At 44.9% G+C, this 60,948-nt stretch overlaps 1 protein-coding gene across 3 annotated transcripts; it reads right to left on the reverse strand.

Annotated features, from left to right (window-relative positions):
- Positions 1–1,172: 1,172 nt before the first annotated feature.
- On the reverse strand, positions 1,173–55,261 carry CX4H9orf135 (chromosome X4 C9orf135 homolog). 3 transcript variants are annotated; one of them, XM_038769928.1, is made up of 6 exons: positions 55,084–55,261; positions 37,763–37,871; positions 27,272–27,390; positions 18,522–18,590; positions 4,464–4,521; positions 1,173–1,455 (listed from the first exon to the last, which is right to left on the reverse strand). In XM_038769928.1, exons 1-6 carry the CDS (start codon positions 55,164–55,166, stop codon positions 1,273–1,275), a joined length of 621 nt encoding a protein of 206 aa, XP_038625856.1. In that variant the 5' UTR covers positions 55,167–55,261; the 3' UTR covers positions 1,173–1,272. The 3 variants fall into 3 exon arrangements, with proteins under 3 accessions (XP_038625856.1, XP_038625857.1, XP_038625858.1); XM_038769930.1 differs by lacking the exon at positions 1,173–1,455 and adding an exon at positions 3,621–3,717; XM_038769929.1 differs by lacking the exon at positions 18,522–18,590.
- Positions 55,262–60,948: the final 5,687 nt, after the last annotated feature.

The following is a 60,948-nucleotide window of genomic DNA, read 5'->3' on the forward strand; positions in this document are numbered from 1 at the left end:
TGTACACTATTAATAATAATAACAATAGCATTTGTTAAGCACTTACTATGTGCAAAGCACTGTTCTACGGGCTGGGGAGGATACAAGGTGATCAGGTTGTCCCTCATGGGGCTCACGGTCTTAATCCCCATTTTACAGATGAGGTAACTGAAGCACAGAGAAGCTAAGTGACTTGCCCAAAGTCACACAGCTGACAAGTGGCAGAGCCGGGATTAGAACCCATGAACTGTGACTCCAAAGCCCGTGCTCTTTCCACTGGGGGTTTGGTAAAACAAATGCTGGCTGTACATAGTGAAACCGTGGGAAAGAAAAAAAAGAGTAATATTTAAATATATGGAATCCATAGCCATTTCAGGTCCACTCCATATTAGCCATGAAGCATGAGGCAGTGGAACAAAGCTTTCCAAAAAGCCCACTTTTCCTGGGCTGAACCATTGGAATGACACAAATTAGAATACGCTGTTTTATGTCCCCCAAAATTCACAATAAGGGGCTACTTCTTGCATTTTTGAATCATTTCCATAGACAATCTTCTCTAACCAAAGACCAGCATAATTCTTTCCTTTCTCTCAGAAAAGTCATAATACTTGTAAAGATGCTATCTTGAGAACTGTACGTTTCCAATAATTTCATGTTTTGGGAGCGGGGGTCAGCTACTTCACCAGTCTCCCCAGTGTTCATGGGAGTCAGATGAGGGGATTGAATCCCTAGAAGAGTTTTTTTCCCCGCCTCTACTTATTAGAAAAACACAGGGGAGTGTGCCTGTGTATACCTGAGGAAATATAAAGATGGTATTTGCCTGAAGTGGATGAAATGGTCCAGTTGAGGACTTCACCCTCTTGGTTTTTCTCCCATCCGGTCACCTTGGATTTTCCAGCTGACGACCAACAGGTCAATCCAAGATGGGGATGCAGAAACAAATCTCGGGGCCTGCCGAGCAGCTTCCTATGGTCCGCGAGTTAGGAAATGCTCCACTACTAGTATTTCAGTTGGAACTGCCACATGTGTAGTTTCCCGTTTATATAGTTCTTATATCAAACACCAGCTATAAACATGAGAAACACTCACTAAAATGTGGAGCATATAAACATGAGAATATATGCCCATGAAGAGTTACTATCTGGCATAAAACTGGTCTCACGGGGGAAAAAAAACCACTACTCTAACAAGTATTCTGGTTGTTTTTATTGGAATAGGCGGAAAAATCGCTGCATTTTCATTAGACGTACAATTTAATAAAGAATAATTTTATGTAGAGAGTTTGGCGTATTATCACAAATGAGAGGTAATAGGATTAGTTGCTGGGAAAACCTTTTGTTTTACATCAGAATTACCATAAATCCCACTCTCATCGTGCCATCTGTTAAAGCCCCGTCTTCTCCCATCTTCTACATCTGTGAACTGAGAACGGCATTTCCTATGAGCTACTGAATAATTACCCAGGAAAGGTGGGATCTATGGAAATAAAAGAAATATAATTGAGTGATCTCCAAAAGAAGGTAATTTGACACGTTACTCGTGTTACACTCAAGGTTGGTTTGTAAATGCTTTCAGCATCAATGGGATTTATTGAGCACTTACTATGTGCAGAGCACTGTACTAAGCACTTGGGAGGGCACCGTTCACCGACGTTGGCTTAGAAAGACGATCGGATACACTTTATTCAGGCGCGGTGACTTACCGATGACTTATGCTCTTGTTAGATGTCTGCAGTGCCAAATCTACGTCGGGTGGCAATGTGGGGTTGGAAACTGGTTGGTTTACAGTCCCCTAGACTGTAAGCTCCTTGTGGGCAGGGAACGTGTTTACCGACTCTGTTATACTGGACTCGCCCAAGCGCTTAGTACACTGCTCTGCACACAGTAAGTGATCGATAAAATACCACCGATTGATTGATCGTGACCCAGTATTCCACTCACAACCATAAAATAGCCAGGGTTGGTTCGCTTTCCAATCAATCAATCAATCAATCAATCGTATTTATTGAGCGCTTACTATATGCAGAGCACTGTACTAAGCGCTTGGGAAGTACAAATTGGCATCACATAGAGACAGTCCCTACCCAACAGTGGGCTCACAGTCTAAAAGGGGGAGACAGAGAACAGAACCAAACATACCAACAAAATCAAATAAGTAGGATAGAAATGTACAAGTAAAATAAATAGAGTAATAAATATGTACAACCATATATACATATATACAGGTGCTGTGGAAAACTGATACGGTTCTGAATTCCTTAATTTGTGGTAAAACCATACATTTTGGGATGTGCTAAATTTGCTCAGCAAAATTTGAGGTGGGCAAAGTGTGACTAAATGCAAAACCTTTAACTCTATATAAAATACAAAAAAAACTGTAGTGCTATCTGACAGTTTTTATTATTGCAAATTATATTCGCTCTGAACAGTAACATCGCCGATTGAGTCTTTAGTCCTTTGAGTGCTCTGCGCTCAATAAATACGATCGATTCATTGAGCTACTGAATTATTTTTCCCAGGGCCGCGGTTAAAAACCAGACCCTAGGAAAAGGCAAGCTTGAGGTTCATTTCTAATAGGAATTCGCCACAGCAGAGGGAAGAATACTGATGGGTATATTTGTCCCCGGCTAGTTCATGTAGACATCTGTTTTAATAAAACCTCCCAGAGGAAATCTCAATTCTAGGAGAATGTGTTATTGCTGTGCCTTAGAGTTGAACGCAAAATTCTTAAGCGAATAAAGTCATTGGAGACCGCTGTTAATTTCAAACATAGACAAGGTGCTATGGAACAAAATACAAACGTTTTGAAAATGTTCTGGTTCCCTCCAGCACCGGAATCACCTAATGACCTTTACTTCAACTAGCTGTTTCCCATTTACGGTGTTTCCCTTCTTTACCTGAAAGCAATCAAATGACCAGCCAAAACAACCAAATGGATCAATTAATCAGTCAGTGGTGCGGACGGACTGCTTACTGTGTGCAGATCACTGAACCAAGCACTTGGGAGAGTAGAAGGAAGCAGCATGGCCTCGTGGAAAGAGCAAAGGCTTGGGAGTCAGAGGACCTGAGTTCTAATCCTGCCTCCGCCACTTGTCTGCTGTGTGACCTTGAGAGATGCACTTCACTTCTCTGTGCCTCTGTTCCCTCCATGGGCAAAATGGGGATTAAATCCTACACCCTCCTACTTGGACTCCGAGCCCCGTGTGGGACGGGGACTGTGTCCAACCTGAATATCTTGTATCTACCCCAGTGCTTAGTACAGTTCTTGGGACATAGTAAGTACTTAGCAAGCACAATTATTACTACAACAGAGTTGGTAGATACATTTCCCTAGCTCATAGGGAATCAGCTGGGAATTAGCTTAGAGGATCAGCTGAAAACTCATTAGGACAAAATGACTTAAGAGCTTTTTTTTCCTGAAGTTAAAATTTATTGCTAAGGCAGTCCATTTTTGCACCAACGTCATTTCATCTCCAGTCACCTCTGTAGTGGGGCCAACTTGTATATGTTGCCAACTTGTACTTCCCAAGCGCTTCGTACAGTGCTCTGCACACAGTAAGCGCTCAATAAATACGATTGATGATGATGATGGGGCATACGGACACAGGCTTAATATGTAATCAGTTTGAAATTTTGCTCACTTTGAAATCTGGAGAGAGTGGACCTTCTATGCGTTTACGGCCAGTTCGGCTTCTTTCTTAACCTCTGCTGTGGCTGATTCCCTTCCAGTTTTGTGAGGCTGAAGCGAGTGGGTGACAAGTTTAATCTTTCTGTTCTAGACGCCACTTCTTCTCCATACTTTATATATTTATGAATATGAGAAAAGGATACACCTTTTCGATCAGATACTACCCTTCCGCCTAGCATGCTTATCAGCCACTTTAGAGCAAAAAACAGAGTAGGGTTCACTCGGGAATTCTCGACTAAGTGGCCCCAGAAGGATGCCAGTTCCATGAGTGATGCTCTCACAGAGTCCCATGACAGTTTGGTGTCTTTTACTCCCTGTCAGGACAAGCTGGATGTGATTTTAAATAGTGGCCTCATCTGTCATCCAGGTTTTACCTAGTTATTTTTGGTTAGTTGCCCTGCCCTCTTCCTTTCCGTCCCCCACTAACAAATGCTCCAAGCTCCTCGTGGTCCTTTGAAACCTCCCTTGATGTCTATAAAATATCCAGAAATAAATTCTACCTATGATACATCTTGCTTGCTAATGGTCATCACTTCCAAACAATTTCTACTTGTTTCCTAAATGCAATGATTTACCCTTGATAGCAGCAGCATGACTCACCGTGGGCAGGGAACATTTCTACTAACTCTATTTTGTTTTGGTTCTTTATAGGATTTGTTAAGCGCTTACTATACGGTACTCTCCCAAGAGCTTAGTATAGTACTCTGCACACAGTAAGCGCTCAAGAAATATGATAGAATGGTTTCAAATGAATCAATAGGGATTACCAAGGGATTTTTCTACTCGCATATACTTACTGCTGGTTTATAATCATATGGAGGAACATAATCTGCACGATACGTTGTCTCAGAGGCCCTGAAAGAGACAAGTCGATATGTGAGAAACAGATGACCCAAAATATGAAATATTATTTTAATGTCAGCTTTACTTGCCATATATACAAGGGAGCATATCAGGCCGGCTATTCCTAGAGGGGCAGTCAGCTGATTCAAGTCTTGCAAAATTTAGTTTCAACTTCTTTATCTGAAAGAGGCTGCTCTTTATTTTGTGAAACAGGTTGCCTTGGCACACTTGCTGTTCCTCTTTCTTGAAGGGGGGAAAAAAAAATCAGATCAAACCCAGAACAAGACTATCACTTACTTGATTTTAATAAAAAGCAGTTCTTTATGTTCCTAGCAACTTTTCTGAAACCCCAGATGCTTCTTAGTGATTACATGAATCGTAGGAATGCCTTCATTTCATAAACCAGACATTCAAAATGCTAATCACAAGCCAACCATGGGAAGGGGCCAGACATTTCTTCATCCTCCCATCTTCCCCCACAGGAATAAAACGTTTTCTCCCCCTCCAAGGGCAGAGGACAGGCCTACCTATTCAACATCTGAAATGTTGAGAACATTGTGGCAATTTGGACCTGTCTGAAGTGGTGAGAACAGTGAAGACTATCCTTTCCAACTAGTATGACTTGCTATTTTTGCTGGGTTTTTTTTTTTTCCTTTCTGGCTTGTTTTCTTCCCATTTTCCCTTTCCCTGGGTGCCGGTCTGTCTTCCTCCAACTAGAGAACAGTGATCCGATACTGAGCTTTGAGCAGCGCTTAACGCATTAGTAAATGTTATCATTATTATTATTATTATTGGAGAAGCGGCATGGCTTAGTGGCAAGAGCACAGGCCTGGAGGCGAAGGACCTGGGTTCTAGTCCCGGCTCTACCACTTGCCTGCTGTGTGACCTCAGCAAGTCACTTAACTTCTCTGGGACTCGGTTCCTTCATGTGCAAAATGGGGATTCAATATCTGTTCTCCCTCCTGCTTAAACTGTGAGCCCCATTTGGAATCTGATGATCTTGTATAAGAATAATGGTATTTGTTAAGCACTTGCTATGCGCCGGGCACTGTACTAAGCGCTGGGGTGGAGACAAGCAAATTGGGTTGGACCCAATCCCTGTCCCACATGAGGCTCACCGTTCCAATCCCCATTTTACAGATGAGGTAACTGAGGCCCAGAGAAGTGAAATGACTTCCCCAAGGTCACACAGCAGGTGAGATGGGCTGGACACAGTCCCCGTCCCACACGGGGCTCACAGCCTTAATCTCATTTTACACATAACTGAGGCCCAGAGAAGTGAAGTGACCTGCTCAAGGTCACACAGCAGACAAGTGGCATGGCAGGGATTAAAACTCACGTCCTCTGACTCCCAAGCCCCTGCTCTTTCCCTTAAGCCACGTTGCTCCCAGCGCATGGAAAGCACTTAACAAAAACCACAGTTATTATTGTCACATTTTTACTTCCTTGGGTCAAATAAAAGACTACGAGCCCTTTAGGTCAACAAGCTTACGGGTGGGCGAGGACCGAAAATGCAATCAGGATACATGTTAAGAGAAGCAGCATGGCCTAGTGGATCGAGCATGGGCCTGGGAATCAGGAGGACCTGGGTTCGAATCCCAGCTCTGCCGCCTGTCTGCTGTGTGGCGTTGGGCAAGCCACTTAACTTCTCTGGGCCTCAGTTACCTCATCTGTAAAATGAGATGAAGACTGTGAGCCCCATGGAGGACATGGGCTGTGTCCAACCTACCTTGTACCAACCACAGTGCTTAGAACAGGGCCTGGCACTGAGTAAGCGCTGAACCAATACCGTAAAACAATATGTGCGGGTTAAAAAAAAAATGTCAATTTATCTCCATGTACCTCCCCTTACATTTAAAGGACAGTGCATCTGCCCACCTGTGTAAACCTCAGTGCCGAGCACGATGTAGAGATGACTGGAGGCCTTGTCTCTCACGTTGACTGGAGAGGACAGCAAAGCTGCCTCTGCACTTTTTTTGTTTATAATGGCATTTATTAAGCGCTTACTATGTGCAAAGCACTGTTCTAAGCGCTGGAGGGGATACAAGGTGATCAGGTTGTCCCACGTGGGGCTCACAGTCATCATCCCCATTTTACAGATGAGGGAACTGAGGCTCAGAGAAGTGAAGTGACTTGCCCGAGGTCACACAGCAGGCATGTGGCGGAGCCGGGATTCGAACCCATGACCTCAGACTCCAAAGCCCGGGCTCTTTCCACTGAGCCAGGCTGCTTCTCTGCACTTCCGTGACTGCATCTTCCCCAAGCAAGTGTTAAGGACAAGGAGCAGGGCTGCGCTTTCAGTGGTTGTCCCTGGACGTCCCTCCAACTGCCAGGAGCAATTTTGCTCTCAAAATAGGTTCACATGACATAACCGGGGAGGTGTTGGAGGAAGGGAGAGAAAGTTGGAAGGGTTTCCTCCTCTCTGCACCTTTTTTTTTTTTAAATGGCATTTGTTAAGCGCTTACTATGTGCCAGGCACTGTACTAAGTGCTGGGGTAGATACAAGCAAATCAGGGTAGACACAGTCCCTGCCCCTCATGGGGCTCACAGTCTTAATCCCCCCTGTATATATGTATATATGTTTGTACATATTTATTACTCTATTTATTTATTTACTTATTTTACTTGTACATATCTATTCTATTTATTTTATTCTGTTAGTATGTTTGCACATATTTATTACTCTATTTATTTATTTATTTTACTTGTACATATCTATTCTATTTATTTTATTCTGTTAGTATGTTTGGTTTTGTTCTCTGTCTCCCCCTTTTAGACTGTGAGCCCACTGTTGGGTAGGGACTGTCTCTATATGTTGCCAGCTTGTACTTCCCAAGCACTTAGTACAGTGCTCTGCACACAGTAAGCGCTCAATAAATACGATTGATGATGATTACTCTATTTATTTTACTTGTACATATCTATTCTATTTATTTTATTCTGTTAGTATGTTTGGTTTTGTTCTCTGTCTCCCCCTTTTAGACTGTGAGCCCACTGTTGGGTGGGGACTGTCTCTATATGTTGCCAACTTGTACTTCCCAAGCGCTTAGTACAGTGCTCTGCACACAGTAAGCACTCAATAAATACGATTGATGATGATGATGATGATGATTACTCTATTTATTTTACTTGTACATATCTATTCTATTTATTTTATTCTGTTAGTATGTTTGGTTTTGTTCTCTGTCTCCCCCTTTTAGACTGTGAGCCCATTGTTGGGTGGGGACTGTCTCTAGATGTTGCCAACTTGTACTTCCCAATCGCTTAGTACAGTGCTCTGCACACAGTAAGCGCTCAATACGATTGATGATGATGATGATGATGATTACTCTATTTTACTTGTACATATCTATTCTATTTACTTTATTCTGTTAGTATGTTTGGTTTTGTTCTCTGTCTCCCCCTTTTAGACTGTGAGCCCATTGTTGGGTGGGGACCGTCTCTATATGTTGCCAACTTGTACTTCCCAAGCGCTTAGTACACTCATATCCCATTTTGTCTTTATTTTCTTCAGCTTCCTTCTAGACTGTGAGCCCACTGTTGGGTAGGGACTGTCTATATGTTGCCAACTTGTACTTCCCAAGTGCTTAGTACAGTGCTCTGCACACAGTACACGGTCAATAAATACGACTGATTGATTGATTGATTAGTACAGTGCTCTGCACACAGTAAGCGCTCAATAAATACGATTGATTGATTGATTGATTGATTGATTTGAAAGATGAGGTAACTTAGGCCCAGAGAAGTGAAGTGCCTTGGCCAAGGTCACACAGCAGACAAGCGGCAGAGTCAGGATTAGAACTCGGGGCCCTCTGACTCCCAGGACCATGCTTTATCCACTACGCTATGCTGCTTCTTGGACGCCTGAGGCAGGTGAACTACTTAAGGGCTGCCTCCAGGGATGGAAAGATGAATCTAGCTCTGTAAGACTTGGAGAGGAATTAATCACTCATTGGTATTAATTAAGCATTTACCGTTTACAGACTGCTGCACTAAGTTTGGGAGAGTATTCATTCATTCATTCAATCATATTTATTGAGCGCTTACTGTGTGCAGAGCACTGTCCTAAGCGCTTGGGAAGTACAAGTCGGCAACATATAGAGACAGTCCCTACCCAACAACGGGCTCACAGTCTAGAAGGGGGAGACAGACAACAAAACAAAACAGGCAGACAGGTGTCAAAATCGTCAGAACAAATAGAATTAAAGCTATATGCACATTATTAACGAAATAAAAAGAATAGTAACTATGTACTAAACGTTTTCCAATGGCTGTTAACACTGTCCAAATATTTCCTAACATAGGGTTGTGATGACCCAGCCAAGAGGAAAAAGTCTCAATTGTATTTTCAACACGGTCTTATAGATGTCTCTTAAATATCTGAGGCAGAATTGACAGGTTCCCTACCCACAAGCAGCCTAAAGAACGAGACAGACGTTAGTAGAAATACATAAATTCTGGATATCATCATCATCAATCGTATTTATTGAGCGCTTACTGTGTGCAGAGCACTGTACTAAGCGCTTGGGAAGTACAAATTGGCAACATATAGAGACAGTCCCTACCCAACATGGATATGTACAATCTTGACAGAGGTTTGCGTGGATTTATATAGGGGAAAAGTAGAAATGCAAAGAAAGAATAGCCACACAATTTTTTTAGGGAAGACCTAAAGATGCTGGGGGAAAAACATAAATAACTGCACTTAAATCAATCGTATTTATTGAGCGCTTACTGTGTGCAGAGCACTGTACTAAGCGCTTAAAAGGGAACTAACTCTACTTGGCACTGTTTTCTTTCACAGCAGGCTAATTCCCTATTCCTTTACGCCACTTTCTACTATTTTTAATAAGCTCTAGGGTAGCTTAAAATTTAGTGTAAAAAAGTAACCATTTTTTCCCGCTAAAGATTAGCAACTAATGCTAATTGAAGAAGCCCTGAAGAAGGCATTCTTTGAGCTTGTCTCCTCCGCCCCAGATCCCATTTGGGGTGGAGGCTCTACTGGGGCACTGCCTTGGGCGAGTCAGGAGGGAGGCAAATTTCTAGGGGTGTATCAGATTATCGTAGGGCAGGTTCTTAACAAGCTGCACTCATTCAGGGAGGAAAGATTTGGGCTATGTGTCCCATCTAATAATAAAAAAAAACAACTTTTAAAATGTCAAACTTCTACAGTTTTACAAATGAATTCGTGCGCACTTTCTAGCTTTCTTAATGAGCTTGGTAACTACGCAAAATCCATAATATTAAATGGACCCAATTCTCCCAGTGCTTATGTTTACTTCCTAATATACTGTAGTAAATTGGGCATTTGGAAACCACTGAGAGCTAATTAGTGCATCACTGGAGTAAATGCCAGTGCTGTCTGCAAAGCATTAAAAGAGACTCCATCCTGGTTGGTAAGATAATTAATGCTTCCCTCAAAGTGCCAGGCATCCTACCAAGGAATAATGTTAGCTCGGAAGTTCCTTGAGGGCAGGGATTGTGTCTTTTACCTCTGTTGCACTCGCCCAAGTGCTGCAGAGAAGCAGCATGGCCTAGTGGATACAGCACAGGCCTGGGAATCAGAAGGTCATGGGTTCTAATCCTGGCTCCACCACTTGTCTGCTGTGTGACCTTGGGCCAGTCACTTCACTTCTCTGGGCCTCAGTTACCTCAACTGGAAAATGGGGATGGAGACTGCGTGCCCCAAGTGGGACAGGGACCGTGTCTAACCCGATTTGCTTGCATCCATCCCAGCGCTTAGTACAGTGCCTGGAACACAGTAAGTGCTTAACAAATACCATCATTAGCAGTAGTAGTAGTAGTAGTAGTAGTAGTACACAGTAGGCACTCAATAAATGCTATTGATTGATAGACCTCAGGCACTGGCAGAGTTGGGCTCCTTGTTGAAAACAAAACCAACCAAGACGGTATTTTTTCTTCCGTGTCAGTTCATCAATGAGTTATGATTAAAAGGACAATCATTAGCTTTAATTTAAATCATTCTAAATAGCAGTTGGAGCCAAGCTCTTTGGGCAACTTGGGCCTTAGCAGGCATGAAATTCTGACTCAAAGGGAACTCACTTCACAAAACAAAAATATACAGAAGGCAAATTTAGTCTCCAGAACAATCATCTTAGCGAAGGGTTTAGTCACGGCAATCTAACTCAAGAACTTGTCCTGACAAGAAAAGAACTAGGGTGAGATATTTTCTCTTCGAAGAAGACTGTTCTTTGCTAATTAAGGAAAATCAGAGACGAAAGATATCAACAAAACTGGTCACAAACTGAATACATTTCAAGTTTCAAATCAACACCTTTTAAAACAAGGCTCTGCGTTTAGAGACTTTTCTAAAATTTTCTCAAAGACATTCTTGCCAGTACCATTCAGCATTTGCTTTGATCTACACACCAAACATTAGGCAGTATATTTAAATTAGCCTTGTATGCAACGGATGCTCGCAAATTGGCTTCAAAGCTATCATCCAAAAAAGTGTTCCAAATGTAGCTTTTAAAAGGACTATGAATAGCATAAATATCAAGTTTGTGACTGAGTAGGTTTTTTTTTGTCCTCATTACCTTTAAATCAACCATCGCTACTTCAGTTTTCTATTTCCCGTTCTGTAATTTCAGGTAAATATCCCCTCTGCAACGACTCTGAGGTTAAAAATAAAATAGGAAAACCCACTCCGCACAGGCCACCGGTATAAGTTCCGCTCTCTCCGGATGAACTGGAAAATATACCTCGGACGGATAAGAGTTTTGATCACAGAGGGTTTTAAATCTCAGCTCTCGTACGTTACGGTCTTGAGTAGGCCTGATGATAGAGCGAAGCTTCTTATGCCTGACCAGGGAGAAAGGTGAGGAGAGAAAGCTAGGAGCAGGGGGGCTTGGGGAAACTAACCCACCACCGTTCGCCTGAGTGGCAACGATCGTGCCGCTGACCCAGTTTCGGCTACGCTACGACCACCACTGAAAACGAGTGGTAATGTTGCGACGCAAGATGGGCCAGTTCGGCCACCCAGATGGAAACAGCACAAACCCAGCTCGACTAGCCGCACCGGACCCGTGCGTCCATGGAAGTTTCCAGCACAGTCGAAAACGCACAGTTCCAGCCATGTCAGGTACTCTCGTTCAACCCCCCTGCTCCCTGACGACAGGGACTGAGGTCTTCTGCTTTTATTGCATGCTCCTAAGTGTCTAGTTCAGTGCTCTGATGCTCAGTAAATACCGATGATATTGGTGTACAATTCCAATGGGTCGGTTTAGCTTGATGGCCATGGAGAAAAGAACTAGGTCCAACCTGATTATCTTCTATCTACCCTAGCACTTACTACGGTGCCCGGCCCATAGTAAAGCACTTACCGAATACCATTTTTTAAATGGCAGCAATTGCCGCCACTGAAAAGGAAGAAGACTTAGGTTTCGTGGCTCAGTGGAAAGAGCACGGGATTTGGAGTCAGAGGTCATGGGTTCGAATCCTGACTCCAGCACATGTCTGCTGTGTGACCTTGGGCAAGTCAATGAGCCTCAATGACCTCATCTGTAAAATGGGGATTAAGACTGTGAGCCCCACGTGGGACAACTTGATCACCTTGTATCCCGCCCAGCGCTTAGAACAGTGCTTTGCACATAGTAAGCGCTTAACAAATGCCATCATCATTATTATTATTATTCGGTCTCAGCTGTGCCATTTTCCTGCTCTAAGACCTTGGGCAAACCAACTAAGTTCCCTGTGCCTCAGTTTCCTTAGTCAAATGGGGAGAAAACGCCTGTTTTCCCTCGCTCTCTCAGACTGCGGACTCCACGTGGGACACTCCCACATGGGCAAGGCAGAAGGGCGGAAGATCTCCTCTTGAGACACCGCTGGGAAGGATCAGAGAGCCGAAGAAGGGGCAAGAGGAAGGTGGGACTAGAAAGAAGCAGGGGAAATTTTCGGGAGCGCCCACCTCACCGTTCCAATTTTACCGATGAAATAGAACCAAGAGAAAGGAGAGGCCGGGGGAGCAGGGGATTTGAGGAGGGAGGGAACGAAAAGCCTGAAACAGCTGGCGTGAGCATTGGACATGGGGGTCAATAAGGCTAGAGCAGTGTTGTCGCTGGGCAGAGGAAAGCGGGAGAGGATGGGTCTGAGACGGAGAAGGAGCTGCTACGACCCAAGCCACACGTTAATGCCAAACTGCTCACGGTCCCGCCATCTTATCTGGCTCACCGCTGACTCCTGCCCTTCATCCTCCCTCCGGTCTGGAGCTCCCTCACCCATCGTATTGGACAGATCACCACTCTCCCCACCTTCAAAGCTCTATTAAAATCCCACCTCCTCCATGGGGCCTTCCCTGACTAGGCCCATGGGGATTAAGACTGTGAGCCCCATGTGGGACAACCTGATAAGCTTGTATCTAGAACAGTGCTTGGCACACAGGACGCGCCTGACAAACACCATCATCATCATCCGTATATAATATATTTACCTATTTTTATTAACGTCTGTCGCCCCTTCTAGACTGTGAGCCCAGTCTGGGTAGGAATACTATTTATTTTGTTAATGATGTGCATCTAGCTTTATTTTTATTTATTCTGGTGACTTGACACCTGTCCACATGTTTTGTTCTGTTGTCTGTCTCCCCCTTCTAGACTGTGAGCCCGTTGTTGGGTAGGGACTGTCTCTACACATTGTCGATTTGTACTTCCCAAGCGCTTAGTACAGCGCTCTGCACACAGTAAGCGCTCAATAAATACGATCGAATGAATGAATGAATTTCCCCTATTCGCCCTCCCTTCTGCATCACCTGTGCACTTGGATCTGTACCCCTTAAGCACTTGGTATTCATCTCCCTCCCAGCCCCAGACACTCATGTACCTTTTTTTTTTTTACTCTATTTATTTATTTATTTATTTTATTTGTACATATCTATTCTATTTATTTTATTTTGTTAGTATGTTTGGTTTTGTTCTCTGTCTCCCCCTTTTAGACTGTGAGCCCACTGCTGGGTAGGGACTGTCTCTATATGTTGCCAATTTGTACTTCCCAAGTGCTTAGTGCAGTGCTCTGCACATAGTAAGCGCTCAATAAATACGATTGATGATGATGATGATGTACCTATTCCCATGCTCTCCCATATCCCCTCTCAGTACTTTATTTTAATGTCTGCCCCCCCACCCCGTCTAGACTCGAAGCTCCTCGTAGGCGGGGATGGTGTCGACAAACTCCGTTGCATCGTATTCTCCCCAGAATGATTAATAATAATAATTATGGCACTCAAGCGCTTATTCTGGGCCATTAACTGGACTAAGCACTGAGGTAGATAATCAGCTTGGTCACAGTCCCCGTCTTTCACGGGACTCTCGGTGTAGGTAGGAGGAAGTAGGATTTACTCCCCATTTTACAGATGAGGAAACTGAGGCCCAGAGAATTTAAGTAACTTGCCAAAGGTCACCCAGCAGACACGTGGCACAGCTGGGATTAGGACTCAGGTTCTCTAACTCCCAAGCCCAGGCTCTTTCCGCTAGGCCATGCCGCTTCCAAATTGTTCTTTGAGAGAAGCCAGACGTAGTAGCAGCCACTAAGCCCTGTCAAACTGAGTCAGTGCTTCACCATGGAGCCAGTAAGGAGCTGAGAGTTGCAAATCGAGGGGAGGCTAGTCTAATTTGGGAGAATTTTATGATAGCAATGATTATAATCCGGAATAAAATGAATTTACACGGCGCCTTTACCTTGAAGAACTTCAAGAGTTTTATAATGTTTGATATAGTATATACCGTATTGCCTCTGGTGCTTCCCCGAGCTGTAATTTATTTTAGTGTCTGTCTCCCCCACTAGACTGGAAGCGTGTCCACGGACTCCACTGTATTAAACTCTCCCAAGTCTTAGTACACACAGTACGTGCAGTAAGCACTCAATAAATAGCACTGGTTGATTGACTGAGTACAGACTCCATCTAGGGCAACAGCTGTTCTTGCTTGAACTGGCACCTGATAGGCTTGGTCATCTAATAACGACTGCATCTCCAGTATATAACATAAAATAATAATAATAATGGCATTTATTAAGCGCTTACTATGTGCAAAGCACTGTTCTAAGCGCTGGGGAGGTTACAAGGTGATCAGGTTGCCCCATGGGGGGCTTACAGTCTTCATCCCCATTTTACAGATGAGGTCACTGAGGCCCAGAGAAGTGAAGTGACTTGCCCAAAGTCACACAGCTGACAAGTGGTGGAGCCGGGATTTGAACCCATGACCTCTGACTCCAAAGCCCATGCTCTTTTCCACTGAGCCACGCTGCCTAGCAGGCATGGCTGGCGAAGGCACCATGAAGAGCTGGGGTACCTATCTGCACTTACAGTCAGTCCTCCGATGTACGATAGTAATTATGGTATTTGTTAGGCGCTTACTATGTGCCAAGCACTGTTGTAAGCGCTGGAGCACTGTTGCTTCCTGAGAAAAGGTGTCAAATCTAAGCGGTGCCAATCAGAACGAATTGTCTCGAAGTCTGAAACGGCTGGTGTGAGCATTGGACAGGGGAGTCCATCAATCAATCAATCGTATTTATTGAGCACTTACTGTGTGCAGAGCACTGTACTAAGCGCTTGAGTCAATAAGGATAGAGAAGTACTGTTGCTGGGCGGAGGAGAGGATGGGTTTGAGATGGAGAAGGAGCTGCTGCTCCTTCGCCTCTCCCTTTTTATTACCCGCCTTGCTGCAAAGCAACCACTGTGTTGCCACGACCGCTACCATCATCAATCGTATTCATTGAGCGCTTACTATGTGCAGAGCACTGTACTAAGCGCTTAGCACTGTCCAATGCACCTATGGACCCCCTAACACTACACTACCTCCAAGGCAGGATCCTTTATGAGTCCTCCTTTGGGGAAACTGGATGGCGGGATGGGAAGCCCAAAACTGGGGTGGCGTAGTAGACAGACCACAGGCCTGTGAATCAGAGGTTCATGGGTTCTAATCCTGTCTCCGCCACTTGTCTGCTGTGTGAAGTCACTTCGCTTCTCTGGGCCTCAGTTCCTTCATCTGTAAAATGGGGATTGACACTGTGAACCCCAAGTGGGACAGGGACTGTGTCCAACCCGACTTTCTTGTATCCACCTAGTGCTTTGTGCAGTGCACCTCCTCCAGGAGGCCTTCCCAGACTGAGCCCCTTCCCTCCTCTCCCCCTCGTCCCCCTCTCCATTCCCCCATCTTACCTCCTTCCCTTCCCCACAGCACCCGTATATATGTATATATGTTTGTACATATTTATTACTCTATTTATTTTACTTGTACATATCTATTCTATTTATTTTATTTTGTTAGTATGTTTGGTTTTGTTCTCTGTCTCCCCCTTTTAGACTGTGAGCCCACTGTTGGGCAGGGACTGTCTCTATATGTTGCCAATTTGTACTTCCCAAGCGCTTAGTACAGTGCTCTGCACACAGTAAGCGCTCAATAAATACGATTGATGATGATGATGATGATGAGTAAAGCCAGACTTCTAGTCACTGTAGCTAGAGCACCTAATGAACCGGCTCTGTTTGGGTATTACGTAGTACGTATGAAGATGCCTGGAAGTAATGGTAAATATCCTCTGAGTAATCAATCAATCTTATTTATTGAGTGCTTACTGTGTGCGGAGCACTATACTAAGCGCTCAATAAATGCAATTGATTGAAATACAATCTAGAGGAGTACACAACACATTTCAAGTGCACCATAAAAATATGACTTTTCTCCAAGAGTTAACCTGAAATTTAAATTTACATTACGGGTTTAGTCTTTTCCTGTATAACCTGAAGCATATCTTTTTGGTCCATTGAACAGACTCATTCTTATGCATCGGCTTCTAAAGTTGACACTTCAACAGCTGTACTATTGGCAAGAAGTAAAAAAAAAAAAAAATGAATATTCAAGATCCGGAAACCCTAGGATACTTTTGGAAAGAGTATAACAATTGGCATGCTGAAAATGAGAGATTGAATTATGCATGTGGAGGGATTTTGAAGATGTCGTAGAGTAACTAATAGATTACTTTCTCGCTGATACCTCTGGAATTATACCAAATAAAACCAAGTAATTCTGACCAAGTAGTGCTGAGAAGCAGTGTGGCTTAGTGGATAGAGCACGGGCCTGGGAATCAGAAGGACCTGGGTTCTAATCCTGGCTCCGCCACTTGCCTGCTGTGAGACCCTGGAAAAGTCACTTCACTTCTCTGTGCCTCAGTTACCTCATCTGCACAATGGGGGGGGGGGTAAGACTGGGAGCCTCACACGGGACATGGACTGTGTCCAACCTGATTAGCTTGAATCTACCCCAGCGCTTAAGGCAGTGACTGGCACATAGTAAGCGCTTAATAAATACCATTTTTTTAAAAAAAACCAAGCAGGCTAACTCATGAAAGCTGGGTTCTTGCATGCATGTCCCATGATGGACTTATGCCTGTATGAGGATCTGGTGTCCTATATCAGATATGATGGAGTCAATCAGCACTTCCTCTTATCCCCTGTGACCACACTCTGATAAATAGCTGCGCAGAGAACAGCAACCTGCACTCTGACATCCCTGACGGTGGCAAACCGGGGCGGGGGGGCGCAGAGGGAGAAGACCGGCTTTCCCATGATTTGTTTCTAATTTGAAAGCTGATCCTTAAGGATTGCTCCTTGGAACCACTACCCTGCAGAGAATAGCTCTAAAAAGGCCCTTTAAATTTAGAAACAAACCGTGGGAAACCACGCTCTCCCTCACAATCTTCATGGTCATCCTGATACAACGTTCCTTGCGCATCGATTCGTCATGGCCTCATTTTTTGGTATCTTTTTGGCTCCTCTGGGTTCTGGGGTCTTGGTGGGGGTATTATAAATTATTTACTGATGTTAATGTCTTTCTCCCCCTCTTGACTGTAAGCTCATTGTGAGCAGGGAACCTGTCCGCTGACTCTGTTGGGTTGTACTCTCCCAAGTGCTCAGCGCACTCAATAAATACCATTTGATAATGATGATGATGATAACCGGGCCCTTTATGCACCCAACTTGGCTCTGAGGCTACCTAGGGGTATTTTACACCCTCACTGAAGGCTGGGGCTGAACTTCAGTCCCCTGAGAAGCTAAACCCCATGTTCCACAAATAGTAAGTGCTCAGTAAATACGATTGATGATGATCTAAACCCCCTGGAAACCTGGCCTCAAGTTCAGCCCTCTGTTAAAAATAAAAAGCTGCCCCATATATAAGTGGCAACTGCGGCACACTGTGGAGTAGATATATGCAGAGATTCATCTGCACCCATCCAGACACGCGGAACCTAGCAGACCTAGTTTGGAAATAATACTATTTTTTATGTGCCCACCCTAGGTCTGAATAGAATGAATGGTCAACATACAAAGGACAAACTATTTCCATCTCTCTGAAGGCCATGTTCGAGCCCCACATTCTAGGCTGTGAGTTCCTCGTGGGCAGGGAACGTGTCTACCAAATCTGATGTCTTTTACTCTCCTAAGTGCTTAGCACAGTGCTCTGCTCCCAATAAGTGTTCAATAAATATGACTGACTGATTTAAAAAAAAAAAACTTGACACACTCAGCCCCAGGATTTGGGTGTTTGGAAGGCTCTAATCGGTAGTGCCTACTCAAAAACGTTATTTCAGAAATCAGAAGTCTTGATTCCAGTTAAATTTGACATCCATTACACTAAACTTCCCAAGAGGTTTTCATACTCATAGGGAACTAAATTTGATTTGTATTTTCAAAATTTAGGGGTGAAAAAGATGGGGCTTTTTTTTCAGTGGGAAATCACTGTTACACAAGATGTTTTCAAAGAATTATTAATCTTGCGTGGGTTGTTATGAAATAGTGTATTAAGTACTGTCTATCATGAAAGTAGATTCTATTCATAATGACAGCCAAAAATAACATTCTACGGAAGTTCAATTCAAGAAGGTCAGTTTCTGTCAAATGGTAAATACGAGGCATTTAAAGATTATTTCGATCACTGAAACTCTATAGAATCAACCTCACTAGTTACATTCTTTAAAGTCTATAGTTTGTTGCTACTAACGTTTTCCAGTGATTTGCAGGATGTCGAGGCAAAACAGCTCCAAAACCTGTTCCGGGCATCCCAGTTTCCCTGAAAATAAAATGACAATTTCCAGAAAGTAAATCAAAACTGCTACCACTCTTAACCTTTCAAACCTAAGCAACACTATCAATCAATCAATCATATTTATTGAGCGCTTACTGTGTGCAGAGCACTGTACTAAGCTCTTGGGAAGTACAAGTTGGCAACATATAGAGACAGTCCCTACCCAACAGTGGGCTCACAGTCTAAAAGGGGGAGACAGAGAACAAAACCAAACATACTAACAAAATAAAATAAATAGAATAGATATGTACAAGTAAAATAAATAAATAGAGTAATAAATATGTACAAACATATATACAGGTGCTGTGGGGAAGGGAAGGAGGTAATATGGGGGGATGGAGATTTACTAATCTGAAGCAGATTTTGGGACGAACCGCTGATCAAAGAATCTCTTTGCGATCAGGTGAAGGAGTTCTCGATAGTCACGGCACCAGAAATATTCAATGAACCAGCCAAACAGCTGAAGATTTTCATAGCGTGTCCGTTTTTGAACTACATTTTTTTCCCCTATCAAAAAGGACAATTTCCTCTTATCGGCGATTTCTCTGGACTTGCTAGTAATGCGTTGCCAAACCAAAACGATGCCAACGTCCCAAGAGCCGTCGTATCTGCCAACAGGCAGTACAGGAAAGAGGACTCCTCAGGGCTCACAGGCGGGTTCTGCAGCCGCACCGAGGATGATGTTATTGAACGGTTCCAGCCATGTGTGCGAGCGCCAGCAGCCCTTACTTGGCCGGGGACTCACCTGAGAAGCATTTGATTCCAATCGACTAATCGATCAATCAATCAACCGTACTTACTGAGTGCTTATGATGGTATGCAGATCACTATACGAAGCGCTTTGGCGAGTACGGTATAACAGAGTTGGTAGACAGGTTCCCTGTCCGAAGGAGGCAAGGAGGCTGACGCAGCAATCGAAGCGGGATAGGATAAATGCTTGAATTAACGTGGTGGCAGTTTGGATGGAGGGGAAAGGGCAGATTTTAGTGATGTTGTGAAGGAAGACCCGATAGGACTTAGTGATGGATTGAATATGTAGGCATTAGCTACCCAGAGGTTCTGTAGACAGCTTTGAACTTTGGAATCTCAGTGCATAGAAGGAAGAAGTCAGCAATTCATAAAGTGTTTACACTGTGCAATCCTGGCAATCCCCTGTACTCTGGCAAGGACTTGGGAGCTCTTTGGGGGTCAAGAGATACTCTGATGCTGTAAGTTCCCGGAGGACAGGGATTCTATCTTTTACTTCTGCTGTATGCTCCTCGAATGCCTAATACAGTGCTCTGTACGCAATCGCTGAATAAAAACCCCCTGATACTGATATTAATGCAAGCACTTGTATATATGTTTGTACGTATTTATTACTCTATTTGATTTGTACATATTTATTTTATTTTGTTAATATGTTTTGTTTTGTTCTCTGTCTCCCCCTTCTAGCCTGTGAGCCCACTGTTGGGTAGGGACCGTCTCTATACGTTGCCAACTTGGACCTCCCAAGCGCTTAGTACAGTGCTCTGCACACAGTAAGTGATCAATAAATACGACTGAATGAATGAATGAATTCATCTACTTTCCTGAAATCAGTGGGAGAGGCCCAGTTCTCTGGCGCTGCTGGAACTAGGAACCAGTGGCCCTACCTCGGTCCAGGGACTGACTACCGTCCAGCTGGAGGTATGCTACCTCTCAAGAAAATAGCAAAACAGTATTCCCAGCCCCACCAATCTGCCCTGACCTTCAGGGTTTCAGGCAGAACCTCTCAGCATCTCTTGGTTTGTCTGAGATGACAGGTTACAAAACAGCCCCTTTTTGCTCTCTGGGGCACGTGACTCACTTTGGCTGCAAAATAAAGCATAGACTGACCTCCGTTTGCAAAGATGATGCTACTGACTGTACAGTCCTATCCAGATACTCAAGTATAGCTGATAAAACATACTATGCGTGACCACCCCACTCTGCCAAGCTGAGTCCTCTGCTCTTAAGATAGTTTCATGCCGCATCGATAGGTTTGTTCCATACACCCTCTGTCTCCGATTTCGAGCCTGACTCTTGGTATTCCAATCTTCACGGAGTCTTTATTCAAGGAGAGCAATCTCCCTATGGCTGCATGCCAGATTGATAATAATAATGGCATTTATTAAAAGCTATGTGCAAAGTACCGTTCTAAGCGCTGGGGAGGTTACAAGGTGATCAGGTTGTCCCACGGTGGGCTCACAGTCTTAATACACCCTCTGTCTCTGATTTCGAGCCTGACTCTTGGTATTCCAATCTTCACGGAGTCTTTATTCAAGGACAGCAATCTCCCTATGGCTGCATGCCAGATTGATAATAATAATAATAATAATAATGGCATTTATTAAAAGCTAACTATGTGCAAAGTACCGTTCTAAGCGCCGGGGAGGTTACAAGGTGATCAGGTTGTCCCACGGGGCGCTCACAGTCTTAATACACCCTCTGTCTCTGATTTCGAGCCTGACTCTTGGTATTCCAATCTTCACGGAGTCTTTATTCAAGGAGAGCAATCTCCCTATGGCTGCATGCCAGATTGATAATAATAATAATAATAATGGCATTTATTAAAAGCTATGTGCAAAGTACCGTTCTAAGCGCTGGGGAGGTTACAAAGTGATCAGGTTGTCCCACGGGGGGCTCACAGTCTTAATACACCCTCTGTCTCTGATTTCGAGCCTGACTCTTGGTATTCCAATCTTCACGGAGTCTTTATTCAAGGAGGGCAATCTCCCTATGGCTGCATGCCAGATTGATAATAATAATAATAATAATAATGGCATTTATTAAAAGCTAACTATGTGCAAAGTACTGTTCTAAGCGCTGGGGAGGTTACAAGGTGATCAGGTGTCCCACGGGGGGCTCACAGTCTTAATACACCCTCTGTCTCTGATTTCGAGCCTGACTCTTGGTATTCCAATCTTCACGGAGTCTTTATTCAAGGAGAGCAATCTCCCTATGGCTGCATGCCAGATTGATGATGATAATGATAATAATGGCATTTATTAAAAGCTAACTATGTGCAAAGTACCGTTCTAAGCGCTGGGGAGGTTACAAGGTGATCAGGTTGTCCCACGGGGGGCTCACAGTCTTAATCCCCATTTCACAGATGAGGTAACCGAGGCACAGAGAGGTTAAGTGACTTGCCCAAAGTCACACAGCTGACAATTGGCAGAGCCGGGATTGGAACCCATGAACCCATGACCTCTGACTCCAAAGCCCCGTGCTTTCCACTGAGCCACGCTGTCTGTCTACTGTAGTGATCTCCCAACATTCTGCACCTACAATTTATTGTTTGAGACTGCGTCTCACTAGGTTTTTATGTCATTTATTCTGCTCTCCCGGCTTGTGTGTGAAGTTCCTTTCAGTTCCCACAATAACTGCAGAGGTACGCTCTCGTCATCTATTCATCTCAAACGTCCCGTCCAGCAGCATGCCTCAGCGCAGAGAGCCCAGACTTGGGAGTCAGAGGACAGGGCTCTAAACCCGGCTCTGCCATTTGCCTGTTGCGTGACCCTGGGAGAGTCATTTTACCTCTCTGGGCCTCAGCTCCCTCATCTGTAAAATGGGGATTAAGACCGTGAGCCCCGTGTGGGACACGGTCTGGGTCGGACCTGAAGTGCTCGGATCTACCCCAGGGCTTAGAACAGAGCTTGGCACATAGTAAGCACTTAACAGATACCCCCAAAAAAAATGTCCATGAAAAATATCCAGCCCCCAGGAGCCCCTGGACCTCACCTCCTAACCCTGTGTTTCCTCTGCTATTTTGTGTTAAAATAGTTCTCTAGACTGTAAGCTCATCGTGAGCAGGGAGCAAGTCCACCAACTCCACTGTACTCTCCCAAGTGCTTAGCACAGTGCTCTGCACACAGTAAGTGCTCAATAAATAGCACTGATTGATTTATTCTCTATTCGAGGCACCCTCCCTGCTGTCACCTGACAGAACACCAGATTGACATGTTTTCTCCTTCGCCTCTAAGCGAATCTTGTTTCCTCCCCAGAGGCAATAATGACAGGAGTTCCCCCAAACAGGCCTTTCCTTCAACCCTCTGCTATGCATTCAATCGTATTTATTGAGCGCTTACTGTGTGCAGAGCACTGTACTAAGCGCTTGGGAAGTACAAGTTGGCAACATATAGAGACGGTCCCTACCTATTGGTTCAATATGGTGTCGCCAGTTGGGCCACTGAATGGCAGCAAAATCCCACTGGCACATATAAGGTGCTTGAGGGCAGGGATCATGTCTGTGTACTCTGTTGTTCTCTCCAGCGTGGCTTAGTGGAAAGAGCCCGGGCTTGGGAATCAGAGGTCATGGGTTCTAATCCCAGCTCCACCACTTGTCGGCTGTGTGACTTTGGGCCAGTCACTGTGCTTCTCTGTGCCTCAGTTACCTCATCTGTAAAATGGCGACAGACTGTGAGCCTCACGTGGGACAACCTGCTTACCTTGTATCTACCCCAGCACTTAGAACAGTGCTTGGCACATAGTAAGTGCTTAACAAATACCATAATAATAATTATTATTATATTATAATATATAATAATATATTATAGTATATAATATTAATTATATTAATTATTGCTATTATTAATAATAAACACTTCATACAATGTTCTCCCCACAATAAGAGCTCAATAAAAAACCATCGATTGATTTAAAAAAAAGGCATGTGTCTTGCATTTCATATTCTTCTTCCGTTGACACATTAGCCAAATATACTCACATTTCCCCAACTATTGGAGTCTTTCACTCACAATAATAATACCAACAGTAATTGTGGTATTTGTTAAGGGCTTACTTTGTGCCAGATACTGCATTAAACCAATCAATCGTATTTATTGAGTGCTTACTGTGTGCAGAGCACTGTACTAAGCGCTTGGGAAGTCCGAGTTGGCAACATATAGAGACAGTCCCTACCCAACAGTGGGCTCACAGTCTAAAACCCTGCGATAGATACAAGATAATCAGGTTGAATACATCTTTCCATCTTCTCAGCAGTATCTCAAGAGGAGATCCTTCTGCCTCTTCTCAAAATCTACTTCCTTCATCAGCACCTCCGACCCCATCTCTTCACCACTTATCAAAGCACTTGCCCCCTCCCCTTTTCCCTCCCTGACCACCATCTTCAACTGTTCACTCTCCAATCATCATCATCATCATCAATCGTATTTATTGAGCGCTTACTGTGTGCAGAGCACTGTACTAAGCGCTTGGGAAGTACAAGTTGGCAACATATAGAGACAGTCCCTACCCAACAGTGGGCTCCAATGGCTTTTTCCCCACTCCTTTCAAACATGCTCATGTCTTCCCGTCCTAAAAAACCCTCCCTTGACCCCACAACTCCCTATCACCCCAAGTCCCTCCTACCACTCCTAACCAAACTCCAAGAGCAAGTTGCCTACACCCACTGCCTCCACTCCTAATTCATTCCTTGGCCCCTTCCAATCTGGCTTCTGCCCCCTTCGCACCACAGAAACTGCCTTCTTTAAGGTCACCAATGACCTCCTTCTTGCCAAACCCAACGGCCTCTACTCCATGTTAATCCTCCGCCACCTCAACAGTGGAGGTCAACAGACCTCAACCCCTTTCTCCTGGAAACCCCCTTCTAGACCGTGAGCCCGTTGTTGGGTAGGGACCGTCTCTATATGTTGCCGACTTGTACTTCCCAAGCGCTTAGTACAGTGCTCTGCACACAGTAAGCGCTCAATAAATACGACTGAATGAATGAAATATTATCTAGCCTTGGCTTCACTGACACCACCCTCTCCCAGTTCTCCTCCTACCCCGCTGGCTGCTCATTCTCAGTCTCTTCCACAGGCTCCTCCTCTGCCTCCCATCCTCTAAATCTGGGGGAGTTCTTCACGGCTCAGTTCTGGGTCCCCTTCTCTATTCTCCATCTACACCCTCTCCCTTGGAGAACTCATTCGTTCCCACGGCTTCGTACTACCATCTCTAAGCAGATGATTCCCAAATCTACATCTCCAGCTCCGATCCCTCCCCTTCTCTGCCATTTCGTATTTCCTCTTGCCTTCAAGGCACCTCTACTTGGATGTCCTGCCAACACCTCAAACCTAACGTGTCCAAAACAGAACTCCTCATCTTACCACCGAAACCCTGGCCTCCGCTTGACTTTCCTATCACCATACCATCCTCCCTGTGTCCCAAGCCCATAAGCTTGGCATTACCTCTCTTATTCAACTCATGTCATCTCTCTCAGTCAACCCACATTTTCAATCTGTCACCAAATCCTGCTGATTCAACCTTCACAACATTGCTAAAATCTACCCTTTCCTCTCCATCCAAACTACGGCCACCCTGATAGAAGCACTTATCCTATCCCACCTTGATGACTGCCTCAGCCTCCTTGCTGACCTCCCTGCCTCCTGTCCCTTCCCACTCCAGTCCATATTTTACTCTGCTGCCTGGATCATTTCAAAAAAACACTATTCAGTCCATATTTGTCCAGTCCTCGAGAACCTCCAGTGGTTTCCCAACCATCGCCACATCAAAGAGAAACTCCTTACCATTGGCTTTCAAGCACTAAATCACCTTGGCCCTTCCTATCTTACTTCACTGATTTTCTCATGGGGCTCACAGTAGGAGAGAGAACAGGTATTGAATCTCCATTTTACAAATGAGGATATTGAGCCCCAGAGCAGTTAAGTGACTTGCCCAAGGTCACACAGCAGGCAAGTGACAGGGCTACGATTAGAATCCAGGTCCTCTGACTCCCAACCCCAGGCTCTTTCCACTAGGCCATGGTGCTTTCCACTCTTCTTACAGGAATGAGAGAGAGAGAGAGATCTCATATTACTGCACATTCATTCATTCAATCGTATTTACTGAGCGCTTACTGTGTGCAGAGCACTGTACTAAGCGCTTGGGAAGTACAAACCGGCAACCTGTAGAGACGGTCCCTAACCAACAACGGGCTCACAGTCTAGAAGGCTCACATGTTTTGAAAGGACTAAAATAAAAAGAAACCCGTGGAATTCCTGGTTGAAATGGAAAATTAAGAGGATTCTTGTGACTACTGTATTAAAAGGATTAAAAGGTCACAATGATGCACTAAAAGAAACATTATCTCAGAACTGCATGCGGGCATTGTTGAAGGGAATTTATGTAAACTTTCAAACCACTTTAAAATAAATCCCTTCCTTAATAATTACTGATAGTGATTATGATGATTACTATGTACTAAATAAGATAAGTAGCCTAGACATGCCTCTTCCCCAAAATGTAGCTTACAATCTAAGAGGAAGGGAGAACAGATGTCTTAATCCATTTACTGATAAGGGAACTAAGGCAGGGAACATTCCTACCAGCGTGGCTCAGTGGAAAGGGCCCGGGCTTGGGAGTCGGAGGTCATGGGTCCTAATCCGGGCTCCGCCGCTTGTCGGCTGTGTGACTTTGGGCAAGTCACTTCACTTCTCTGGGCCTCAGTTCCCTCATCTGTAAAATGGGGGAGCCCCACGGGGGACAACCTGATCCACCTTGTATCCTCCCAAGAGCTTAGAGCAGTGCTCTGCGCATAGTAAGCACTTAACAAATGCCATCCTTTTATTATTATTATATTCTCCCAAGCGCTTAGTACAGTTCTCCACACACAGTAAGCTATCAATAAATATGATCGAGGGATAGCTCAATACTCTCCTTGTATCCAGGATGCCCAGGCACTATGTTTGAAGTGTGACTATTGGTAGAACTGAGTAGACTGTGAGCCCGTTGTGGGCAGGGACTGTCTCTGTTGCTGACTTTTACTTCCCAAAGCGCTTAGTACAGTGCTCTGCACACAGTAAGTGCTCAATAAATAAGATTAAATGAATGAATAAATCACCAAAAGTGAAATGTAACACTAGATGTACTAGGGTCCACAATTTCTACCTTTATCATTCCCTTAGTGAAAAGTAACAAAGGTTAAACCTCTTCAGCATCACTGCTCACAGAATTGGATCTGTATGCTTTAAGCACTTGAGGTTTACCCATTCCCAGCCCCGCAGCACTTATGTATATATTCATAATTTATCTGAATATCTGTCTCTGTTGTACTCTGCTGTAGTGTACCCTTCCAAGTGCTCAGTACAGTGTTCTGCACCCTGTAAGCACTCAAATACCAATGACTGATAATGATTGGAAGAAAAGATAAATTTCCTTTACAAGCTACTGAAATCAGATCATCTAGCAAAGAAAATCAAATCAGCAAATCATCTAAGGCCCTTGTGGGGGAAAGAATCGTTTAAAAAGGCAAGATGAGACTTACTGCCAAGTCCTCCCTGACTTTTCAACAATGACCTGTATTTTACTCAGGCTATAAACTTGTCCTGGGATGGTTTGAATGCAGTAAAGTATTCTTACCTAGAGACAGGTGGACGAACAGGATGGACTGCTTAATGATTTAACGATTCATGAGCAAGGTGAAGAATGGGGCTAATAAACCATGGAATTTCAGTTCTGTAATTATCACCCCCAACAATCTCAATCATTTTGGAAAAAAATCACTTTTGCTTAATAGAAAATTACCCCAGATGGTAATCTCAATTTCCACTTCATCTTAAGTGTGGATCATGATCAACGAGAGAGTGAAGCTCACTTTGCTCTCAATATCAATTCCATCCCTGCATCAAAAGTCCACAGATCTAAGTATTAAGAATAATTAAGAATACCTCTCAATAACACCGGTACAAAGTGTATCTTCATTCAGCAAGGGTTTCATCTTGTTCTGCTCCAAACTCGGTTTTAAATAAATTTTAGCCATCTGTTCATGCATTTCTGATTTACAGACCTGCAAAAATAGAGGTCACGAGGAAGAAAACTGACAAGTTCTCAAAAAAGCAAGCTATTCAAATCTCTTTCAGTTGGCTCATCCTTGGTCTTGGCTTCTTGCCTCCAGTCGCGAGTGTTCAAAAAACGAAATATTTTTGATGTCACCATTTTAGGCATCATTTTATGAGTGGGAATTCCTGACTATATACACTTGGGTAAAAAGAGACTCAAATATATTACCTCCATGACATAGTTAATACACCACTCTCTTTTCTCAGAAAAAGGATTCCATTCATTCATACCTCTTTCAACTCAAAACTGAACTTCCCATCGCCCCACCTCTCAACTTGCCCACGTCCTCTGACCGCTAGCCTCCCTGTCCCTAAAGCCTGCAATCTGGGGGTCATCCTTGACGCCTCACTCTCAACTTTCACGTTAACTTGTTGAACCCCGTCGGTTCCTCCTCCAAAACATTTCCCTTACTCTCAACCCAAACAGCCACCGTCCTACTTCAAACACTCATCAACCCCTGTGTTGACCTCCTCCGTGCCCTCCGGCTACTGCTTCTCTGGGGATGACTCCCAAACGGACCTCCCTAACCTCGGCTTCTCTCCCGCTCTTCAACCTCATCACTTCTCCTCTTGCCTCCTGGACCGCCAGTCAGGGGGCCGGGAGGCAGAAGAGGAGCCGCGCAAACAGACGAGCTCCCTGAGTGTGTGTAGAGCGAGTAGGGGACCCAGAATAGAGCCTGCCCAGACTATGGGGGGCAACTCTGGTATAAGGGGGTCTCACTGGCACTCCCTTCCCCCAGCGTGTTCCCTTCTGCTCCGATGGCACGGAGCCACTCTGTGCCACTTAGGACACCGGCAAACAAAAGGATAAAAGCTTTTGCACCTCCAACTCCCCACTGTCACTTGGATGTGTTCGTGCCCGAATTTGCCGGGAATAATTCTGGAGCCAATCCAACTCGGTCTTTATGGCACAAGTAAACAGACCGTAACTTAATGAGCAGAAGAGCGAGCAGTGGGACTTGTTAATCCTTCTTTACATAAACCGGTACGGTTCCGGGACACGACCATGATCCCAGTCAACAGCGTGCAATGATGCTTCGGCTCGCTATTTTGATAGTAAACTGCAGTCTGGAGCAGCACCAGCGGCCGTATAATTTCACTTGTGATAACATGGCTACCGTATTCTTTAAAACCCTCTTAGGCCAGCTCTAAGCCACACAAAGGTAAAGCTTGGCGAGAAGAAGAAATGAAGGGGAAAGTCTCCTGGAGGAGGCGGGAGACTTTCCCCCTTTAATTTTTCTTCTCCCCACGTCAACCCCTTTTCGTACTCTGGAACCCACAACTTCTCAACACACTTTGGTGCGTTTCGACTTGCATATTCAACTCGTTGGGCATTTCTTCCTACGGTTTGTAAATCATTACGTGCCTGTCTTCTCCTTTAGACTGCAAGCACCTTATAGGCAGGGAATGTGCCATCTACCACTTAGGATTCCCAAGCGCTTAGTACAGTGCTTTGCACATAGTAAGCGCTCAATAAATACGATTGATGATGATGATGATGATGATGATAGGGGAGGCATCAGGGCCTATTGGAAAAAGCAATCCACTGGGAGCCAGGAGCCGTAGGGTCTGATTCCAGCTCTGCTGCTTGCCTGCTGGGAGGGACGTTGGGTAAGTCATTTCACCTTTCTGTGCCTCAGTTTCCTCATCTGTAAAACCGGGGGGGGGGGGGTAAGAACTTCCTACCACTTAGACTTGCCTAGGTGGGACAGGGACTACATCTAATCTGATGATTTTATATCTAGCCCAGCCAAGGCTTTGCACAGTCTGTGACACCTAGTAAGAGCTTACTACCATAGTTGTTACTGTTGCTATTAACAATAATAATTTAAATGAATATAGCGTGCTATTTAACACGTGCTTAGCAATATTATATCTCAAGTAAAATGAATGCTGGGACAATGTTTCAATTTTCATTTACTGAATTCATCATTTTGAAATGTCAAATCATAGTATTACTGCTAATGGAAACCAACTGTGCACACTACTATATCTGGCTTTCAGCTTCCAAAATGCCTTGGCTTAGCCTTAGCATTTATCCATTAGCAGGTCAAAACAGGGGTAAAAACTAACTGAATTACTTTCATTTATCGCCTACTCCCCGAAGGAATATGCTTTCTCTACAGTCCAGCCTTAAGTACGCTCTTCATGTAATCTTTAAGAAGCGTGAAGAAACCACCATGCAATAATATCCTTACAAATGCCCCCTCTTCCGTTCAGTTTTTCTCTCGGCTGCTGCCTTTCAAATACCAACCCCAGAGCTTAGGATCTGGAGTTAGAAATAATGTACTAATGTGAAATGATTATAACGGGATCACGGGGTCAGCAGCTTTATAAACCAAAGGAAGTGTGGTAATGGAAACCCTCGATGACAGTGAAGAATATTTTAGTTTCCACGGTGCTCACTTGACCAGTATCTGTGCGACGACCGAGACAATTTAAATCTCTCTTCCAGCTGGGAAAAGACGACGACGAATGGTGGTATTTGGCAAGCACTTACTATATGCCAAGGACCGCATTAAGCTCGGGGACACGTACAGTGTAAGCAGATCAGATGCAGTCAATCAATCAACGGTACTTATTGAGCACTTACTGCGTACAGAGCACCGTACTAAGCACTTGAGAGAGTACAATGCAATAGAGTTGGTAGACATAATTCCTGCCCTCAAGGAGTTTAAAGTCTAGCGTGGGAGAAAGATATTAAAATAAAATACTGACAGGGGAAACAGCAGAATGTGCAGATGCTTGCATAAGTGCTGTGGGGCTGGGGGGGGAAAAAATCAAAGTATTTGGCGGGGGCGCAGACCCAAGTCCAAAGGAGTGCAGAAGGGAGGGTGAATAGGTGGGGAAATGGATAGTCAGGGAAGGCCTCTTGGAGGAGATCTGATTTTACTGAGGCTTTGAAGACGGGGAGAGTGTCAGCCGTGAAGAGGGAGGGAGTTCCAGACCAGAGGAAGAACACGAGGAAGGGGACATCGACAGGACAGACGAGAATGAAGTAGAGTGAGTAGGGTGGCGTTAGCTGGGGCAAATGTGCAGATGGGGTCGTAGTAGATCAGCAGACTAAGATAGGTAAGGGAGAACCGATTGCTGAACGCTTTAAAGCCGAAGGTAAGGAGTTTCTGTTTGAAGCGGAGATGCCATTGGAGATTTTTGAGGAGTGGGGAGAGGTGGACTGAATGATTTTTTTTTTTGGGGGGGGGGGGAAATGACCTGGGAAGCGGTAGAAAGTATGGACTGCTGTGGGGAAGAGACTGGAGGCCGGGAGATCAGCCAGGAGGCTGACGCAGTAGTCGAGGCAGAACAGGGTTAAGTGCTCGGCCCAGCGTGGTAGCAGTTCGGATGGAGAGGAAGGGGCAGCTTCTAGAGATGCTGTGAAAGAAGAACCGACAGGATTTGGTGACGGACTGAAGATGCAGGCTGAAGGAGGCAGATGTGTCCAGGATAACGTCAAGGTTGCGGGCTTACGAGAAAGGGAGGATGGCGGTGCGCTGGGTCCCTGTCCCACACGGGGTTCACAGTCTACAGAGGAGGGAGAACAGGCATTTAATCCCCATTTTACAGATGAGGAGACTGAGGCACAGGGAAGTCACATGACCTGCCCAAGGTCACGGAACAGGCAAGGGGCAGTGCCAGAATTAGAACCCAGGTCCACGCTCTTTTCACCAGGCCACACTGCCTCAGGGTCACAGGGCCCCCTCTTCGGCTTTGGAGTCAGAGGTCATGGGTTCAAATCCCGGCTCCGCCAACTGTCTAGTCTCGTCTTCTAGACTGTGAGCCCACCGTTGGGTAGGGACCGTCTCTACACGTTGCCAACTTGTACTTCCCAAGCGCTTAGTACAGTGCTCTGCACACAGTAAGCGCTCAACAAATACGACTGAATGAACGAATGGACTGTCAGCTGTGTGACTTTGGGCAAGTCACTTCATCATCATCAATCATCACTCGTATTTATTGAGCGCTTACTGTGTGCAGAGCACTGTACTAAGCGCTTGGGAAGTACAAGTTGGCAACATATAGAGACAGTCCCTACCCAACGGTGGGCTCAGTCACTTCTCTGGGTCTCAGTTCCCTCATCTGTAGAATGGGGATGAAGACTGGGAGCCCCCCGTGGGACAACCCGATCACCTTGTATCCTCCCCAGTGCTTAGCACATAGTAAGTGCTTAACACATGCCATTATTATTATAATTATTATTATCTCCTCAAAATCAATCAATCAATCAATCAATCGTATTTATTGAGCGCTTACTATGTGCAGAGCACTGTACTAAGCGCTTGGGAAGTACAAGTTGGCAACATATAGAGACAGTCCCTACCCAACGGTGGGCTCACAGTCACTTCTCTGGGTCTCAGTTCCCTCATCTGTAGAATGGGGATGAAGACTGGGAGCCCCCCGTGGGACAACCCGATCACCTTGTATCCTCCCCAGTGCTTAGCACATAGTAAGCGCTTAACACATGCCATTATTATTATAATTATTATTATCTCCTCAAAATCAATCAATCAATCAATCAATCGTATTTATTGAGCGCTTACTGTGTGCAGAGCACTGTACTAAGCGCTTGGGAAGTACAAGTTGGCAACATATAGAGACAGTCCCTACCCAACGGTGGGCTCACAGTCACTTCTCTGGGTCTCAGTTCCCTCATCTGTAGAATGGGGATGAAGACTGGGAGCCCCCCGTGGGACAACCCGATCACCTTGTATCGTCCCCAGTGCTTAGAACAGTGCTTTGCACATAGTAAGCACTTAACACATGCCATTATTATTATAATTATTATTATCTCCTCAGAACTCTCCAGCTTTGGTCTAGTGGCCACGTCATTCCATTGGTTCTCCTCCTATCCCCTTCGAACACTCCTCAGTTTCACGTGCAGGTCCCCTTTGCTTCTGCCTCAAAATTACCGACTTTCTGCTCCCCCTCATTTTTCCATTCACACGATTTAGCTCATTTGGTCACGGGTAGGTTTTCCAGCGCGGAAAAGCTCCAACGGCGCGAATCTCTTCAGGACCGGCCCCCTCTTCCTCGGGGCCTGGATTCCTCCTTCAAGCGGCTGCAGGGCTCAACCTCCATCAACCACTAGGAAGCAGCAATCAATCAATCAATCAATCGTATTTATTGAGCGCTTACTGTGTGCAGAGCACTGTACTAAGCGCTTGGGAAGTACAAATTGGCAACATATAGAGACAGTCCCTACCCAACAGTGGGCTCACAGTCTAAAAGGGGGAGACAAAACCAAACATACTAACAAAATAAAATAAATAGGATATGTACAAGCAAAATAAATAAATAAATAAATAGAGTAACAAACATGTACAAACATATATACAGGTGCTGTGGGGAAGGGAAGGAGGTAAGATGGGGGGATGGAGAGGGGAACGAGGGGGAGAGGAAGGAGGGGGCCTCAGTCTGGGAAGGCCTCCTAAGCACTGTTCTAAGCACTGGGGGGATACAAGGTGATCAGGTTGTCCAACGTGGGGCTCACAGTGTTAATCCCCGTTTTACAGATGAGGGAACTGAGGCTCAGAGAAGTGAAGTGACTTGCCCAAGGTCACACAGCAGACATGTGGTGGAGCCGGGATTCGAACCCATGTCCTCTGACTCCAAAGCCCGGGCCCTTTCCACTGAGCCACGCTGCTTCTCTATGAATTTATTCATTCAATCGCATTTATTGAGCGCTTACTGTGTGCAGAGCACTGTACTAAGCGCTTGGGAAGTACAAGTTGGCAACATATAGAGACGGTCCCTACCCAACAGCGGGCTCACAGTCTAGAAGGGGGAGACAGACAACAAAACCAAACATATTAACAAAACAAAATAAATAGAATAAATATGTACAAATAAAATAGAGGAATACGTACAAACATATATACATTCATTCAATCGTATTTATTGAGCGCTTACTGTGTGCAGAGCACTGTACTAAGCGCTTGGGAAGTACAAGTTGGCAACATATAGAGACAGTCCCTACCCGACAGCGGGCTCACAGTCTAGAAGGGGGAGACAGAGTATGAAACAAAACATGTGGACAGGTGTCGAGTCACCAGAATAAATAAAAATAAAGCTAGATGCACATCATTAACAAAATAAACAGAATAGTAAATATGTACAAGTAAAATAAATAGAGTAATAAATCTGTACAAACTTGTACATATCTATTCTATTTATTTTATTTTGTTAGTATGTTTGGTTTTGTTCTCTGTCTCCCCCTTTTAGACTGTGAGCCCGCTGTTGGGTAGGGACTGTCTCTATATGTTGCCAACTTGTACTTCCCAAGCGCTTAGTCCAGTGCTCTGCACACAGTAAGCGCTCAATAAATACGACTGATTGATTGATTGATTGATATACAGGTACTGTGGGGAGGGGAAGGAGGTAGGGCGGGGGGATGGGGAGGAGGAGAGGAAAAAAGGGGCTCAGTCTGGGAAGGCCTCCCGGAGGAGGTGAGCTCTCAGTAGGGCTTTGAAGGGAGGAAGGGAGCTAGCACCAATAGAGAGAGTTAACTGGGCTATAGCAGCATTGAGGCATGCACCCAGAAGGCGCTCAAGAAATACTATTCAAAGAAATTTACAACACCCTACACTCCACAAGGAAGAAGGCCATGGTAAACCACTTCCGCATCTTGCCCAAGAAAACTCTCTGGGTCCACTACCAGAACGATCACAGATGGAGGTGGGGCGTTCTGGGAGAGATGTGTCCATGCAGTCGCTATGGGTCGGAGACGACTCGGCAGCATTTATGAAGCGCTCACTATGTGCAAAGCACTGTTCTAAACGCTGGGGAGGTTACAAGGTGATCAGGTTGCCCCACGGGGGGCTCACAGTCTTCATCCCCATTTTACAGAGGAGGGAACTGAGGGCCAGAGAAGTTAGGTGACTTGCCCAAAGTCACACAGCTGACAATTGGCGGAGCCAGGATTTGAACCCATGACTTCTGACTCCAAAGCCCGGGCTCTTTCCTACTGAGCCACGCATTTGAATTTAGCCTTGAGTTCCACTAGAGCAGGGTAAACTGGGGAGAGGCTTAGGGGCAAGAGCATCCAGCTAGCAAGGAAACAAGAAAGCAGCGTGGCTCAGTGGAAAAAGCCGGGGCTTGGGAGTCAGAGGTCGTGGGTTCTAATCCCGGCTCCGCCAATTGCCAGCTGGGTGACTTTGGGCAAGTCACTTGACTTCTCTGTGCCGCAGTGTCCTCAGCTGGAAAATGGGGATTAAGACTGTGAGCGCCACGTGGGACGACCTGATCACCTTGTATCCACCCCAGCGCTTAGAACAGTGCTTTGCACATGGTAAGCGCTTAACAAATGCCATTATTATGATTAAGAAAGGTTTACAGAGGTGGAGGGAGGGAGAAGGGGATGTGGGCACACAGTAAGCGCTCAATAAATCCGATTGATTGATTGAGTCAGACAGGAGAGAGAAGTAAATGTCGGTCCTGAAATGGAAGTGCACCTTGACTGCAAGGATTCAGGGCGTGAAAATCTCTTTAACTGCCCAGGCTGGAGAAGTGTTGATGGCTAAGGCTACGTAGGCTGGGGTAATAATAATAATAATAGTGTTTGTTAAGCGCTTACTACGTGCCAGGCACTGTACTAAGCACTGGGTTAGATACAAGATAAGTGGGTCTCCACACAGTCCCTGTTCCACACAGGCCTCACAGTCTCAATCCCCATTTTACAGATGAGGTCCGGAGAAGTGAAGCGACTTGCCCCGGGTCACACAGCAGACATGGGGCGGAGCTGGGATTCGAACCCAAGTCCTCGGACTCCCAAGCCCATGTCTGTCCCACTAGGCCATGCTGCTTCTCTTGCCACGAATCAGGGTGAATGCCACCCAAAGCCCACATCCCACTGTTGGGTAGGGACTGTCTCTATATGTTGCCAATTTGTACTTCCCAAGCGCTTAGTACAGTGCTCTGCACATAGTAAGCGCTCAATAAATACGATTGATGATGATGATGATGATGACGTCACACTGTCCAAGGCCTTCCCTCACTGTCAGCACACACGCTTAGCCGAAGGGGACAGGGTCAGTGCTGTAGTGGTGGCAGTAGAAGTACAGTGCTCTGCACACAGTAAGCGCTCAATAAATACGATTGATAGTAGCTGCAATAATGGTATTTATTGAGTGCAATGCCTTATACAGAGTCCCTGGGGCAGTGCAGCAGAAGCGAACAACCCCTTCCAGGCCCACAACAAGCTCAAAATCTAACGGAGGAGACACGCATGAAGATGTTTACGAATAGAATAACACATGTCACGCTAAAGGAAATTCTTCAGAATTAATTCTGCCGGGAAGCTATCAATATAATCAGCAGCATTTATTGACTCAAATACACACTTTGGTTTTAAAATGGTCTCTCGGCAAGAATGCAGCTACCGGAAAAAGAAGATTTTTCACCCTTGGACAGCGCTTCCCTGAAAAGTGGCTATCTATTTGAAATAAAAAAAGGTGTAAGAAAGGGAGCTTCACAAGCATACATCTAGCAAAGATCCAACCTCATGAAATTAACACATACATTTATACTCAATTATTGTAGTGTTCTCGTATTCCTGTCACACTGTTGGAAATTACAGGCGAAACCAAATTAAATGGGCTAATTGCTGTAAAATTTAAAAAGAAAAGAAAAAGAAAAAATCCTGAAGGTTTTACTATGTATATTCACCTGAAAGGACTCAACCAAATACATCATGTCTCAGCAAGCAGGAAGTGAAGCATAAACACACTATTGAAAAGTGAAATTATTTCCAAGAGCAGAGATTTTTTACCAATCCCTAGGGGTCAGAATCCAATAAAAACCCCATCTAATTCTACTCTTCCTTTACTCTTAGTGGTACCATTTTATACAATAAAGGCAATATCCCTGCTTCATTTTTATCGTACTTACCTATTAAGGCTACTCAGACAACATAATTCTTAATCCTCCATTCCATATATCATGAGCTCCAACTCAAAATGCGACCCTTACCTTCAAAGCCCCTTTGTCGACGGAAGCCAATTGATCGGTCATCAATCGATCGATCGTATCTATCGAGTGCTTACTACGTGCGGAGTAATCGGTCAATCGATGGTATTTACTGAAGGCTTCCTGTTTGCAGAGCATCATCATCAATCGTATTTATTGAGCGCTTACTGTGTGCAGGGCACTGTACTAAGCGCTTGGGAAGTACAAGTTGGCAACGTATAGAGACAGTCCCTACCCAACAGTGGGCTCACAGTCTAAAAGACTGTGTCTTTTACAGTCTAAAATACAGAGCACTGTATTAAGCGCTTGAGAGAGTACAATGCCACAGAGTTGGTGGACATGACTCCTGCCCACCAGGAGCTTACGGTCTACAGGGGGAGAAGGGCAGGACTAGACTGCACCCGTCCCAGGCAGATAAGAATCGCTCCAATTTTGAAGGGCCTCCATAGAAGACGACTCCACAGTCTCCCTCTGGTCACCATTCCAAACTCTAATAGCCCTCACTGCCTGGAAAATTTTTCTCCTCATTTCTTCTTGTCCTATTTTTTTTTTTGATGGCATTTGTTAAGCGCTTACTATGTACAAAGCACTGTTCTAAGCTCTGGGGGGATACAAGGTGATCAGGTTGTCCCACGTGGGGCTCACAGTCTTAATCCCCATTTTACAGATGAGGGAACTGAGGCTCAGAGAAGTTAAGTGACTTGCCCAAGGTCACACAGCAGACATGTGGCCGAGCCGGGATTCAAAACCATGACCTCTGACTCCAAAGCCCGGGCTCTTTCCACTGAGCCACGCTGCTTCTCTAGTCTCTGTTCTCCCTAGAGATGCAAAATGAAAAGTTAACAAGGAGCGTAGGCCTCCCAGCCATACTTTCCAAAGCCCCAAATAGGACCATCTAAGGTTCTACCTAATAATAATAATGATGGCATTTATTAAGCGCCTACTACGTGCAAAGCACTGTTCTAAGCGCTGGGGAGGTCACAAGGTGATCAGGTTGTCCCACGGGGGGCTCACAGTCAATCCCCGTTTTACAGATGAGGTAACAGGCCCAGAGAAGTGAAGTGACTTGCCTAAAGTAACACTGCTGACAATCGGCAGAGCAGGGATTTGAACCCATGACCTCTGACTCCAAAGCCTGTGCTCTTTCCACTGAGCCACGCTCTTCTGCCATCATTTGGGTGGTTGGTGCCCAAGATGTAGTCATCTCATCTAATGGCAGACATCTGATCGTATTATGCCACACGTTCTACCCTTGCTCGCCTTCAGAAGAACCAACCCGACTCCCGACTTTCTAGCTTTTTGCAAGCAAAATAGCTCTTTGGAAGTAATACGGTTATTGATTGATTTTTGATTATTTACCTTATCTTCCACGCCGAATCTCCAGTAAGATGAATTGCACAAATTCTTTGTGCCCAAAGGGGCTGCATTTATGTCATAATCTTTGGGTTCAGCCTGTATGGTTTCGTGCCTTCAGGAAAAAAAAACAAAAACGAGAATTCATAGGAAGAATTTGGTTTTCATTCATTCATTGAAGTCACATGAAATTACACATGGATTTTGAGTAGATTTACACCTTTTTTGAGCTCTAAAGAGGATTATGTTTCAGGACTCTTCGTCTGAGCCTCTCCATCCTCTCATTCTCCACAAGCCCCTTCACCTATGCCTTTCAACAAAGCTCAAGCCTCCTCCATTCTAAATCTGTACCACATTACTGCTACAGATATTACAGCTCTGCACACAGTAAGCGCTCAATAAGTACCATTCCCTTAAAAAAGCCTTCTCTTGACTCTCCTAAGCCCTCCAGCTGTCACAAGACTGCCTCCCAATCTTGTCCAAATTCTAACAGGTGAAAAGAAGAATACACAGAATGCACAGAACTCAATTCTTCTCCAACTTTCTTAATTGACCCCTTAAGGCCTCTTCACTTTACTGAAACGGTGCTCATCAAAGTCTCCCATTTTGGGGGAAGTGGGCTCTACTCTTATTATTATTATAATGGTATTTGTTAAGCACTTACTACGTGCCAAGCACTGTTAAATAATAATAAATAAATAATGATGGTACTTGTTAAGCCCTTACTATATGCCAAGCACTGTTCTCAGCGCTGGAATAGATACAAGGTAATCGGGTTGTCCCACATGGGGCTCGCAGCTTTAATCCCCATTTTACAGATGAGCTAACTGAAGCACAGAGAAGTGAAGTGACTTACCCAAGGTCACACAGCAGACAAGTGGCGGAGCCGGGATTAGAACCCATGGCCTTTGGCTCCCAAGCCCGTGCTCTTTCCACTAAGTCACGCTGCTTCTCAGCGTTTTAAGCACTGGGGTAAATACAAAGTAATCAGGTTGTCCCACATGGGGCTTACAGTATTTGTTTAGCGCTTACTACGTGCAAAGCATTTTACTAAGAACTGGGGTGGAAATAAGATAATCAAGTCAGACACACCCCCTTGACCCAAACGGGGCTCACAGTCTAAGGTGGGGGGAGAACAGGTATTGAATCCCCATTTTACAGATGAGGAAACTAAGGCACAGGGAAATTAAATGGCTTGCCCAAGGTCACACCTAACCTCTCAGTTGCCTCTAATACTATTTACCACTCCCTTCTAGATATTCTCTCAGGCTGGGTTCAACTACACAGCATTCTTCTTGGTTCTTTTCCTGCCTCTCTGACTGTTCAATCAATCAATCCATCAATGGTATTTGAACACTTATACAGTTCAGAGCACGGTACTAAGCGCTTAAGAGAGTAAAATAGAAGCAGTAGACGTGATCCCTGCCCACAAGGAGCTTACAGTCTAGAGGGGGAGACAGACATTAATAACAAGTACAGATAGGGAGAATGGGAGAGAATAAGCGTGCCTAAGTGCTGGTGGTGGGGTGAATATCAAGTGCTCAAGGGGCACACAGTCAAACGCGTAGGCGACGCAAGAAGGAGGGCAGACTGGGGAAATGAGGGCTTAGTCAGGGAAAGCCTCTTAGAGGAGATGCCATCTTTAGGAGAGCTTTGAAGGTGGGAAGGGTGGTGAACTGTCAGATACGAGAAGGAAGGGAGCTCCGGGCCAGAGGCGGGACACGGTCGCGGGGCCGGCAACGAGACGGACGTGATCGAGGTACATTGAGTGTTAAAGGAGCAAGGCGCGCGGGGTGGGTTGTCGTCGGAAATCAGCGAGGTAAGGTAAGAGCTGACTGAGTGCCTTAGAGTCAGAGGTAAGGACTTTCTGTTTGACGTGGAAGTGAGTGGGCTCTCCCCAGCTCATTGAAGATGGGATAGGGGAGCAGAGGTAGGCTCTGTTCACCTCTTTCTGCCCCCCGCGAGATGGGAGGAAACCCATCCGTGGAGAGCCCTAAGTCAACCTCCTGCTACTTCTTCCCAGCCCCCTGCTTCTCTTCCCCCCATTTCCTCCAGATCTGTTCTCTCTCTGGCCTTTGGGCAGGATAAATGAAGGTCGACGAGAAACTCCTAAAGCACACGCGCAGGGGGTTCTGATAACTGATCAATATCCAGGCGGGGTTTTAATCCAGTCGACTAGCACAATTGCTCACAGATAGGGAGAGGGGGACAAAGAGACACACAGACGCAAGCTGACATCCTAGCTGTCACCTTATCCTGGAAGGCAATGAGTGCATTTCATTTATTTATTTAGATCTACATATAGAGAACTGAATCAGTACTGAACTAGCCTTTTATTTGACAAACTCACCGGAGACTCAAATGATGGGCTCAAAACCCGCTGCAACCCAAAAGGAGAAACGTGGCCTTGAAAGAAATTGCTCAATTGCCGACAGTTACCGAAATGCTGGCTTCTATTCGCGATCGTATTCCGGAGGCTAAATGCGATTTAAGCCTCTTAAATCAGTGTGAAACCACCAAGCAGTTTGAGCCTGAACTGAGATCAAATAGTAGCCCATGAAGTTGAGGCTAAACATTAGGAAGCTTTTATTTGAGGGGTCAGTGAAACCGTGGAGCTGTTCACCTAGGAAGGTGGGTGGAATCCCCTACTTTGGAATGAGAAAGTTATTCGAAAGGATTAATTTACCTTTCAGATTCAGTTTTCTACCATTCTCTGAGACATGCATATTCAGTGAGTAGGACAAGGCTCTCTATATCCAGGTTTCATGATCAGTAGAAAAAAAAAAACAGCTTTAGGTACAAGTCTTCATGTGAATAACCTCCTTGGAAAAACTCGGGCAGAGCAAGCATATCTAATGCTAGACACTCATTTAATATCCACTCCGTAGAAAGTACTATGCGAAGAAGTGGACAAGTATCATGTGAAGAAACAATTTTATGCTCCACATTAATTCAGAAAGAAACTGACGCATGGTAAGCTAAGAAGAGAAATTCTGAAACAAGGAATTTCAGGGAACACATTTATCGCTTCCAGCTCCATACCACGCATCTCAGGGATTTTGTAAGGATTTAAAAACGGACTGGGGCAAGGCATTAATCCTTGGGTTCCGATTCTAATATTTTCTTGCTTCCTAAAAGTGTAAATTTCAGCAGTGAAATTTACTTCGTAACAAAGAACTGAAGTAGCATTAGTTCGGCCGGTTTAATGTTGCATGTGCACCTGAGATACCTCAATCACCTAATTGCACAATACTTTTCTAGTTTTTCAGAAAAAAAGGTACTGTTGGTAATGCCATGAACCTAGTTAAAATTAGAACGAGTAGTAATAAAAGAATCATAAACATGAAATGGAGCTAATTCTTCCTCCCCCACACTCATCATCAGGAGCTCCCCAGCACTTCCTCTTCCCGAAGGTAAGAATTATTATTCTTAGCGTTATTATTATTACTATTTTAATGGAGGTAATCGAGGCATTTGTTAAGCACTTATTCCGTGCCAGGCACTCTATACTAAGCATTGGGGTGGGCCCACCTCTGCATTCCCTTCTCATTTGGGAAGTGCTAGAAAAAGGCAATTCTGATCCTTTGGGGAATTCATTCTACGAGCCTCATATGGGACAGGGACTGGGTCTGATCTGTTTACACCGTATCCATCCCAGCGCTTAGCACAGTGTGTGGCGCATAGTAAGTGCTTAACAAACACCATTTAACAGTCTGAAAACTTCACAGACTCTGTGTTGCGGTCAAGCGGGTATGACAGAGAGAAGTTTATTTCCACTAGCGCTAGTAGGCAGCGGAGGTTGACAGACAAGAGTTTCCCCTGCTAGTCAAAGATAATAATAATAATAATGGCATTTATTAAGCGCTTACTATGTGCAAAGCACCGTTCTAAGCGCTGGGGAGGTTACAAGGTGATCAGGTTGTCCCAGGGGGGGCTCACAGTCTTAACCCCCATTTTACAGATGAGGGAACTGAGGCACAGAGAAGTGAAGTGACTCGCCCAAGGTCACACAGCTGACAATTGGCGGAGCCGGGATTTGATCCCGTGACCTCTGACTCCAAAGCCCGGGCTCTTTCCACTGAGCCACGCTGCTTCTTTTACAGCAGTTGCTCCAGCCCCATCCACATGTAATCCATCAACAAGATTTATCCGGCACCTACTTTGTGCAGAGCATTGTACTCGGTGCTTAGGGCAGCACAGAAGAATTCAAAGACAGGAAACCCTGCCCGCAAGGAGTTTGCAATCTAGAGGCAGAGAGAGAGGCAGTTAATTACAGATAGGAGGAGGTAATAGAGTATATGAGATCCGTATGTAAGTGCTACAGGGGTACTTAAGTGCTTAGATTCATTCATTCAGTCGTATTTATTGCGCGCTTACTGTGTGCAGAGCACCGTACTAAGCTCTTGGGAAAGTACAATACAACGATAGATGCATTCCCTGCCCACAGCTAGCTGCAGTCTAGAGGAGCTTAAGGAGAAAGGCTGAAGTGGCAGTTGGGGGATAGAAGACGGGGAGTTAAGTTAATCAGTCAATCATATTTATTGAGCGCTTACTGTGCACTCGACTTAAGCACTTGAGACAGCACAATGCAACAACAACAAAAAGACACATTCCCACCACAACAAGCTTACAGTCAAGATGGGGAGACAGACGCTAATATAAAGAGAAGAGATCAATGCAATACTTATCATAGGACAAGACAGGATCACATACGATTAAGTTATGGAACAGTCAGACCAGCAGCATCAATCAATCGTATCTCTTGAGCGCTGTATCACGTGCTTGGGAGCGTACAATATAACAGAGTTGGTAGACATGTTCCCTGGCCACAAGGAGATTACAGGCATTGATATAATCGGGATACGTACATAAGTGCTGTGGGGCTGAGGGAGGGGTGAAAAAAGGGAGCAAATCCAAGTGCAAGGGCAAGGAAGAAGAGAGTGGGAGAAGGGGAAATACTGTGTGCGGAGCACTGTACTAAGCGCTTGGGAAGTACAAGTTGGCAACATATAGAGACGGTCCCTACCCAACAACGGGCTCACAGTCTAGAGGGGACAGGTGTCAGGTCATCAGAATAAATGGAAGTAAAGCTAGATGCACATCATTAACAAAACAGAATAGTAAATATGTACAAGTAAAATCAATAGAGTAATACATCTGTACAAACATATACAGGTGCTGTGGGGAGGTGAAGGAGGTAAGGTGCGGGGATGGGGGGAGAAGGGGGAGAAGAAGGAGGGGCCTCAGTCTGGGAAGGCCTCCTGGAGGAGGTGAGCTCTCAGTAGGGCTTTGAAAGGAGGAAGAGAGCTAGCTTGGCGGCTGTGCAGAGGGAGGGCATTCCAGGCCAAGGGGAGGACGTGGGCCGGGGGTCGACGGCGGGACAGGGCCAGAACGAGGCCCAGTGAGGAGATTAGCGGCAGAGGAGTGGAGGGTGCGGGCTGGGCTGTAGAAGGAGAGATGGGAGGTGAGGTAAGAGGGGGCAAGGTAATGGAGAGCCTTGAAGCCGAGAGTGGGGAGTTTTTGCCTGATGCCTAGGTTGACTGGTAGCCACTGGAGATTTCTGGGGAAATGAGGGCTTAGTCAGGGAAGGCCTTGAAGCATCAAAGTAGCAGTAGTAGTAGTAGTAGCAGTAATAGTAGTAGTAACTGTAGCAGCAGCAGTATTTGTATTTTGAGAAGATAACACTGACGGTGACGTTGACATATGAGTGTGTGTATGTGTGTGCATGGCCCAAAAGACCCAAGTCCTAGCCATATTGTGCACATATATTAGCAGTATTTATTGAGTACCTACTTTGGTACCCTGCATTGCCCTAAGCATCCTTGGAAAGTACCAAACAAAGAACTGACCTGTTGCCAACTTGTACTTCCCAAGCACTTAGTACAGTGCTCTGCGCAGTAAGCACTCAATAAATACGACTGAATGAATGGATGACATGTTTCCTGCCCACAGGGAGTTCGCACTCTAAATGGGGGATATAGACCTGAAAAAGTATTTACAAATAGAGAAGCCGAAGCTCTCACGTCCCACCTTTCCTGGGAGGGACATGTGAGGGGGCCAGACAACGGCAAGATATCCAATCAACTGCTCTGTGGTGAGCTGATATGGGGCAATGATAGAAAGGGTAAAACAAAAAAGAAACCCTTTCAAAACAAACGAAACGAGATTTCATACATTGTAGCCTAGCAGTGAGAAGACAGGTTAGCCTGACAGGGAACGATCAGAAATGGGATCGCTGTCTTACAGCAGAGAGTTCAGGTATGCCAAGAGGGAAAAATAGAACAGCATCACGCACCGTAGGTAATAAATGCAACATGCACACACTCACACACATAAAAGGAGCGCCGTCAGAGAACCCACAGGACAGCTTGATCAAAAATCCACATATCAATCTATCCGTAGTATTTACCGAGTCCTGCTTGTGCACAGCACACTGTACTAAGTGCTTGAGAAAGTACAACACGACAGAGTTGGTAGACAGAATCGCTCCCATACTAGTTTGCCTCTTTCCGTATCCCCAGGGCTGCTGGATACTCTACATGCCTCCTATCTTGCATCTCGCCTGAGATGCTCTTAGTCGTAATAAATTAAAAATTTCCTTCTGAAGATCAAAGCCTACCCTTCTTTTGGCAGCAGCAGAGAGAACAAAGGGAGGAAACAGGGAGTCAAATGATCATAAATTCCAGATCAGTGGTTTCAAAGTGTGACTTTATTGGATCTTGAAGACGTTTCTCCACCACTTGGCTGCTCTCCAAGAATAGCACTTGCAACCGAAGTAGGGTATTCTGACAGTGACAAGTAACGGTACATAATGGTATATATTCCCAATTCCCTTTTCACCAAGTAGTAACTGCTGATGTCACCCGTCTTCTACCCTTTCTAATATTTAGTGTTATCTACTTTAGAATTTCCTTGGTGCTGTGGCTTTTCTCATTTCCCTTGTATGGCTGTTTTGGGAATTCTGTATTGCTATTTAGCTTCAGCCCAAGGGTGGGTCTGCATGGAGCAAGCTAACATCAAGTTCATTTTTTTAAAAAAGTAAAAAATTCACATTTGTCTTAAGGGCTGTAATAATACCCAACGCTTTAGTTAACTAATGATAAGGAGATTAGTTATTAGTCGTATTGTCACAATTTAGCATTGAAGGACTTACTGTTGGGTAGGGACTGTCTCTTTATGTTGCCAACTTGTACTTCCCAAGCGCTTAGTACAGTGCTCTGCACACAGTAAGCGCTCAATAAATACGATTGATGATGATGATGACTTAAAAGACTGAAAAATAATTAGGCTGAGGTGCGGCAGGTAGTTTTTTCCCCCCAAATACGCTTCCCAAACGGCCCAGGAGTCTGCCCATTTGACAGATGATATCTATGGGTTCTGACAGTCTAAACGGGGAAGTTTCAGAAGTGATGATGTTATTTTAGGTGTCTACTATATACGCCAAGCATTGTGCTAAGTGCTGGGGTGGTTACGGATCGGATGGGAAACGATCTCTGTCCCGCGCAAGGCTCACGGTCTAAGAGGGAGGCAGAGTAAAGATTTTATCCCCATTTTAGAGATGAGGAAACAGGGGCCCGGAGAAGTGAAGTGACTTGCCCAAGGCTACAGAGCAAGCAAGTGTTGAAGACGGGACTAGAACCCAGGTCTCCTGGCTCCCGAGGTCTATGATCTTTCCACGAAGCTACACTATGGTAACACATAGTAGAAGCAGTCAATTGCCACCTTACTCTCTCAAGACGGATACCACTTGGGACACTCCAAGATAATAATAATAATAATAATGGCATTTATTAAGCGCTTACTATGTGCAAAGCACTGTTCTAAGCGCTGGGGAGGTTACAAAGAGATCAGGCTGCCCCACGGGGGGCTCACAGTCTTCATCCCCATTTTACAGATGAGGGAACCGAGGCCCAGAGAAGTGAAGTGACTTGCCCAAAGCCACCCAGCTCACAAGTGGTGGAGCTGGGATTTGAACCCATGACCTCTGACTCCAAAGCCTGTGCTCTTCCCAGTGAACCACGCTGCTTCTCTATTATTCATTCATTCATTCAATCGTATTTATTGAGCGCTTACCGTGTGCAGAGCACCGTACCAAGCGCTTGGAAAGGCCAAGTTGGCAACATAGAGAGACGGGCCCTACCCAACAGCGGGCTCACAGTCTAGAAGGGGGAGACAGACAACAAAACAAAACATATTAACAAAATAAATAGAATAAACATGTACAAGTAAAATAGAGTAACAAATAGGTACAAACATATATCCATATATACAGGTGCTGTGGAGATATTAATCAATCATGGTGTTTATTGAGCACTTACTGGGTGCAGAGCACTGTACTAGGCACTTGGGAGAATACATTACAACAGAATTGGTAGGCATGTTCTCGGCCCACGAGGAGCTCACAAGCTAGAGCAGGAGACGTTAATGTAAATTAATTAAATACAGATATGTACATAAAGGCTGTGGGGCTGAGGGTGGGGTAAATATCAAGTGCTCAAAGGGTCATCCACACCAGATACCTTATCCAGATGGCCTCTACACACTGCAGAGTCCCCACCCCTCTGCCTCTTTATAGCTGAAGATATAGATAGCTCTAGAGTTTTGTTTTCTTGTCTGTCTCCCCCCTCCTAGACTGGGAGCCCGTTGTTGGGTAGGGATTGTCTCCATCTGTTGCCAAATTGCACTTTCCAAGCACGTAGCACAGTGCCCCGCACCCAATAAGTGCTCAATAAATATGACTGACTGAATGACTGAACTAAAAACTCTTCGGTTCCCCTGTATCAGTCTCACCTTGCCTTTGCTTTTCGCCGCCTCTGAGTTTCCTCTCGTTTCTTTAAGGCTTCTCAGTATACAGTGCCAGGTGTGTTCACTTTTTGTAATTCCTTTTGGTTTTCAGTCCAAAAACAGAAGAAAAAAGAAAGGACACATCACAGTTGCCCTTCAGGGTTTTCTGATACAGCCTCTTGGAATCGTCTTGGAATGGGCAGGACCGTATTTATACTCAGAATCGTACCCTGGAAAAGTTTGGGGGGGGGGGGGTTGCAATCCTAATTCATTCCTACTTTACAGGCAATGATATTGTGAACAACAGAAAAGAAAAAATGATACCCGGCAAATACCCTACTTTTTACATCCCATTTTCCTTCCCCCTTCCTTTTTTTTTTTTTTTACTATTTGCTGCTGTTCAAAAAAGAGGGATAGAATATTATAGGATCCAGACACCAGGATTGGGTTGAGACAAGAAGATAAAATCATATGATATTCAAATATGTAAATTAAATGAACTTGGGGCTGTCGTCTCTGCAAGTGTCACCATGGAGAACAGTGTATGACTTGTCACCATGGAGACTCCTTGCCTAAAATTACCCGAAGTAATCATAAAAGGCCAGGGAAGGAAACAATAGACTCAATCGGATTTGTTGCATGTTTACCGTGTGCTGAGCACCCTACTAAGTGCTTGGAAGAGTACAATGCAACAACAGACACCTTCCCTGCCCACAAGGAGCTTACAGTCTAGAGGGGGAGGCAGACATTAATATGAACAAATAAATTATGGCTATAGACATAAGTGCTCTGGGGGTGGGGAGGTGGGGAGTCAAAAGGGGCAAGTCAGGGCGAGGCAGAAGGGAATAATGGGAAAAGAGGAAATGAGGGTTTAATCCGGGAAGGTCTCTTGGAGGAGATGTGCCTTCAATAAGGCTTTGAACGGGGGAGAGTCATTGTCAAATATGAAAAGGGAGGGTGTTCTGGTAGACACCAGAGAAGCAGCACGGCTCAGTGGAAAGAACCCGGGCTTTGGAGCCAGAGGTCATGAGTTCCAATCCCGGCTCCGCCACTTGTCAGCTGTGTGACTTTGGGCAAGTCACTTCACTTCTCTGGGCCTCAGTGCCCTCATCCATAAAATGGGGATTAAGACCGTGAGCCCCCCACCGTGGGACAACCTGATCGCCTTGTGTCTCCCCCAGCGCTTAGGACAGTACTTGGCACACAGTAAGTGCTTACTAAATGCCATCACTATTTTTATTAGACCCTCATTAGAAAACTTCTACCGGTAAGATCCCGACATTGTGGGGCTTACTATCCAGCTTCACAATGAAGTGGGGGGGGAGAAGCAGCACTGAGGAAGCCCTATTCAGCTTGATTAAAGAGAGTCAATCCAGGTGATACGGCTCCCTTATGAGCTGCAAGGGTCCTCGATATATATATAAAATATAATATAATATAGTATAACATAATATAATATAATATATAATCATATCAAATACTATATATTCAATATATTAATATATAATATATCGAATATATTAAATGTATTCATATATAAATATAATATATGCATAATATAACATAATATAAATATAAATTTATATATAAATATATAATATATTAAATATATTGTATTAAATATAATATAATAATATAATATAATATAATAATATAATATATATCCCTTATTTAAAAGTGCATGTGAGAAATGCTGGAAGTATAACTCCCTACCCACTGTTCTAGGTCCCCTCTCAGGGTCACACCTGGGGAGTTCCCAGTCCTCTACCAGTCTCGACTACAGGAGGGAGAGGCAGGCAGAAGCATATCCGTTCCACTCCTAGCTTGGGCAGTGGCTAGCGAGTGGCAGGCAATAAGAAAACTCTCCGGATCCACTACCGAAATGATTGCAGATGAAAGTGGGATGTTCTGGGAGAGACGTGTCCATGGCGTCGCTATGGGTCGAAGATGACTCAGTGGCAGAGGGCAATTGCTTGGAGCCACGTAACGTGCCTGAGAGGGGGAACTGGAGAATCAAGTCTTCCCATCTACATTTACCCATCACCTAGAATTTACCAAGCATCCCAAAAGAAAGGCTACACTGGAAGCTTCCTGGGGTCAGGGACCATATCTACCAATTATTTTGGACTCTCCCAAACACTTAGAACAGTGCTCTGTACTGAATAACCACTCAGTAAATACTACTGATTGATCGACAGAAGCAGCAACAGCCACAAAATAGCAAGGCTATCCTGAAAAAAATAGATCTCACCCCCCACCCACTCTTCTTAACATGCCTGAGAGGGGGAACTGGAGAATCAAGTCTTCCCATCTACACTTACCCATCACCTAGAATTTACCAAGCATCCCAAAAGAAAGGCTAAACTATAAGCTTCCTGGGGTCAGGGACCATATCTACCAATTATTTTGGACTCTCCCAAACACTCAGGACAGTGCTCTGTACTGAATAACCACTCAATAAATACTACTGATTGATCGACAGAAGCAGCAACAGCCACAAAATAGCAAGGCTATCCTGAAAAAAACAGATCTCACCCCCCCACCCACTCTTCTTTTCTGTATGTATTTGTCTGGACTAACACAACACTGGCAAGATTTACAAATGCTAAATTAGTTCACCAGTCTATCTTTAAAAGACTAAAATAACTTACTCTGCTGGGAAGTTATTCCTTTGCAAGGGAGGAAAGAGGGAGATAGTCCAGATTCTTTAACTCACATTATCAATGAAACAAGGCACTGAACAGCTGACTAAACACTGGTTTTGAAGGACTCTAAGAAGGAATTCTTAAATTCTAATAGTAGTACTCATAGTATTAATTAAGCCCTTACTGTGCGCAGAGCACTCTACCTTTACCTCGATTTTTCTCATCTGTAAAACAGATATCAATCAATCAATCGTATTTATTGAGCGCTTATTGTGTGCAGAGCACTGTACTAAGCGCTTGGGAAGTACAAATTGGCAACATATAGAGACAGTCCCTACCCAACAGTGGGCTCACAGTCTAAAAGGGGGAGACAAAGAACAAAAACATAGTAACAAAATAAAATAAATAGAATAGATATGTACAAGTAAAATAAATAAATAAATAAATAGAGTAATAAATATGTACAAACATATATACATATATACAGGTGCTGTGGGGAAGGGAAGGAGGTAGGATGAGGGGGATGGAGAGGGGGAGAGGAAGGGAGATATAATGACTTACCTCTACAGGAGGTCACAGAAGAGGGGGAAAAAAAACACTTGACATTTCAAAAGTTTTGTTTAAAGGGTGAATTGAGAGTACTTTTTAAAGGGAATGATAAAGCAACAGTAAAGAAGCAGCGTGGCTCAGTGGAAAGAGCCCGGGCTTTGGAGTCAGAGGTCATGGGTTCGAATCCCGGCTCCGCCACATGTCTGCTGTGTGACCTTGGGCAAGTCTCTTAACTTCTCTGAGCCTCAGTTACCTCATCTGTAAAATGGGGATCGGCTAAGAGCCCCCCGTGGGACAAACTGATCACCTTGGAACCTCCCCGGCGCTTAGAACAGTGCTTTGCCCATAGTAAGCGCTTAACAAATGCCATCATTATTATTATTATTATTATTACTCCCTGAAAACAAAGAAGTTACTGCAATAGAACAAAGTAAACAAAATCAGAGTCTAGGCCACTATGTTGGCTTTCAAGAAACAACAACAACAAAAAACCCACTCTCCCATGCCTGGGTAGGGAACACTCCTTCCACAGTGGCAGATGGGATGGAAGTAAAATAAGGATCCCTCTATTAATGGGAAATAATAATAATAATAATAATAATAATAATAATGGCATTTGTTAAGCGCTTACTATGTGCAAAGCACTGTTCTAAGCGCTGGGGAGGATACAAGGTGATCAGGTTGTCCCAGTGGGGCTTACAGTTATCATCCCCATTTTACAGATGAGGTAACTGAGGCTCCGAGAAGTTAAGTGACTTGCCCAAGGTCACACAGCAGAGATGTGGCGGAGCTGGGACTCGAACCCATGACCTCTGACTCCAAAGCCCGGGCTCTTTCCGCTTTCTCCCTTTACTGCTATAGCTCTCTAACCTCCCTGCTCTCCTATTCATCATCATCATCATCATCAATCGTATTTATTGAGCGCTTACTATGTGCAGAGCACTGTACTAAGCGCTTGGGAAGTACAAATTGGCAACATATAGAGGCAGTCCCTACCCAACAGTGGGCTCACAGTCTAAAAGGGGGAGACAGAGAACAAAACAAACATACTAACAAAATAAAAGAAATAGAATAGATACGTACAAGTAAAATAGAGTAATAAATATGTACAAACATATATCCATATATACAGGTGCTGTGGGGAAGGGAAGGAGGTAAGATGAGGGGGATGGAGAGGGGGACGAGGGGGAGAGGAAGGGAGATATAATGACTTACCTCTACAGGAGGTCACAGAAGAGAAAAAAAAACCACGACATTTCAAAAGTTTTGTTTAAAGGGTGAATTGAGAGTACTTTTTAAAGGGAATGATAAAGCAACAGTAAAGAAGCAGCGTGGCTCAGTGGAAAAAGCCCTATTCCCCGGTGAGGCAATGCAACAGAAACCCTATTTTACTGCCCCCCAAAGTTAACCTTCTCTCATGCTGCAGCTCAGTATTATAATAATAATAATAATAATAATGGCATTTGTTAGGTGCTTACTATGTGCAAAGCACTGTTCTAAGCGCTGGGGGGATATAACATGATCAGGTTGTCCCACGTGAGGCTCACAGTCAATCCCCATTTACAGATGAGGCTCAGAGAAGTTAAGTGACTTGCCCAAGGTCACACAGCAGACACGGGGCGGCGCCGGGACTCGAACCCACGACCTCTGACTCCAAAGCCCGGGCTCTTTCCACTGAGCCACGCTGCTTCTCTAGGTATATGTGGGAGCTCTCTTCCACCACACCCCCATCTTGGAATTCCCTTCAGAGGCTGATCCTCGTCCGCCATCTACCCAAATGCCATTATAAATGATAAATTATTATAAATGCCATTATAAAAATATCCTCCCCAGCCCAGGCCGTGCTGTTCTTGCGGGGTGCTGCCGTTCAGTACACCTTTCAGCTACTAGGAGGCCATCAGTTTGAGCCAGTCTGCGGCAACAAGCCAGGGGGAAATAGCCAAGCACCAATATCAGCCGGTGGGGGTACGAAAGTCTACCCTCATTCCTTCGGAAGCAGCTGGGTCACAAACAGACATTAACTAGAAGACCGGCGTGGCTCCGGGGAAAGAGCCTGGGCTTTGGAGTGACGGGTCATGGGTTCGAATCCCACCACCGCCAACTGTCAGCTGGGTGCCTTTGGGCAAGCCACTTCGCTTCTCCGGGCCTCAGTTCCCTCACCTGGAAAACGGGGATGAAGGCTGGGAGCCTCACGGGGGACACCGCTTGGTAACCTCCCCAGCGCTTAGAACGGTGCTTTGCACGCGGTGCTTAATAAATGCTATCATTATTATTATTAAGCGCTTAGTACAGTGCTCTGCACATAGTAAGCGCTCAATAAATACGATTGATGATTAACTCGCCAGAGGGAAGATGTCGAGAATTGGTGCTGGAATGGAAAGGGATTCCCTGAGTCAAAAGGCTTTCACAGCCCATTTCAAAAATGGGGGGGTTGGAGAGGGTAAGGCTAACGGGAGAAAATGGTTAGCGCCGAAGAACAAGAGCCTGATAAAAGATGGGGGCTTTTCACCACTCTGCTTTTTTGGGCAGGGCACATATCTGAGAACAGTGCTTTGCATATAGTAAGCGCTTAATAAATGCCATTATTATTATTATTATGTCTGCCAACTCTGTTATATTGTACTCCCCCAAGCGTTTTCTAAATAATAATAATAATGGTGTTCGTCATCATCATCAATCGTATTTATAAGCGCTTAGTACAGTGCTCTGCACATAGTAAGTGCTCAGTAAATACGATTGATGATTGAGCGCTTACTGTGTGCAGAGCACTGTACTAAGCGCTTGGGAAGTCCAAGTTGGCAGCATATAGAGACAGTCCCTACCCAACAGTGGGCTCACAGTCTAAAAGGGGGAGACGGAGAACAAAACCAAACATACTAACAAAATAAAATAAATAGAATAGATAGGTACAAGTCAAATAAATAAATAAATAAATGTTTAAGTGTTTATTTATTTAAGTTTATTTTATTTGGTGTTTGTTAAGCGCTTCCTATGTGCCGGGCACTGTACTAAGCACTGGGGTGGATACCAGCAAATCGGGTCGGACACTGTCTCCGCCCCACGTGGGGCTCACAGTCAATCAATCAATCAATCGTATTTATTGAGCGCTTACTGTGTGCAGAGCACTGTACTAAGCGCTTGGGAAGTCCAAGTTGGCAACATATAGAGACAGTCCCTATCCAACAGTGGGCTCACAGTCTCGAGTCCCATTTTTCAGATGAGGTAACTGGGGCCCAGAGAAGTCAAGTGACTCGCCCAAGGTCACACGGCAGACGAGTGGCGGAACTGGGATTAGAACCCACGACCTTCTGACTCCCAGGCTGGGGCTCCATGCGCTCCGCCAGGCTGCTTCTCCAAGAAGCAGTACAGTGCTCTGCACCCAGAAAGCACTCAATAAATACAATAAAACATTTTTTAGACTGTGAGCCTACTGGTGGGTAGGGACTGTCTCTATATGTTGCCAACTTGTACTTCCCAAGCGCTTAGTACAGTGCTCTGCACACAGTAAGCGCTCAATAAATACGATTGATGATGATGATTTCAAATCACTCTGAGGTCACTAGTAGCATGCGGGGGGAAGGACACCAGGCTAGAGAGGGAGATACTCCAATCAATCAATCAATCAATTGTATTTATTGAGCACTTACTGTGTGCAGAGCACTTTACTAAGCGCTTGGGAAGTACAAGTTGGCAACATATAGAGACAGTCCCTGCCCAACAGTGGGCTCACAGTCTAAAAGGGGGAGACGGAGAACAAAACCAAACATACTAACACAATAAAATAAATAGAATAGATATGTAAATTTCCCAGGGAAAGCTGATCTAGGACTCCAAGGTTATAGAGCACGAGCCTGAGAGTCAGAAGGTCATGGGTTCCAATCCCTACTCCGCCACTTGGCTGCTGTGTGACCTTGGGTGACTCACTTCACTTCTCTGGGCCTCAGTCCCCGCATCTGGAAAATGGGGATGGAGACTGTGAGCCCCACATGGGCCAGGGGCTGTGTCCAACCCGATTTGCTTCTATAATACTAATGGTGATGGTATTTGTTCACCGTTTACTATATGGCAAGTATTGTTCTAGGCGCCGGGGGAGATACAATCAATCAATCAATCGTATTTATTACAGTGCAGAGCACTGTACTAAGCGCTTGGGAAGTATAAGCTGGCAACATATAGAGACAGTCCCTACCCAATTCCTTCCTCTCCCTCTCGTCCCCCTCTCCATCCCCCCCATCTTACCTCCTTCCCTTTCCCACTGCACCTATATATATGTATATATGTTTGTACATATTTGTTACTCTATTTATTTATTTATTTATTTTGCTTGTACATATCTATTCTATTTATTTTATTTTGTTAGTATGTTTGGTTTTGTCTCCCCCTTTTAGACTGTGAGCCCACTGTTGGGTAGGGACCGTCTCTACATGTTGCCAACTTGGACTTCCCAAGCGCTTAGTACAGTGCTCTGCACACAGTAAGCGCTCAATAAATACGATTGATTGATTGATTGTTGGGTAGGGACTGTCTCTATATGTTGCCAACTTGGACTTCCCAAGCGCTTAGTACCGTGCTCTGCACACAGTCAGCGCTCAATAAATACGATTGATGATGATGATGACCTGGGGTTCACAGTCTAAATCCCCATCTTACAGGTGAGGCACCTGAGGCCCAGAGAAGTTAGGTGACTAGCCCGAAGTCCCACAGCTCTCCACCCATCCCAGTGCTTAGTACAGTGCCTGGCAACATAGTCAGCGCTGAACAAGCTGGCAACATATAGAGACAGTCCCTACCCAACAATCAGGTTGTCCAACTGAGCCCCTTCCTTCCTCTCCCCCTCTCCATCCCCCCCACCTCACCTCCTTCCCTTTCCCACTGCACCTGTATATATGTATATATGTTTGTACATATTTATTACTCTATGTATTTATTTATTTATTTTATTTGTACATATCTATTCTACTTATTTTATTTTGTTAGTATGTTTGGTTTTGTTCTCTGTCTCCCCCTTTTAGACTGTGAGCCCACTGTTGGGCAGGGACTGTCTCTATATGTTGCCAATTTGTACTTCCCAAGCGCTTAGTACAGTGCTCTGCACATAGTAAGCGCTCAATAAATACTGATGATGATAACGAACAAATCCCATAATTATTATTAGTTATCCTCTCTGATTAGCAGAAACACAATTGAATTCGGAACCACGCATCAGGAGGGGCAGGCCCAAAGGGCAGGCGAGACGGTGGGGGCGGGAAGGGCTTAGTACAGTGTCCTGCACCCAGCAGGCGCTCAGCACATACGACTGACTGAAGGAATGGCTCTGTACTAGATCCCCCCCCCTTTTCTCTCTCTTACCAATCGCTCACCAAGACGGTTTTCCCGTAGGGCATGTGCTGGGAGCGGAGGCTGAGGCTCCCCTTGCGTTCCGGCAGATCCATGGGCCTTATCCCAAATCCCCCCCAAAGTAGGCCCCGGGGGGCTTCCCTCTGTCACCAACGATGCTCAGCCAGCCGTCTCCATGGCAACGGCGGGAGGCCACACGAGCGCTCCGCCATCTAGAGGAGGACCGGAACGAGGCTCTTCCGGGGGGAGAGAGAACTACAGGTCCCGGCATGCAGCGCGGCGCCATCGCGCGGAGCCGATAGAGGCGGGGCGGGGCATTGCATGCTGGGAGTTGTAGTCCTCCGAGGCCGGAATGGGCAAGAGACGAGGCAAAGATCCAAATGGGCTTTTCGGTTGCCCGAAGGCCGAAGTAGCCAGCGATCGAGGCCCAATCCGGTGGAGTTATTATTAATTATTATTATTATTATTATTATTATTATCTCTCTGCCATTGTGAGAAGCAGCGTGGCTCAGTGGAAAAGAGCCCGGGCTCTGGAGGCAGAGGTCACGGGTTCAAATCCCGGCTCCGCCACTCGTCAGCTGGGTGACTTTGGGCAAGTCACGTCACTTCTCTGGGCCCCAGTTCCCTCATCTGTAAAATGGGAGTAAGATTGTGAGCCTTCCCGTGGGACAACCTGATCAGATCACCCTGTTACCTCCCCAGCGCTTAGAACAGTGCTTTGCACACAGTAAGCGCTTAATAAATGCTATTATTATTATTATTATTACCTCTCTGCCATTGTGAGAAGCAGCGTGGCTCAGTGGAAAAGAGCCCGGGCTTTGGAGGCAGAGGTCACGGGTTCAAATCCCGGCTCCGCCACTCATCAGCTGGGTGACTTTGGGCAAGTCACGTCACTTCTCTGGGCCCCAGTTCCCCCATCTGTAAAATGGGATTAAGATTGTGAGCCTCCCCCCCCGCCCCGTGGGACAACGTGATCAGATCACCCTGTTACCTCCCCAGCGCTTAGAACAGTGCTTTGCACACAGTAAGCGCTTAATAAATACTATCATTATTATTATTATTATTGTGCAGTGGGAGCGTGGCCTCGTGGAAGGAACATAGGCTTAGGAATCCTAGGATCTGGGTACGTTCATTCAGTCGTATTTATGGATCAATCAATCAATCGTATTTATTGAGCGCTGTGTGCAGAGCACTGTACTAAGCGCTTGGGAAGTACAAGTTGGCAACATCTAGAGACAGTCCCTACCCAACGGTGGGCTCACAGTCTAAAAGGGGGAGAAGTGTGTCCTCGGGAGAACACACACACACACACACACACACACACGCACACACCGCCCTCACCTACACTCACTCGAGGATTCACACACCTACACGCTCCCTGATGGACTCACACACACACACATACACAAAAAAGACCACAATCACATGCACACATACACTCACCGATGGACTCACACAAAAAACCGCACACACTCATTCGTGGGTCTCACCCACCCTCGCCCCTACTTGCCCACCCTCCCTGATGGAGTCAAACATACACTCACAAAACACACACACAAACCCTCACGGATGGACTCACACAAAAATACACACATACTCGCCGATGGACTCACACACACACACTCACACACTCATTCGTGGGTCTCACCCACCCTCGCCCCCACTTGCCCAAACTCCCTGATGGACTCACACACAAAAACACACACAGAACACACACACATAAACTCCACACATATATGGAGCACTTCCTGTGTACAGAACAGTGTACTGAGCGCTTGGAAAGTACAATTCAGCAACAGAGAGAGACAATCCCTACCCAACAACGGGCTCACAGGCTAGAAGGAGGGAGACAGACATCAGAACAAGTAAACGGGCATCAATCTAAATAAATAGAATTATACAGCTATACACATCATCAATAAAATAAATAGAATAATAAATATGTACATGTATCACGACTCCACCACTTGCCTGCTGGGTGACCTTAGGCAAGTCACTTAACTTCTCCGTGTCTCCTTCTCTTCATCTGTAAAATGGGGTTTTGCAGTGCCTCTGCTCCCTCCTACTTGGACTGTGAGCCCCAGGGGGGACAGGAACTGTGTCCAACCTGATTAACTGGTAATCTACCCCATCATCATCATCATCAATCGTATTTATTGAGCGCTCACTATGTGCAGAGCACTGTACTAAGCGCTTGGGAAGTACAAATTGGCAACATATAGAGACAGTCCCTACCCAACAGTGGGCTCACAGTCTAAAAGGGGCCAGCGTTTAGAAGAGTGCTCGACAAATCTAGGTGCTTAACAAATGCCACAATTACTGTTATTCTTCTTATTAATACCCTAGTGTGGTGTTCTAAATAGATTATTTGACTTACAAAACGTATTTTTATCGGTAGAAAATTTTGCTTCAAAATGCGATGCTAAACAGCATATTTTCTAGCTTATTCAAAACAATATATTTTACACAGCTATTTTTAAGGCTTTGTTCTGTATGTATATGTATACATATATGTATATAATATGTGTATATATGTATATGTATCCTGTATATATGTATATATGTTTGTACATATTTATTACTCTATTTTACTTGTTCATATCTATTCTATTTATTTTATTTTGTTAGTATGTTTGGTTTTGTTCTTTGTCTCCCCCTTTTAGACTGTGAGCCCACTGTTGGGTAGGGACTGTCTCTAGATGTTGCCAGCTTGTACTTCCCAAGCGCTTAGTACAGTGCTCTGCGCACAGTAAGCGCTCAATAAATACGATTGATTGATTGATTGATTGATTTGTATACCCACAGTGTAAGTTTTTTATGAGAACCTTTCTCTTTTATCACGTTTTCAGGGGGGAATTTACTTCGGAAACATCGACAGCACGCTTGCATGCACACTGTAACCGTAATGTTTTGCACTAATATAGAATCTTTTATCTGTGAGTATCTTAATATACTTTGAAAATCTTGTTGATCCTCACATTTCTGTCATCTTTGTCTTTCTCAGTACGGTATTGGTGATGCCAACAAGAAAGAGCAAGACTTTAAATCATCAAAGTATCTTTCGATAGAGAATTTTCTGAGCTTGAAATGTTTCACTGCAAGGACGCAGGAGTCATTAGCCTCACCTTAAAGAGAAGCAGCGTGGCTCAGTGGAAAGAGCCCGGGCTTTGGAGTCAGAGGTCATGGGTTCGAATCCCGGCTCCGCCACCTGTCTGCTGTGTGACCTTGGGCAAGTCACTTCACTTCTCTGAGCCTCAGTTACCTCATCTGTTAAATGGGGATGAAGACTGTGAGCCCCACGTGGGGCAACCTGATCACTTTGTATCCCCCCAAGCGCTTAGAACAGTGCTTTGCACATAGTAAGCGCTTAACAAATGCCAACATTAAAGATGTGAGAACCAGAGATTTGCAAAACTAAAGGGAATGCACAGGATTACTCAGACTTCCTTAAATTAAGATTCCTTCAAGGTCTTGTGCATTTGCCATTGCCCTTTCCTTCGAGTGCATCCTCATCTTCTATCATTCTATTTATTTCTGTTGATGCTATTGATGCCTGTTTACTTGTTTTGATGCCCGTCTCTCCCCTTCTAGACTGTATGCCTGTTGTGGGCAGACATTGTCTCTTTATTGCTGAACTGTACTTTCCAAGCTCTTAGCACAGTGCTCTGCACACAGTAAGCGCTCAAAAAATACGATTGAATGAACGAAAATGAATGAATCTTCTCACTTTCCTGCCTATCTTTCTAACTTGAACGATGAGTCCATTAGGATACTGTATCGCAGATGTGAGTTGACAAAGGGATTTCGCGACGCAACAAAGCAAAGGGGATGATATTGGAGAAGCAGCAGCAATGGTATGTAGTAGTAATATTTATTAGTACGTGTTTATTATTCATGAATTGTTGCCAATTTGTACTTCCCAAGCGCTTAGTACAGTGCTCTGCACATAGTAAGCGCTCAATAAATACGATTGATGATGATGATGAAACATCAGACTAAGCACTAGGCTGATCACAAGGCAAAGAGACCTGGTCCCGGTCCCACATCAATCAATCAGTCATCATCATCAATCGTATTTATTGAGCGCTTACTATGTGCAGAGCACTGTACTAAGCGCTTGGGAAGTCCAAATTGGCAACGTATAGAGACAGTCCCTACCCAACAGTGGGCTCACAGTCTAAAAGGGGGAGACAGAGAACAAAACCAAACATACCGACAAAATAAAATAAATAGAATAGATATGTACAAGGAAAATAAATAAATAGATAGATAAATAGAGTAATAAATATGTACAAACATATATACAGGCTTCGGAGTGATTATGTAAGAAGAGCCAGGCGAGTAATTTTCCTTCAGTCGCAACATTGCTATTTATCTGAGAACTTGTGAATAACAATTTTGTCTTCCTCAGCCTTCCTCCCAATGAGCATGTGACCACACAGCCTTGATTCTAAATCAGTGCTTCTTTGCCTCAAGTTCCTGAGAGAATAATTCAAATTGGTCAGGGGACTTACCCACGCAGGGAAGAGAATAGCCGAGCACGGGGTCATGGAGAAACTGGCCATCATTCAGTCCTGTCACGCAGTACAAGTGGAAACAGTCCAGGCAAATGACACGATGGTACAGACACTGGAAAACCAGCACAGGACTCCGGCGGGGATGGTATTTACTGAGCGCTCACTATGTGCAGAGCACTGTAGTAAGCACTTGCAAGAATGCAACAGAATTAGCAGAGTAAGCAGACACGGTTCCCTGCCCAGAATGAGTTTACAGTCTTGATGGGGAGACCACATGGAGCTTACAATCAAAATGGGGATATAGCATCAAACAGACAGAGGGGAAAGTTAGCCGGAACAGTCGGGAATGGGGTTCCAGAAAAATAATACATCATCATCATCAATCGTATTTATTGAGCGCTTACTATGTGCAGAGCACTGTACTAAGCGCTTGGGAAGTACAAATTGGCAACATATAGAGACAGTCCCTACCCAACATGTTGGGATGGCCATTCCAGTACGAATGACTAAAAGGAGGATGATTTTTTTTCCCCTTTCTCCAGCACCACAGCAGGTGATTCCCAAATCTACATCCCCAGCCCCAACCTCTCTCCTTCCCTGCAATCTCACATTTCCTTCTGCCTTCAGGACATTTTTACCTGGATGGCACCTCAAACTAACCATGTCCAAAACTGAACTCATCTTCCCACCCAAACCCTGCCCTCCCCCCGTTTCCCCTACTGTAGACAATACCACTACCCTCCCTATCTCGCAAGCCGTAACCTTGGCGTTGTCCTCGGCTCGTATTCAATCTGTCATCGAATCCTGTCGGTTTACCTGCGCATCATTGCTAAAATACACCCTTTCCGCTCCACCCAGGCTGTTACCTTCAAGGCCCTACTGAGAGCTCACCTCCTCCAGGAGGCCTTCCCAGACTGAGCCCCTTCCTTCCTCTCCCCCTCATCCCTCTCTCCATCCCCCCATCTTACCTCCTTCCCTTCCCCACAGCACCTGTATATATGTATATATGTTTGTACATATTTATTACTCTATTTTACTTGTACATATCTATTCTATTTATTTTATTTTGTTAGTATGTTTGGTTTTGTTCTCTGTCTTCCCCTTCTAGACTGTGAGCCCACTGTTGGGTAGGGACTGTCTCTATATTTTGCCAACTTAATTTTACCTCCTTCCCTTCCCCACAGCACCTGTATATATGTATTTATTGAGCGCTTACTGCTCTGCACACAGTAAGCGCTTGATAAATACAATTGATGATGATGATGATGATGTTTGTACATATTTATTACTCTATTTATTTTACTTGTACATATCTATTCTATTTTATTTTGGTAGTATGTTTGGTTTTGTTCTCTGTCTC

The sequence above is a fragment of the Tachyglossus aculeatus genome, chromosome X4, assembly GCF_015852505.1.
Source record: "Tachyglossus aculeatus isolate mTacAcu1 chromosome X4, mTacAcu1.pri, whole genome shotgun sequence".
NCBI lineage: Eukaryota > Metazoa > Chordata > Mammalia > Monotremata > Tachyglossidae > Tachyglossus > Tachyglossus aculeatus.

Coding starts and splice junctions, on each gene's coding strand:
- CX4H9orf135 (XM_038769928.1), bottom strand. CDS start 55,166: ATGGATCTGCCGGAACGCAAGGGGAGCCTCAGCCTCCGCTCCCAGCAC. Junction 18,591..27,271: donor TGTACCGGTGTTATTGAGAG/GTATTCTTAATT, acceptor TTTTATTTTCAG/GGAAACTGGGATGCCCGGAA. Junction 1,456..4,463: donor CATATGATTATAAACCAGCA/GTAAGTATATGC, acceptor TTATTTCCATAG/ATCCCACCTTTCCTGGGTAA.